The 72089-nt window shown below is 37.9% G+C and overlaps 1 protein-coding gene and 3 pseudogenes across 2 annotated transcripts; 1 reads left to right on the top strand and 3 right to left on the bottom strand.

Annotated features, from left to right (window-relative positions):
* Positions 1–54799: 54799 nt before the first annotated feature.
* Positions 54800–54943, bottom strand: LOC122044520 (annotated as a pseudogene).
* Positions 54944–55343: 400 nt separating this feature from the next.
* On the bottom strand, positions 55344–55510 carry LOC122044519 (annotated as a pseudogene).
* A 555-nt stretch (positions 55511–56065) lies between these two features.
* LOC122044505 lies at positions 56066–56209 on the bottom strand (annotated as a pseudogene).
* A 5313-nt stretch (positions 56210–61522) lies between these two features.
* LOC122039858 (WD repeat-containing protein 44-like) lies at positions 61523–64961 on the top strand. 2 transcript variants are annotated; one of them, XM_042599280.1, is made up of 7 exons: positions 61523–62085; positions 62425–63209; positions 63292–63382; positions 63458–63615; positions 63706–63876; positions 64031–64124; positions 64208–64961. In XM_042599280.1, the coding sequence occupies exons 2-7, from the start codon at positions 62484–62486 to the stop codon at positions 64639–64641; spliced, it is 1674 nt and encodes a 557-aa protein (XP_042455214.1). In that variant the 5' UTR covers positions 61523–62085; positions 62425–62483; the 3' UTR covers positions 64642–64961. The 2 variants fall into 2 exon arrangements, with proteins under 2 accessions (XP_042455214.1, XP_042455216.1); XM_042599282.1 differs by lacking the exon at positions 61523–62085 and having other exon boundaries at positions 62098–63209.
* The last annotated feature ends 7128 nt before the right edge of the window (positions 64962–72089 follow it).

Genomic DNA, 72089 nt, shown 5'->3' with positions numbered 1-72089 from the left:
CTTGTACACAAAACCAATTCAACATATTAGTCCTAAGAAAATACATCATCCTTACCTTCCAATATGCGAAGTTGTCGTTGTAGAAGGGTGGAATGGTGATGTCTTCTCCGAATAGATCCATCTCTAGCTTTGCTCCCACGGGTGTTGATCCGATGAAGAGCGACCTCGCTCTGATACCACTTGTTAGGATCCTTCGTACTCGGCTAGAGAGGGGGGTGTGAATAGCCGACCCCAATTCGTTCGATTCTTTCTACAATGTCGAGTTAGCGCAGCGGAAATAACACAATAGAAGCGACAAAGAAAGAAATCAAACCTCAAACTCGATGGATGTAACGAGGTTCGGAGATTAGGGCTCCTACTCCTCGGCGTGTCCGTAAGGTGGACGAGTCCGGTCAATCCGTCGGTGGATGAGTCCCCGGAGAACCGGCTAATATAAACTCCTTATGGGTGGAGAAACCTCGCCACAATCTTTTGCAACAGCAAACAAAGGAGTACAACAATGGAGAAAACAAACAAGAACAATAGAAATTGTAATACACTTGCTTGCCTCTTGTTGTCGACTGGAACCTTGATGAAGCAGCAGCTTCTCGGATCCAGCAGCTAGAACACCAGCAGGAAACTCACGCAGAGCTTCGACGAGTTCAACAGAACTCAGCACAATGAGAGCTCAACCAAAGCTCAGCAGGAAGCAGAAAAGATTCAGCAGAAGGAGAGAAGAGCCCTTGCGCAGCAGCAGCCCTCGACCCCTTTATACCTGCGAAGAAAGCGAAGAAAAACACAGAAGAAATCTAGCCGTTGCGACGCAACGGCTAGTGCTCGATCGGCCGGGACCGATCAGACCTATTCGATCGGTCCCGGACCGATCGAGCTTTCTTCACGTAAGCGCCCACCTTGTGCGGGTTCCGATCGGTGCGTGGACCGATCAAAGACACCTGGATCGGTCCATGCATCGATCCCAACTGCTTTCAGCGACATCGTCTCCGATCGGTCCCAGATGGCCCGACGGGACTGATCGATCACCGCCTCTCTTGCCTCTGGCGACGGTCACCGATCGACAAGAAGAGCTCTTGATATCGATCGGTCACCGACCGATCGAGCAACAGACATCCGATCGGTGCGGTGACCGATCCGAGCTAAGTTTGGCCCAAACCAAGTCCCAAGACTTCAAAACCAATATCCGGTCAACCTTGACCTATTGGTACTTCATCCCTAGCATCGGTCACTCCCTTGACTGCTAGAACTCCCCGCCAAGTGTCCGTCAATCCCTTTGACCTACTTGACTTTCCTTCACACCGGATGTCCGATCATCCCCGATCCATCTGGATTTTCCTCGCCGGCTTCACTCACCAGGACTTTCCACCGGCTTCACTCACCAGATTTCACACTGCCTAACATCCCGCTAGGACTTTCTCATTCACCTAGCTTCACTCACTAGGATTTTCACCGCTTCACTCACAGATTTCCAATCTCTGCTTCACTCACCGGACTTTCCGCCTGGCTTCACTCACCGGACTTTCCACACCGCCTAACATCCCGCTTAGGACTTTCCCACCGCCTCGGCTTCACTCACAGACTTTCCTCGTGCAAGCTCCCCGCTTGACTTCTCCGCAAGTCTCCATACTTGACTTTTCCATGCAAGTCTCCATACTTGGACTTTTCCCGTGCCAAGTCTCCATACTTGGACTTTTCGCGTGCCAAGCTCCCTGCTTGGACCTTTCCAGTGCCAAGTCTCCATACTTGGACTTTTCAGGTCAACCAGGTCAACCTTGACCTACGGTTACACCAATAATCTCCCAACCATCTATTCTTGTCTCACATCAAGAATACAACTCTTCCACGAGTGTCAAACATCAACATGCAACTCAACTAGGTCAATCTTGACCTAAGGTTGCATCAACAATCTTCCCAAGTCAAACATCAAAATACAACTCGAGTCAAGTCAACTCGAGTCGGGTCAACCTTGACCTAAGGTTGCACCAACAGGATGAATATCGCTTCTTTTTAAAAACTATTCTTTTCGTATTTAAATCAAAGTCGTGCACAGCGGAAAGTAAATAGAGACACAAATGTTTTACTTCGTTCGGAGCCTAGCTCGACTCCTACTCGAAGGCCCACGGTCCTTGACCGCACCGATGGACAAAGCACTAAAACCCTTCTCGCCGAACTCCTCGGAGAGAAGCAGATCGTACAAGTACAATAGAATAAGATAGGAACAAACCTACTATCTTATTAGCAATTAAGTATAAACCAAAAAACAAGTATACCGACAAATGAATCGAAGATGTAGCGTAGGTCGGTTCTTCCAAATGACGTAGCTTTGCACTGAAGATGAGTCGCTTGCAGAGTAGTAACTTATGATCAGAAAGTTGTATATAAGTCTCTGTCTTCGAGTCTGAATTTTATAAGTGGACTGAGGTTCGGTTGACTGATCCCTCTGTTCGGTCGACCGAACCAGCTCCGATCACCCACAGCTGGAATCTGACGCTGGCTCGTAAATTCTGCATTAACTGGCCTTCAATGGTTCGGTCGACCGAACCCTTTTATCGGTCGACCGAACAAGCTTTTACCTTGTTCGTCCAAGTCTGCCAAAATCTTGAATTAATGCGCGATTAATGTTGATTGGATCGGTCGACCGATCCCCAGGTTCGGTCGACCGATCAGCTTATTTCCTTTGCTTGCTGATCGGTGCTGACAAGCTGGCTTTGCTGAGTCATCAAGTTCGGTCGACCGATCAAGCTTTGATCGAACTTTGACTTTGATCTGTTCTGAACTGTTTGCTTTCTGTTATGCTCATGTTCGGTCGACTGAACCGCTGGTTTGGTCGATCGATCTAGTCTGACCTACAACACAGTGTTAGAACAAAAACTTCCTGCAACACAGATGTTAGCACACAGCATAATAATGAATAAAAGACAGCATAATGAGTAATATAAAAGACAGCAATAAAACTGTCTTGATCTCAACTTGGAAACCTTCCCGGTTTCTTCAGTTGGATCAGCGACCTAAGGTTGTTCCCTCTGGGAACCCGACCTCACTGTCGCTCCTCCAGTTTGCTTACCTCAACCTACCTGCCAAACTTTGATCCTCCAGATCTAGTTTGGACTTCTCACTCAGCCTTGATCGGCTCCCCAGGACTTTTCCTTTGATCTTCGGTCCTTCAAACCTCTCGATCACACTGCCAAGCTTCGTCTCCCCTCGACCTACTTGGACTTTCACCTGGGTTCCACAATCTGCTAAGATTTCTCTTGCCTAGCCTCCAACTAGGTCTTTCCCGGTTGAGTAAACATTCTGCACACTCAGTAAACTTGTTAGATCATAACAAGACTTAACTTGAACCTTTGACAACATCAAAACTCAGGTTTGATTCTGGTGTATCTTGCACCAACAATCTCTCCCTTTTTGATGTTTGGCAACCAAGGTTCAAAGTTAAGTTAAACATATGCAACTAGTAAATAAACAAGCAATTTCAATTCTTATTTCTCTCCCTGAAATAATCATCTCCCCCTGAATTCACTATCTCTCCCCCTTTGACACACATCAAAATTAGGGGAAGTCAAAAAACTAAACATAGAACATAAGAAAGTCTAACATTTTTTGAAAATGAGGAAAGATTAAACAAGTAAAGAGAAGTAAAACTTTTTAGTAAAGGAAAACGAATTGTACAAAAATATACTAAGTTTTGAAATGATATCACATTTGTCTAAGTTTCAAATCTATAATTTTACTAAGTGATCAAAATTTGAAAAAGAGTTTAATGATAAAATGATTTATAATTTGAAAAGAGTTAAAGAAGAAAGAAAATCAATCTTGAAATTAATTTTTTTTTAATTTTGAAAAAGATGTTAGAGAAAACAATTTTGAAAATAAATAGACTAAGTGAAAATTTTGAACACGTGTTTAAAGAAAATAATTTGAAACAATAAAAAAGTTTATAAAACTATTTTGAAGATAACTCTCCCTAAATTTGATATCTATCCTAAAAGTCCAAGCATGGTATGGTAAACTAAGGGAAAAAGTCTTTATGATGAAATGTCCAACCTTTGTCCAATACTAGCTATCACAAGATAGTAGCAAGTTGACTCAAGTTGGTCAATTTGAGCATTTTATAACTAGCAAGGTTTTACTTGCTAGTTAACTCAAATTGATCAATGTTTGTTATTTAAAGCCCAGATTTATAGCGATGCACTGACATAAGCATCTGAAATCTAGGGCTAGGACCTAAGCATCTCACCCATTCTAAATTATCAAACAAGGGATCCTACTGTGCTTGTGAGATGCTGGCTCCTAGTGTTGGAGTGTATACTGAAAGTCTAAGCTTTGTAAACATTCATTATCAATAGAGAATCACATTTGGTCAAATGGTCTACATTTGTTTGTAGTTGTTCATTTAATTTATATTGTAGATAACATAGTATGTGGTGTCACATACAGAAGATGATGTTATCAGTACCTTATAAACAGTAGCTCACGACCAGAATGGAAAGGAACAAACCATTAGAAGGTCGTAGTGTAATTAGGTATTAGTTTATCTTGACTATATAATTACACTAGTACACTCAGAGTGTATTGAGTAGGACCATTTGAGGTCGTTCCTTTTATACTGACTTTATAAAGGAACAAAGACCTCAGTTATTATGGAAGTGTGTGCTCTTAATCCTAATATAATAACAAGCACATATATTTGATATTTATTTCTTTAATTTATCAATGGGTGAGATTTAGTTCGATGAATCAATAAACCCGATAAGTTGGGAAATGGTATCACTTATAGTGTGTGTTGTTGATTATAGAAGGAAACTGTGTCCTAGAGATACTAGGTTGATAATGTCCCCAAGAGGAGCTCATAAGGATTGTCATGTTAAACCCTGCAGGTGGACTTAGTCCGACATGACAATAAGGTTGAGTGGTACTACTCTTGGATTTAGATATTAATTAAATGAGTTGTCAGTAACTCACTTAATTAGTGGACATTCGATATCTTAAACACAGGGAGACTAACACACTCATAATAAGAAGGAGCCCAAAAATGTAATTTGGGATTGGTGCGGTAGTTCAATGATAGTTCTCTAGTGGAATGAATTATCATTGATAAAATTAAGTTGTGTGTTCGGGGCGAACACGGGATGCTTAATTTTATCGGGAGACCAAAACCAATTCCTCCCATGGAAATGGGTAAAAGTAGATGAGATGGCGCGGTGTTACATTTTGGCTTCAATGTCAAATGTATTGCAACATCAGCATCAAGATTTACCAACAGCCTATGATATTATGAACAATCTCAAGGAACTCTTTGATCATCAGGATAGGGCTTCTAGGCAAGAAGCCATGAGAAAGATAATGACAGCCACCATGCAAGAGGGTACTCCTGTAAGGGATCATATCCTAAAGATGATGGCTTATCTGAACGAGATACAGATCCTTGGAGGAGAAATTGATGGGGAAACCCAGATCGATATGATCCTCCAAACGCTACCTAGAAGTTTTGAGCAGTTTCGCCTGAACTATAATATGAATAAGAGGGTTTATTCATTAGCGGAACTACTGACGTAACTTCAAGCAAGAAGGATTATTTCATCAAAGTTCTCAAATTCACTATCTTGAAAATGGTTCTACTTCTAAACCGAAAGGAAAGAAGAAGAAGAAACAAGTCGTTCAAAGAAAAAGTGAATAAATCTCGAGTCACGGATTTAAAGTGGAATGAAGAAGTCAAGGGCAAGTGCTTCATCCGTAGGTGCGTGACATTGGAAGGCGTGTCCTCGTAGGAACCAAAACAAAGGTATATCTCATACTCAGTTGTTGAAACATGTTTAGCGGTGTTATCTACCAAGACCTGGTGTGGATACGGGAGCCACCGATCATGTCTGCAATTCCTTGCAGGGGTTCCAGAAACCCGACGACTATCTGAAGGGAAATTACCGTCTACATGGGCAATGCTACTAAGGTGGCAGTTGTTGTGGGAGACGTCTACTTATCTTTTAGTAGAAATAGAAATTTGATTTTAAGAAATTGTCTTTATGTACCCAGTTTTAGAAAGAATTTAATTTCAGTTTCTAAACTGTTTTTAGATGGATATTCAGTTTCTTTCAGTAACGATGTAGTTATTAAAAGAAATAAAGTGATTATCTGTTCTGGTGCATTAGTTGGCAATTTGTATACTTTAAATCTAATTTCTTCCACAAAGCAAAACATGGAAATTTATAACTCATCTTCTAACTCTAATAAGAGAAAAGAACCTTCGAAAATGAACCAAGTATATCTTTGGCATCTAAGGCTTGGTCATATTAACTTAAGTAGGATTCAGAGGCTTATAGCCGATGGACTTTTGAGTTCATTTGAGTTGGAAAATTTTCCAACTTGTGAATCTTGCTTGGAAGGTAAAATGACCAAGAGGCCATTCAAGGCTAAGGGGTATAGAGCCAAAGAAGTGTTAGAGTTGGTTCACTCTGATTTGTGTGGTCCTATGTCTGTCCAGACAAGAGGAGGTTTTGAATATTTTATCTCTTTCATAGACGATTATTCAAGATATGGATACATTTACCTAATGCGCCGCAAGTCCGAGTGCTTTGATAAGTTCAAAGAATACAAGGCTGATGTGGAGAAACGACTAGGTAAAAGTATCAAGACACTACGGTCAGATCGTGGTGGCGAATACCTCTTAGGAGAGTTTAGGAATTACTTATCGAAGGCCGGATTCAATCCCAATTGTTCGCACTGGAACACCCCAAGAATGGTGTAGCGAGCGAAGGAATAGGACTCTTATGGAGATGGTTAGATCAATGATGAGTTATTGAAATTACCAAATTCATTTTGGGGATATGCTCTGGAAATAGATATGCTCCGAACTTAGTACCTTCTAAATCGGCTTCTTCTACTCCCATAGAATTGTGGAATGGGCGAAAGCCCGTCTAAGACATATTCGGATTTGGGGTAGTCCAGATGTGCTGAAACCAGATCCGATAAGTTAGAATCCGTCAGAAGTTCGCGTGTTTGTAGGATATCCCAAAGGAACGAAGGTGGTTTATTTTATAGTCCTAAAGACCGAGAAGGTCATTGTTAGCACCAATGCCCGCTTTTTAGAAGAAGACTATATAATGGATCACAAGCCCAAGAGCAAAGTTGTTTTAGAAGAACTTAGAGAGGGCATGTCTACTTCAGTAAGGACAAGATGAAGTACCACAAGAGACCGCAACACGTGTCACACATGATACACAACCACGAGACTCGTCGTAGTGGGAGGGTTGTAAGGCGACTGAAAGATTCATGTTTTGGGAGAGTCTTGGACTTGATCCCGGTAAACATGAACTGATCCACGAACATATGATGAAACACTCCAAGATATAGATGCAATCTTGGCAAAAGGCAATGAATTCAAATAGAGTCTATGTACTCTAATAAAGTCTGAGCTTGTAGAACCACCGATGGTGTAAAAGTCGTTGGATGCAAGTGGATCTACAAAAGGAAAGAGGGACAGCGAAGGTAGAAACCTTCAAAGCTAGGCTTGTTGCAAAGGGTATACTCGGAAAGAGGGAATCGATAATGAGGAGACCTTTTCACCGATAGCCATGCTCAAGTCTATCCGGATACTCTTATCCATTCGCTCATATGGATTATGAGATTTGGCAAATGGATGTCAAGAGCTTTCCTTAATGGAAGTCTTGAAGAGAACATTCATATGAAGCAACCGTAAGGGTTCATTGAAAAGGCAAAGAGCATCTAGTGTGCAAGCTCAATCGGTCCATTTATGGAAGCAAGCTTCAAGGTCTTGGAACATCCGGTTTAATGAAGTAATCCAGTCATATGGATTTATTCAGTGTCCGGATGAGTCTTGTGTATACAAGAAGTGTAACGGAAACGTGGTGGTATTTCTTGTACTATCGTAGATGATATTTTGTTAATTGGCAACAATGTCAAGGTATTATCGAACGTAAGGGTATGGTTGTCCAAACAATTTGATATGAAGGACTTAGAGAGTGTGCACATTCTTGGGATCAAAGTGATAAGGATCGCAAGAAAAGAATGTTGTGTCATCCCAAGCTTCATATATAGATACAATCCTTGCTCGCTTTAGCATGCAGATTCCAAGAAAGGTTTCTTACCTTTAGACATGGAGTAGCTCTGTCTAAAGAGATGTCTCCAAAGACGTTGAAAGAGATAGAAGACATGAAAGCAGTTCCTTATGCTTCGGTGTAGGAAGCCTAATGTATGCAATGCTATATACGAGACCGATAATCTGTTTTGCCGTGGGCATGGTCATCAGATATCGAGTAACCTGGACAAGGACATTGGACTGCGGTAAAGCATATATTAAAGTACCGAGAAGGACTAGAGATTATATGCTAGTTTACCAAGCACACGATCTGGGTTACACGGATTCGGATTTCCAATCGATAGGGATAATAGTAAGTCTACATCGGCTATGTATTTACTTTAGGAGGTGGAGCCATTTCATGGAGGAGTGTTAGCAGAAAGCGTATCGGACTCAACCATGGAAGCGAAGTATGTAGCAGCCTCGAGGCAGCTAAAGAAGCAGTATGGCTCAGAACTTTCTAATGGACTTAGATGTGATTCTGGTTTGCTCCAAAATCATCACAATTTATTGTGATAATAGCGATTCAAACTCGAAGGAACCACGAGCTCATAAGGCAAGTAAACATATAGAGCGCAAGTACCACCGATACGAGATATCGTGAAGCGAGGAGAAGTTGTCATCGCCAAGATTGCATCACAGATAACCTGGCAGATCCTTTCACTCCGGCGAAAGCTTTTGATCGGCATGTGGAGGGAATGGGAATCAGATGTATGGTAGAAGATATGACAGCTTAGTCATTAGTATAAGTGGGAGATTGTTGGAGTGTATACTGAAAGTCTAAGCTTTGTAAACATTCATTATCAATAGAGAATCACATTTGGTTAAATGGTCTACATTTGTTTGTAGTTGTTCATTTAATTTATATTGTAGATAACATAGTATGTGGTGTCACATACAGAAGATGATGTTATCAGTACCTTATAAACAGTAGCTCACGACCAGAATGGAAAGGAACAAACCATTAGAAGGTCGTAGTGTAATTAGGTATTATTTTATCTTGACTATATAATTACACTAGTACACTCAGAGTATATTGAGTAGGACCATTTGAGGTCGTTCCTTTTATACTGACTTTATAAAGAAACAAAGACCTCAGTTATTATGGAAGTGTGTGCTCTTAATCCTAATATAGTAACAAGCACATATATTTGATATTTATTTCTTTAATTTATCAATGGGTGAGATTTAGTTCGATGAATCAATAAACCCGATAAGTTGGGAAATGGTATCACTTATAGTGTGTGTTGTTGATTATAGAAGGAAACTGTGTCCTAGAGATACTAGGTTGATAATGTCCCCAAGAGGAGCTCATAAGGATTGTCATGTTAAACCCTGCAGGTGGACTTAGTCCGACATGACAATAAGGTTGAGTGGTACTACTCTTGGATTTAGATATTAATTAAATAAGTTGTCAGTAACTCACTTAATTAGTGGACATTCGATATCTTAAACACAGGGAGACTAACACACTCATAATAAGAAGGAGCCCAAAAATGTAATTTGGGATTGGTGCGGTAGTTCAATGATAGTTCTCTAGTGGAATGAATTATCATTGATAAAATTAAGTTGTGTGTTCGACGGGATGCTTAATTTTATCGGGAGACAAAACCAATTCCTCCTCTCGGTCCCTATCGTAGCCTCTTATTTATAGAGTTCTATACCCACCTATACCCACCTTCTATACCCAATAGGGGCCGGCCAAGCTAGCTTGGGAACAAGCTAGGGCCTACCTAGGGTCGGCCCTAGCTTGAACCCAAGCTAGTAGGGCCGGCCAAATAAAATTAAAAAATAAATTTAATTTTAATTTTTATTATTATGTGGAAGATATAATTTAAAGAGAATTAAAATTAAAATATTTCTCTTGTAAAAGATCTACAAAAGATTAAAGAAAGAAATTAGATCTCTTTCCTTATTTGTAGATTGGAGAGATGTTTTATTTTCTCTTTAAAAATTATTCACATGTTGATAAAATTAAAATTATAAAAATTTCCTTTTATCAACCATGAAGAGATTTTAAAGAGAAATTTTATTTTTTAAAATTTCCGGAAACAAATTAGGAAGTTTTAATTGTTGATTAAAACTTGTCCAATTTGTTCTCCAATGATGTGGCCGGCCATGTGATTGTAATTGGGGAAATTTTATTTTATTTTTCTCAATAAAATCATGTCAAGGAAATTGAGGAAATTTTATTGTAATTAAATTTCCTAATTTGCCTAGGCCAAGGAATATAAAAGAAGGGGTGAGGGTGCCTTCAAGAGACACAACATCTATTATTCCTCTCCCTCTTTTGTTCCTTGGTGTGGCCGGCCATCCTCTCCCTCTCTTCCTCTTGTGGTGGCCGAACCTCTCTCCCTTCCTTGGAGCTCTTGTGGTGGCCGGATACTACTTGGAGAAGAAGAAGAAGAAGGAGAGAAAGCTAGCATCTCTTGGAGCTTGGTTAGTATTTTGGTTTTTCTCCTTGGTGAAGTTTTCCTTTGTGGCCGAACCTTGCTTGGAGGAGAAGAAGGTGGTTGGTGGTTTCTCATCTCGGTAGATCGTTGCCCACACAACGTCCGAGGTTAGAAGAGGAATACGGTAGAAGATCAAGAGGTTTTTCTACAAGGTATAACTAGTAATTTTTATTTCCGCATCATGCTAGTTATTTATGGAAATAATATCAAATACAAGAGGCTTACGTTCTAGAATTTCGAATATGTTTTTTCGATGCTGTGTTCTTTTATTTTTTCTTTTCCTTGTGATTTGATTGTTCTCTTTGGTTAACCTAAAGTTATTTTAGGAAATTAAATATTAGCTTTCTATAAAAGGTTTTGTCTAGTCGGTGGTGGTTGCTCCCATATCCAAGAAGGCCATGTGCCTCGCCACGTCAGTACTGGGAACCAATTATGGAAATTAATATTTAATGAAATTAATAACTTAAGGAGACTTGGGTCGAACGTGTAAAGTTCCGCAGGAGATCCAAGTCAAAACCTAAAAGAACAAATAGATTAAGTTTTGGATCAAACGTGTTAAGTTCCGCAGGCGATCCAAAATTTAATTTAAAAGAACACATGGTAGCTAGGAAAAGGTTCAGACCTTTGTACAAAATTTTTGTACAGTGGAACCTATAGGTTTTCCGAGTAGCAACCAACACCTAGAACTATAGGATCATGCAATTCTACGATAAAACCTAGGCTATTCCATAAAATGAAAAATAATTTCTAAGTATTTTTGAAACAAAAATTTGAAATGGGATTTTTTACAAAAATAATTTTTTTAAAAAATAAACTACATAGTAATTTTCAAAAACAAAGAACCTATTCTACAAAAATTAACAAGGGCTACTAAAAACTGAAAAACACTGAAGATTAAGCATAGTCATAACCCAAGTTAAGTAATAGATACAATAAGTCATAAAAAGTAACTCCTGAAATCACTCATCCTCGTCCTCATCATCTCTCAGATAATCAAAAATCCTCTGCTGCTCCTTCTGTAATGCATCAGTACGTTCTATCATCTCATGACGAATATCAGCAACTTGTCCCTGAAGAGAGCTGTACTGATCATCCATTTTTGTTTCCAATGAGTCAAAGCGACTGAAAATATCATCTCGCAGACGGGTAAAGAAGTCACTAGTTGGAGGAGGAGGAGGAGCATATGAACTGCTTTGAGGAAAATCGAAGAAGGGTGTCATGGCAAATCCAGGATCAATAAACACAGGAGGAGGTGCAGTAACCGGAATCTGATCATCCTCATCAATAGGATCGTCGACAACTGGTGGGATATAGTGTGGATGAGTTCGTTTGTACACAAGCCCGTCAGCGCTTGTCTTAATCCCAGCCAAAGATAATTGCCTAACCCCAACAAGATCAAAGTCAGACAACTCAATCAACTCGCCTCAATGAACCCCTACTCCGAGATTGGCAATATAAGCAGTGAGAACATGACACTGAATCATATGAACCTTAAATGAAGTGATGTACCCTGAATAGTAAATGATAGATCTGAATACCCAATAACCTAAGTCAAAGTCTAGTCTATGTCGAAGAGCGTACATCAGAAAAAGATGAACTGGTCGCAAAACGCCCTGATCTCCAGATGATAAAGGATAAATGCAAGACACGATCATCTTATAAAAAGCATTGTCTCTTGGACTAAGGGGTACAGTTGACATCTTTTTAGGACGAGGTCCTTCAAAGAAGTCAGCATACATGAGATCTAGAGTCAGATGAGAGAAAGGAGCAGGTAGCGGATCAGGAAGAGACTTACTAAAAAAGATACGATGAACTGATGGTCGGATCCGTAGAAATCGAAGAAACATGTCAAGATCAAACAACATGTCTCGAGTAGCAACTCTAGTCCTAAAATGATGGGGATCAAGTTCGCACAAGTTGTGGTAAAATTCCGAACAGAGAATAGGATTGTATGCATGTCTACAAAAGATGATGCTATCAAGTTGATAGTGTTGATTGATCTCTATGACCTCAGGACAAAAGGTTTGATAGAATTGGAGATCCAAACAACGAGTACCGATAATCTTAAATTTTTTATTAGGAAAAGATAGACGCAATTCTTCGGTAGAGAACCTAGGATCTTGGCTAGGATTAAGAGAGTTAGCCTCTCTTTGTGCAATAGCTCTACTTTTTTCACTAAAAAAAATAAATAAAATGCAATAAGTAACTTGTGCAAAAAATATTAAAAGGAATAGAATAAAAGAAAGTTACCGAGGCATTTTCGGAGGAGAAGAGGCTGGAATCGGCGAATAGTATAGGAGATAGAAGAGTAGAAGAATGGATTTGGATGAGTTGTGAGGGTTGCTCGCGGCTGCTTATATAGAAGATGATCGGTCGACCGATCAAGGGTTCGGTCGACCGATCCCTTAACTCTCTCGTCCTTTTGACCGGTGAGCAGACATTCGGTCGACGGATAAAACGGTTCGGTCGACCGGAACTTTAATTTTGGCACGGATACAGGGAGAGTGAGGGGTAGTTGAAGTTATGTTTTCGGTCGACCGATAAAATGGTCCGGCCGACCGAATAATTGAGCAGTCGTCGTATGGCATAATAAACGTGGCATATATTAAAAAGAGTTCGGTTTGGTCGACCGAACCAATTGTTTGGTCGACGGATAATAATTTAATTAAGTTTAAAAATAATTTTAATTAAGTTTAAAAATAATTTTAATTAAGTTTAAAATAATTAAGTTTTAAAATAATTTTAATTAAGTTTAAAATAATTTAATTAAGTTTAAAATAATTTTAATTAAGTTTAAAATAATTTTAATTAAGTTTAAAATAATTTAATTAAGTTTTAAAATAATTTAAATTAAGTTTAAAATAATTTAAATTAAGTTTTTAAAATAATTAAGTTTAAAATAATTTAATTAAGTTTAAAATAATTTTAATTAAGTTTAAAATAATTTTAATTGAGTTTTAAAAAAATTTAATTGAGTTTTAAAATAATTTAATTAAGTTTTAAAATAATTTAATTAAGTTTAAAATAATTTTAATTAAGTTTAAAAATAATTTAATTAAGTTTAAAATAATTTTAATTAAGTTTAAAATAATTTTAATTAAGTTTAAAAATAATTTAATTAAGGTTTAAAATAATTTAATTGAGTTTAAAATAATTTAATTAAGTTTAAAATAATTTTAATTAAGTTTTTAAAATAATTAAGTTTAAAATAATTTAATTAAGTTTAAAATAATTTTAATTAAGTTTTAAAATAATTTAATTAAGTTTAAAATAATTTAATTAAGTTTAAAATAATTTTAATTAAGTTTTAAAATAATTTTAATTAAGTTTAAAATAATTTAATTAAGTTTTAAAATAATTTTAATTAAGTTTTAAAATAATTTAAAATAATTTTAATTAATTTTTAAATTGAATTAGTTTGAATTAAATTAATTTAGTTCAAATTAGAATTAATTTTATTGAAAGAGGTTATTTAACCCATGTTAGATTCAATCTTAGCTTTGGGTTAATTAAGCAGGCGTCCTAAGGATAAGTTTCAGTTCAGTGACGAGGCATATGACCTACTTGAATATCATTAGACCACTTGCTGAAGACTTTCCAAACTGTTCTTGCCCAAAAAAACTTAATACTAAATTTTGGTCTAACTAGCCCATGTTTAACTGAGGTAGCTTCGGTCAGATCCACTAAGTCTAGTGCACCAGGTAGAATTCCATATTCAACCTAGACATGCCTTCGACAGAGTTTCCTTGACGTACTATCATCCCAATCCATTCCGGTGCTATGTTATAGGGTTTGGTAAACCTTTTTCATCTAACCGTTCTAATAATCCTAATCCTAAGTAATGAGTTTGGTTTAATTAAGTTGGTTGGATTGTTTTTCTAGTTGCTCCCCCTGACTCATAGCTTAGATAAGGTCTATCTAAGTAATTGATTTGACTCTTAGGGATCAAGTAGTGGGTTGGTTTGATTGGTTTGATTAAGTGTTTTGTTTGAACTCATGCTTGGACTTGACTTCTAACATTTTGACTGATTAGAGACATGTATGATTTGTTTGTTTTGTTCGGTTTATAGCCAAGCCCCGATTTGTTGTACACAGCTCGTTGCGATCCAAGTACCATATTTAGATACTTGGATCCCATTTCGAACCTTTCAAAAGTTTTCTTGAGTCGCTCGACTTGACCTTTCAAATCGGAATTTTCTTCCTCAAGTTTTTCAACTTGAGTCGAAGTTCCGACTTGAACTTGGTTAGTCGAGTCACTCAAGCTAACTTGTTGCTTAAGGTGGTCTATTTCCTTAAGTAACAAGTTATTTTGTTTTTCCGAATTTGCTAATTTTTTAAACAAACATTTAACTACTTTAAGTAAATTTGACTTTGAATAAATCGTTACCATATTCGGATCTTTCGATCCGAGGCTTCTTTCGGAATCGAGGTCGATCTCGGACTCGTATTCTTCATCAAACTCGGACTCGGAATCTTCGTTCCTTGCCATAAATGCAAGGTGACTCGAGTGCTTCGTTTGTTCCGTGTCAGATTCGTCGGAAGAGGTTTCGTCCCAAGTCGCTTGAAGTGCCTTCTTCCGCCTTGTCGATTTGGGTCGTTCTTTTTTCCGATTTGGGCATTCGTTTTTGAAATGCCCCTTTTTGTTGCATCCATAACAAATCATTTCTGATTTGTTTTGGATCTGGTTCGGTGGGATCTTTTTGGTATTTCTTCTGAACTTTTTCTTAGTCAACAATCTTCGGACCATGTTGACTAGTTCTTCTTCGTTTGTTGAATCTGAGTCTGACTCGCTTTCAGACTCGATCTTCGTTTTTGATTTTGTCTCTTTGTTTGAACCTGCATACAAAGCAACTCCTTTCTCGACATGGCTCATGTTAGATTACTCGTGTAATTCTAACTCGCAAAACAATTCATCTGACTTAAGAATTGAAAGATCTTTGGAAACTTTGTATGCATCTACAATTGATGCCCACAAAGCATTCCTCGGAAAGGCGTTCAGAGCGTACCTTATCGTGTCACGATTTTCGAGTTCGTGTCCGATCAAGTGAAGACCGTTGAGGATGTCTTTCAGTCGGACGTGTAGTTGCGAGGCCGTCTCTCCAGGAAACATTTTTATATTAAGTAAATTATTTAAAAGAAGATCTCGTTTGTTTACCTTTGAGTCGTCGGTTCCTTCGTGTAATTTGATTAGTGAGTCCCACAAGTCTTTGGTGTTGTCGTAGGGACCAACTCGGTTCAATTCCTCCATTGTGGGTCCACACTGAATGGTGTTGATCACCTTGTAATTTAGTTGTGCCTTTTTCACCATTTGTGGAGTCCATTCTTCCAGTTCTAGAGTTGTTCCGTCCTTCATTGGAGGAGTGTAACCTTTCAAGATTGTGAACCAGAGCTCGATGTCGGACTTCAGGAAACACTCCATCCTATTCTTCCAGTAGCTAAAGTTTTCTCCTTTGAATAGTGGAGGTCGGACTGTGCTATAGCCTTCTTGATATGAATTCGACATCCTTGCAAAGCACAGATTAAAAAAATATTTCCAAGACTTTTGTCTTGGGATTAGTAGTGCTTGAAAAAAATAAAGATAATGAAAAATATTAAAGAAATTTGAAGAAAAGAAAAGATTTTAAAGATGCTTAGAAAATTGGTTAAGAAATTTCAGAGTTAACCTTGCTCTGATACCAACTGATAGGATCGAGTAGCGCGATAGAGGGGGGGGGGGTGAATATCGCTTCTTTTTAAAAACTATTCTTTTCGTATTTAAATCAAAGTCGTGCATAGCGGAAAGTAAATAGAGACACAACTGTTTTACTTCGTTCGGAGCCTAGCTCGACTCCTACTCGAAGGCCCGCGGTCCTTGACCGCACCGATGGGCAAAGCACTAAAACCCTTCTCTCCGAACTCCTCGGAGAGAAGCAGATCGTACAAGTACAATAGAATAAGATAACAACAAACCTACTATCTTATTAGCAATTAAGTATAAACCAAAAAACAAGTATACCGACAAATGAATCGAAGATGTAGCATAGGTCGGTTCTTCCAAATGACGTAGCTTTGCACTGAAGATGAGTTGCTTGCAGAGTAGTAACTTATGATCAGAAAGTTGTATATAAGTCTCTGTCTTCGAGTCTGAATTTTATAGGTGGACTGAGTTCGGTCCACTGATCCCTCTGTTCAGTCGACCGAACCAGCTCCGATCACCCACAGCTGGAATCTGACGCTGGCTCGTAAATTCTACATTAACTGGCCTTCAATGGTTCGGTCGACCGAACCCTTTTATCGGTCGACCGAACAAGCTTTTACCTTGTTCGTCGAAGTCTGCCAGAATCTTGAATTAATGCGCGATTAATGTTGATTGGATCGGTCGACCGATCCCCAGGTTTGGTCGACCGATCAGCTTATTTCCTTTGCTTGCTGATCGGTGCTGACGAGCTGGCTTTGCTGAGTCATCAAGTTCGGTCAACCGATCTTACTATTCGGTCGACCGATCAAGCTTTGATCAAACTTTGACTTTGATCTGTTCTGAACTGTTTGCTTTCTGTTATGCTCATGTTCGGTCGACCGATCCAGTCTGACCTGCAACACAGTGTTAGAACAAAAACTTCCTGCAACACAGATGTTAGCACACAGCATAATAATGAATAAAAAACAACATAATGAGTAATATAAAAGACAGCAATAGAACTGTCTTGATCTCAACTTGGAATCCTTCCCGGTTTCTTCAGTTGGATCAGCGACCTAAGGTTGTTCCCTCTGGGAACCCGACCTCACTGTCGCTCCTCCAGTTTGCTTACCTCAACCTACCTGCCAAACTTTGATCCTCCAGATCTAGTTTGGACTTCTCACTCAGCCTTGATCGGCTCCCCAGGACTTTTCCTTTGATCTTCGGTCCTTCAGACCTCTCGATCACACTGCCAAGCTTCGTCTCCCCTCGACCTACTTGGACTTTCACCTGGGTTCCACAATTTGCTAAGATTTCTCTTGCCTAGCCTCCAACTAGGTCTTTCCCGGTTGAGTAAACATTTTGCACACTCAGTAAACTTGTTAGATCATAACAAGACTTAACTTGAACCTTTGACAACATCAAAACTCAGGTTTAATTCTGGTGCATCTTGCACCAACACAAGCAAGAGACTAGAATTAGATGCCTCCTCCTCCTCCTCCTTCTTCTTCTTCTCCTTCTCCTCCTTCTTGTATCCGACCACTTAAAGGAACCACAAGCAATATGTGGTCGGCCCTAGCATAATAAAAAACTAGGGGCTGTCCCTAAAGAGGAGACTAGAGAGAAGAGAGAAAAAGAATTCATTAATTCATGTAGCCTCTCCTCCCCTTCTTTTATAATACTTGCCCAAGGCAAATAAGGAAAAACTTTTTACAGAAAATTAAAATCTTCCTCATGTTTTTCCTTTTCCTTTTTAATTTTTCCTTTTCTTTCCTTTTGATTGAATCAATCACCAATCATATATTTGATTGGATGATTGATCCGGCGGTAAGGACGGGGGATCCCCTTTGAGGGGAGCCAATGACACGTAGAGGTCAAAAGTCAAAAGGGTCAGAATGAGATCCGGCCGATCGGAGAAGGGTTGGGTCGACCGGCCGAACGGGTCCGAGCGGAATCAAAGACAACCCGATGGGGAGTTGGGTTTCCGACGCTCGTGGTGAAAAGGGTCGCCGGGCCGAGCGGGTAGTCTGCTCGGCCGAGGCATAGAGCAACACGGGCAGGAACAATATCAGCCGAGCACCCGATCGGGAATCTCCCCGGTCGGGCCAACACCTACGCCAGGCCGGAAGTGATGTGCCTGTCGAGCGGCTGGACGCTCAGCGCGGGGAAAAAGGAGACAAGGACAAGGGGACATGGGGGAACATCTTCTGACAACAGGCATATTCGACGACCAAGCCATACGCAGAATCCTACGACGGAAGGTTCTGCCGTCCCATCAGAGAGGTGTTCGGACTGTAGCAGTATGGTGTTAGGCATGCTCCTCTGGTAAGCCCATACTAAGGTATGGTGAAGGACACGTGTACGCCTCGGTAGGTGTGCATAAGCCTCCCCACAGCTCTATATAAGAGCCCTCAGACTTCGCTGGAGGTACGCAATCCCTCATCTTTGGAGCCACTTCATCGTTTTCCTCTTGCCTGACTTGAGCGTCGGAGGGTCGTCGTCGGGAACCCCTTCCCGGCTCGACTTCCTTGCAGGTTCGCCGGAGATTCGTTCAGCCAGTCGAAGACAGCGAAGAGCACCACGTCCCCAGAGTCCATCGACTCAGCGCTCGGACAGGATCAATGATAATTTAATCCTATTGGCCGGCCCCTTGCTTGGGCACCAAGCAAGGGTGGCCGACCCCTATAAGGAAGGAAATATATATTTTTTTTATAAAATTTTACAAGAAGAAATTTTCTTATAAAATTTTACAAGCTCTCTTTCAATTTCCTAAAGTAGGAGTTAAAAAAGGAAAGTTCTAAAAATTAAAACCATGTTTTAAAATTTAAAATTTCTCTTATAAAATTTCCTTTTTTAACATGGTGATAGAAAATTTTAATTTTAAAACTTCTCTTCCTTTTTTTTTTCTAAACCATGAGAACGGTTAAAAAATGAAATTTTTAAAACTTTAAACTTTCTTTTAAAACATGTGACCTAATTCAAATAAGGAAAATTTTCAAATTTAAAATCTCTCTTTTAAAACTTGTAGTTTTCTACAAAGAAAAGATTTTAAAAATTCAAAACACCCCTCCTTGTTTGAATTATTGTGGCCAGCCCCTACATGCTTGGGCACCAAGCATAGGGCCGACCCTTTAAGAGGAGATGTGGCCGACCATTGCTTGGTCACCAAGCAATGAACCGGCCCCCTTCTTGGACACCAAGATGAGTCTTTCTTTGGATGGAATTGAGGCTTTAATGAGGCTACGACAGGGACCTAGAGGAGAAATTGGTTTTTGTCTTCCGATGAGCTCAAGTATCCCATGTTCGCCCCGAACACACAACTCAAGTTCATCGATAATAACTCATTCCACTAGAGAGTTATTATCGCACTACCGCACTAATCCCAAATTACATTATGGGCTCCTTCTTATCATGAGTGTGTTAGTCTCCCTGTGTTTAAGATTACGAATGTCCACTAATTAAGTAAGTTACTGACAACTCACTTAATTAATATCTAGCTCCAAGAGTAGTACCACTTGTAAGGACCAAAAGTAGCTAGAGGGGGGGGGGGGTGAATAGCTCGTCGCGTGCTCGTTGCTCGGCGTTGCTTGTTTCTTCAAGAATGCGCAGCGGAAAATACAGAAACAATCACACAACGCTAACACGGTTGGTTTACTTGGTATCCACCTCACAAGAGGTGACTAGTCCAAGGATCCACACCTACGCACACACCCTCCACTAAAGAAACTCTCCTTTATGGTAACTACCAAGGGCGGAGAAGCCCTACAAGACTTAATACAAGAAGAAGAAAGGGTAGTAAAGAAATACAAGCTTACAAGCTTACAATGAAAGCACAAACCCTAACCCTAGTTTCTTCTTCTTGCTTTGATCCGCCTCTTGACTTGGAAGAGCCTCCAAGAACCTTCAAGAACTAGCGATCTCGAGCTTGAGAAGAGTTGTGGAGGAGCTGGCGAAGATCTGAGTTGAATCGGTGAAGTTCTGCCGAAGGAAATGAACGCCTGCGGCTTAAATCGACGCTAACGGTCGAATCCCGATCGATTGGAATGCTCCCAATCGATCGGGGAGGCTTTGGATCGATCCACGGATCGATCCAGAGAGCCTCTGTGCTCTGGAAAAACTTCTGGATCGATCCACGGATCGATCCAGCGCTTATCGCGCGAAGCAGCAGCGTCCCAATCTATCCACTGATCGATTGGGACCTCTGGATCGATCCACGGATCGATCCAAAGGGGTTCTGTTCGCGGGGACTCACCGGATCGATCGGTGGATCGATCCAGATCTGCTGGATCGATCCACGGATCGATCCAAACCTACTGGATCAATCCACGGATCAATCCAAACCTGCTGGATCAATCCACGGATCAATCCAAACCTGGTTTTTGCCCAAAACCACGCCCAGTGCCCCCTAAACCAACATCTAGTCAACCATGACTCGTTGGTACATAAGACCTAGCATCCGGTCACCCTTGACCAGCTAGGACTCTCTCATCAAGTGTCTGGTCAATCCCTTTGACCCACTTGGACTTTTCTCTTCTTGCCAAGTATCCGGTCAATCCCTCTGACCTACTTGGACTTTTCTTCCACGTGCCAAGTATCCGGTCAATCCCTTTGACCTACTTAGACTCTCACCAGATGTCTGGTCAACCTTGACCCATCTAGATTTCTCATGCCTGGCTTCACTCACCAGGACTTTCCCAATTGCCTAGCTTCACTCACTAGGTCTTTCACCTGGCTTCACTCACCAGGATTTTTCTCCTGCCTAGCTTCACTCACCAGGACTTCCCAATTGCCTAGCTTCACTCACTAGGTCTTTCACCTGGCTTCACTCACCAGAATTTTCCTCCTGCCTAGCTTCACTCACTAGGACTTCCCAATTGCCTAGCTTCACTCACTAGGTCTTTCACCTGGCTTCACTCACCAGGATTTTCCTCCTGCCTAACATCCCAGTTAGGACTTCCCAGTCAAGTATCCGGTCATCCTTGACCTACTTGACTCTTCTTCAATCAACCTTGCATTGTCAAACATCGAAACCCAAACCAAGACTCAAGCTTGGTCAACCAGGTCAACCTTGACCTGAGGGATGTTGCACCAACAATCTCCCCCTTTTTGATGTTTGACAATACCAACACTATCACTTACAATACCACATGTAAGTTAGGCTAATCCCATAGCCTAAACCTTTTTCATGCCACTAGGTAATGAATACATAAGTTAAGCCCTTCATTCTCCCCTTAAGAGGGCACACTCCCTCTAGGTAACGAAAGCCTAACTTACACCCATTCACAGGTCCTTTCATTCTCCCCCTATTGGCACACATCAACCCATCTTTGGGCACACATCAACCCATGCCCCAATTTTGGTTACATATCAACAAATCCATTTGTTGACGACTCTCCCCCTGAAGAGTTGCTCATCGTTGTTCACAACATCACTCGTTGTGATCAACACGATAATGAAGGTCCCATACCCTTCATTTATCCTTAACTTCTCCCTCAATGTAGACAAATACCCAACCTTGAGCATTTTTCAATTACTCGAAAAACCACTTGAAAATATGAGGATATCCACTCCCCATTTCAAGTTCAAATGCTCATTCGTGAGCATTTTCTCTACAGAAGGTTAACCACCTTCCAAGGTTCATGAAAAATAATTTTCATGTCTTTAAAGAGTCCCTCCCCCTAAAGACATGGTGGTAACTTCTGTCATTGCACCAACAATGACTTGGAATCCCTAAAACTTTAGGAAACCAAATTTTAGAAGTTTTGAGGTTCAAATATTCAAAATTTGAAACAAACCTCAACCTAAACTTCAACTTAGCCTTCCTTAACCAATCCATCCTTGTTTTCCACACGAAAACACCCTTTTTATGTATATAAATGTATTTTCAGGGGTTTGGAGTGGTTTCCTAGACTAAAATAGGTTCAAAATGCTGAAAATAAGCTTTCCCAGCCAAAATCAGCATCTTCAATCGATTGGAGTTGGGTTCCAATCGATTGAACCCTGCTGAATCGATCCACTGATCGATTCAGTCTTCTTGGATCGATCGGCTGATCGATCCAGCAAGCTTCTGCTCGCGAGAATTGCCTTCTTAATCGATCGGCTGATCGATTGAGGCACTCCAATCGATCCACTGATCGATTGGAGGCCTGAAATTGCTGAAATTCAATTTCAGCCAATTTCAGAAACCCCTAGAAAATTCTACAAAATTCCAAAAATCGTAAAAATTTGTGTAGACATTATTTAGGGTATACTTTATCATGGAAAAATAGTTTTCTAAGAAAATACTTCATATTTTCAAAGATTGACACAAACTTGAAAACTTGCAAAAATTTTAGTGTTTTCTTCAAGTTTGTGTCTAACTATTCAATGATGATTACTATCAAAAGATAGCCTTCACCAAGGTTTTCCAAAAACATTTTAAAAATATTTTCAAAACCAATATCCCACCATGTTCCTTGGGCTTAATGCACATGACTTGTACATTAGCTTTCCCAATGATGGGAAAACACATAACTATGTGTTTTGATGAACCTAAAAACTCAAAAGAATGCACTAAATCAACATCTTGAGCTTTGTTCATCATCCTAACATCTCACTTGTATCTAATGTGCACTAAAACACATACAAGTCACCTTATAGTCTTTGTGAGATGTAGATTTTGGTTTTGCCCTAATCTAGGGATCATGCATATCTATCTAGGCATTTTAGAGATATTAGACATCCACCTAGAATGTCACTTGTTAATAAGTGTTGTTAAATGCCATTCGTCCTTAATTACAAGGAATTAAACTAATGCATGATAATGTTATGGCATACATCAAAATAAAATAACTTTCAAAAGAAAGATTCCTATAACTACATGATGTATGAATGTCATGACATGGTATTTTTGGATTTTTCATAACAAAACATGAATGCAAAAATAGACATGATGTCATGGCATATGATGGGTAAACAATCATGGCAAGATTTAGCATAAATAAAATATACCTAGATTAACTATCTAAGTATCCTTAAAATCTTAGCTAAACTTACAACTTAAACCTAGATTGTCCTAAAGTGCTTCAAGAAAATGCCAAAGCCTAAACTGGCATTTTTAATTCCCTTGATTAATGTATGCCAATTGAAAATAAGCATATCCTCAAATGTTGGCATATTTCATTTTTCCACAAGAGTAGCACCTTTAAATTAAGGCCCGGATCGCCTTAAATTTCCTAAGAACATACCAAAATCCCAACTTGGTAGTTCTTATGGATTTCCCAATATGTGCCATTTAAGATTAAATCAATTTTTCCACAAATAGGCACATTTTACTCTTTCAAGGAGTAAACAATAGGTCCGTTTCATTTTCAAAGGTTAACAAAAACCTTGAAAATACTCCTTGAGTGTCAATTTCCTCAAAGTTGGGTTAACTACCCTTCTAATCGGAGTTGACACTCTCTAACCCATCTATGGGGTAGAGAAGATGCTCCTTGGAACCCAACACCTATTGGTGCTCCTTGGATGCTCTAGGTATTCACTAGGGATAACTTCCCTAGATACCTTCCCAGTGACCTTGCTTGGCTTCTTGGAAGCCTTGGTCACATTTTCTAGGTCAACTCTAGGGACAGTCTCCCTTGTGACCTTGTTTGTGACTTTCTTAGACTTCTTAGAAGTCTTAGTCACATTAATTGCAAAAATACTCTTAGGGATGACTTCCCTAGTATTCTTGGCTTGACCACTAGACCTAGGGTTTTTTCCATAACTATATGGAACTCTATGGTAAGAGGGCACATCCTTCTTAGCCTTTGGTTTGTATCCCAAACCTCTATGGCCATTGGATGGCTTTGATTTTCCTAGCCCTAGGTATTGCTCATTTTGCCCTTTTAGGATATTTTCCATCCTTTTTAGGGTCTTTTCCATTTTATCAAGTCTTGACCTCAAGACTTGATTTTCTATCATTAAATCCTTAGTGTTTGGTTCATGAGCATTTTTGTTTCTAGGCTTGTATCTAAAATCCTTAGAGTTATTGCCTAGAGTTTTACCTACATTCCTAACCTTAGGTGTAGTTTTGGCATGTAGGGCCACATGCTTTTCCTTAAATCCCTCATGCTTTCTATTCTTATGGTAAATTGCATTAAAATGATAAAAATTAGAACTATCATGCTTTTTACCATACTGTAAAGAGGTAGGCTCAATAAAAGATACCTTCTTCTTTACCTTGGAGGCTCCCCCTTGACTTGAGCCTCCTCCTTGAGCCTTGACCATCTTCTTCCCCTTAGGGCATTGACTCCGGTAATGCCCTTTTTGTTGACACAAGAAGCACACAATGTGCTCCTTGCTCTTCTTTGTCCCGGGGATGGTCTCCTTGGGCTTTTCCTTGCCCTTTTGTGTCACTTGACCCTTCTTCTTGACCAAGTTGGGACACTTGCTCTTGTAGTGCCCACTTTCCCTACACTCAAAACATATTATATGATTTTTATTTTTAATTGAAACATTTATACCTTCTTGTGTAGGGATGGCACTTGCTCCTTTGGATCCAGAGGTAGAAGCTTCCTCTTGATCCGATCTTGATTCTCCTCCATTTGATTTTTCTTGACTTGTGGAGGTAGAAGCTTCTTCATCCTCTTCTTCTCTTGACCCGGATGTGGAGAATTCTCCTTCTTCTTGATCCGGTGTCACCAAGGATTGCTCCCCCTCAATCCTAGAGGTGGAGGCTTCATCATCTTGAATATGAAACAAGGAGTATGCTCCCTCCTTGTTCCCTCCGTTGCATTCCCTTGAGGATGAAGCTTCTTGGATTTTCTCTTCTTCGGAGGTTGAGCATCTCTCAACCTCGGAGTCCTCCTCTTGATCTCGCTCCAATGAGTTTTCCTCTTTGGATTCTTCATGATTTGGTACAGTGGAGGGGATCTCATCATGAAGCTTGGCTAATTTGCTCCATAAATCCTTTGCATCTTCAAATTCTCCAATTTTGCAAAGGATGGTGCTTGGCAATAAATTGACCAAAAGCTTGGTCACTTTGTCATTTGCCTCGCACCTCTGGACTTGCTCCGAGCTCCATCTGCTTTTCTTTAGAAGCTTGCCCTTGGAGTTTGTTGGAGCTTCGAAGCCTTCCATTAGAGCAAACCATTGCTCTATCTCCATCATAAGAAAGTTTTCGATTCTTGATCTCCAAGAATCGAAGCTTGCCGATGTGTATGGTGGAGCCACCCTTGTGTCAAATCCAAGTCCATCTTGGAATTGCATCTTGAAGTTGAGCTCGATAAAATCTTGAACTTGAAGAATTTGCTCCAACTTCTTCACCCTCTAGCTTTTCTTGTTGAGCTTGACCCTTCCGGCGATGATTCCGGTGAAGAGCAACCTTGCTCTGATACCACTTGTAAGGACCAAAAGTAGCTAGAGGGGGGGGTGAATAGCTCGTCGCGTGCTCGTTGCTCGGCGTTGCTTGTTTCTTCAAGAATGCGCAGCGGAAAATACAGAAACAATCACACAACGCTAACACGGTTGGTTTACTTGGTATCCACCTCACAAGAGGTGACTAGTCCAAGGATCCACACCTACGCACACACCCTCCACTAAAGAAACTCTCCTTTATGGTAACTACCAAGGGCGGAGAAGCCCTACAAGACTTAATACAAGAAGAAGAAAGGGTAGTAAAGAAATACAAGCTTACAAGCTTACAATGAAAGCACAAACCCTAACCCTAGTTTCTTCTTCTTGCTTTGATCCGCCTCTTAACTTGGAAGAGCCTCCAAGAACCTTCAAGAACTGGCGATCTCGAGCTAGAGAAGAGTTGTGGAGGAGCTGGCGAAGATCTGAGTTGAATCGGTGAAGTTCTGCCGAAGGAACGCCTGCGGCTTAAATCGACGCTAACGGTTGAATCCCGATCGATTGGAATGCTCCCAATCGATCGGGAGGCTGATCGATCCACGGATCGATCCAGCGCCTGTCGAAAACTTCCGGATCGATCCACGGATCGATCCAGCGCTTATCGCGCAGGCGGCCCCAATCGATCCATCGATCGATTGGGACCTCTGGATCCACGGATCGATCCAAAGGGTTCTGCTCGCGAGGACTCACCGGATCGATCGGTGGATCGATCCAGATCTCGGATCGATCCACGGATCGATCCAAACCTATCGGATCAATCCACGGATCAATCCAAACCTGCCGGATCAATCCACGGATCAATCCAAACCCGCTGGTTCAAACCACGCCCAGGCCCCTAAACCAACATCTAGTCAACCATGACTCGTTGGTACATAAGACCTAGCATCCGTCACCCTTGACCAGCTAGGACTCTCTCATCAAGTGTCCGTCAATCCCTTTGACCCACTTGGACTTTTCTTCTTGCCAAGTATCCGGTCAATCCCTCGACCTACTTGGACTTTTCTTCCACGTGCCAAGTATCCGGTCAATCCTTTGACCTACTTAGACTCCAGATGTCCGTCAACCTTGACCCATCTAGATTTCTCATGCCTGGCTTCACTCACCAGGACTTTCCCAATTGCCTAGCTTCACTCACTAGGTCTTTCACTTGGCTTCACTCACCAGGATTTTTCTCCTGCCTAGCTTCACTCACCAGGACTTCCCAATTGCCTAGCTTCACTCACTAGGTCTTTCACCTGGCTTCACTCACCAGGATTTTCCTCCTGCCTAGCTTCACTCACTAGGACTTCCCAATTGCCTAGCTTCACTCACTAGGTCTTTCACCTGGCTTCACTCACCAGGATTTTCCTCCTGCCTAACATCCCAGTTAGGACTTCCCAGTCAAGTATCCGGTCATCCTTGACCTACTTGACTCTTCTTCAATCAACCTTGCATTGTCAAACATCGAAACCCAAACCAAGACTCAAGCTTGGTCAACCAGGTCAACCTTGACCTGAGGGATGTTGCACCAACACCACTCAACTTCATTGTCATGTCGGACTAAGTCCACCTGCAGGATTTAACATGATAAACCTTATGAGCTCCTCTTGGGGACATTCTCAACCTAGATAACTAGGACACAGATTCCTTCTATAATCAACAACACACACTATAAGTAATATCATTTCCCAACTTATCGGGCTTATTGACTTATCGAGTTAAATCTCACCCATTGATAAATCAAAGAAATAAATACTAAATATATGTGTTTGTTATTATATTAGGATTAAGAGCACACACTTCCATAATAACTAAGGTCTAGTTCTTTTATAAAGTTAGTATAAAAAGAACTTACATAAAATGGTCCTACTCAATACACTTGGAGTGTATCAGTGTAATTTATTAGTTAAGATAAACTAATACTTAATTACACTACGACTACTTCAACGGTTTGTTCATTTTCATCTTAGTCGCGAGCAACTGCTTATAATTTATAAAGAACTGACAACATGATCTTCTGTGTGTGACATCACACACCATGTTGTCTACTATATAAATTAATTGAAAAAATTACATTTAACAAATAAATATAGATATTGACCACTGTGATTCTTTATTTTTAAATAAATATTTATACAAAAGCTAGGCTTTTAGTATACACTCTAACAATCCCCCTCCTCCTCCTTGCCTAGGGTCAGCACCCTTATCTCCTCCTCCTCCTTGGTGGTCGACACCACTTCTTCATCTTGGTGGCCGACGGCTTGAAGAAAGGGAAGAAGAGGAAGAAGAGGAAGAAGAGAAAGAAGAGGAAGAAGAAGAGAAGGAAGAAGATTAGAAGGTGCCCCATCCTAGCGACTCCTTTTTGTAGCCGACGGTTTGGAAGAGAAGAAAAGAAGGGCAGTGTTGTCTTGGTAGATCGTCGCCCACACGATGTCCAAGAAGAGGAGAGAAATACGATAGAAGATCAAGAGGTCTTTAGCTACAAAGAAAGGTACAACTAGTTCTTTAATTCCGTTGCGTATTTAGTTTTATTTTCTTCGTATTGATTTTGAATACTAACACAAGAGGCCAGCGATCTTGTGCTTCGATCAAGGTGTGCTTTGATCAATCAAGAACTTGCTTGATTGATCAAACACATGTCTGATCAAGCATGTGGGTTGCTAGGAAAAGTTCTGTGCCTGTACAAATTTTTGTACAGGGGATTTACACAAAACGGAATTCCCAGCGCCAACAAGCTTCACCTCCGTCGTAAGTATTGTGTTGGGGTTTAAAGTTTTGATTCTTCTCATTTTGTTTAGAGGTTTGAATTTTTAGGATTTTGATTCGTCTCCTAGCTGCTACAATGGTGTTTAATGATTTTAGGGCTTTAGATTGAAGATTTTATTTTAAGGGAATAGAGGGGTTTAAAAAAGTTTATCTTTGTTATAGCATCTATACGACAGCAGCTGCTACAACGTAGTTAAACCCTAATGATTGATACAACGTGATTAACCCCTATAGTCCATATTGGCTTCTCATTATTGTATCAGATACTTGACCCTAACTGCTACAACGTAGTCAGTAGTCATGTTGTAGCAGCTACTAATCACATTGTAGTACCTAGGAGAAATTATAGACATTGTAATGTATCATATTATGGTTAAAAAATAACAGTGTAATGTATCATATTATGGGTGCTATCTAACTGCATTGTAATAAAGGCAACTGAATATCACTAAAATCTTATGTATTTGTTTGACAGAAGGAAATGACGAGCTAAAAACCTCTGCTTCCCGTGCATATCATAAGAAAGTGAATTGGAAAGTAATTACCCTCACTTCAAGGGTTTTTTTTTATCATCACTACACAAAAATGACTAACAAATGGAGTTGATCAATGGAAGCCCATTTGCTTGGGTCGTAGCTTGAAATTATAAATATCTGAAGTCTTATACAAAATATGTTTGACAATTGGGGCGTTAAAGTCAGATGTTTTATCTTTCATAATAAGGAGATTAGTTTCACTAGGAAATATGTTTCATTGATTCTTAGACTCCCAGACCAAGGCGATGAAGTAAATTTACAACAGCATGCAGCAACCCACTATTTCTTCAACACTTCAGTAATGTGGATTGTATATAGAAGGAACTAGATAACAAGATGATCAACTTCAGCAAACAACCTCCATCTGCTGAAACTGATACTCTCTTTTGCCAATTTTTAATATTATATTTCTTTGTTTGTGTTTTATTTACTACTACTAGCAGTATATTTAGATTACCAGTACAATCACTAACAGATTGCGTAGATGATTTTGCTAATTTAGGTAGGTATAATTGGTGTAAGGTTGTATATGACTATATCAACCCACAGCTGGAAGTCATTGGTGTGATGCTTTCACAAAGGCCGAAGCCAGAGGGCCATTAGGGAAATCAAGCTCCCATGCTTAAAGGATTCACACATCTCCTGCTGTAAGTTCTTCAATTTAATGAGTAACTCATATAATTTATGTAGAAATTTTCATATTTAACCATTTTTATTGTATTGCAGGTGTGGATGTCTGAACATGTTAGAATAATGGATCCATATAGACAACATTCCCTTCTAAGAATATGTAGATGGAAGTGGTCAGGCTCCCGTGTGGAGACAATAAAGTCTAGGATCACAAAATTACCTACTACCAAAATAATTATTGATTTAAGTCCATCGGATCTAGAGACACATTTGTTCTCAAATGAATCCCTAGAAGATGTTGTGGAGCATATAGATCAATAAATTGTTGAGGGGTTTATACAAGTAGTTTCTGTGGAAAATCCTGAACAAGTTCTTGAGCAATTTTCTGAATAGGTAGTGAAGCTCAGGTAAATCCCCAACAAGTTCCTGAGAAATTTCCTGAATAGGCAGGCGAAGCTCAAGAAAATCATGAACAAGTTCCTGAGCAATTTACTGTTGAATGTATTTAGGAGAAAGAGGGTTCTATAAATTATCAAGCAAGGGAGGGTGAAATTGATCATTTGGAGTCTGTGGTTAAGGGCAAGGACCGAATCATTGCCCAGATGGAGGCTAGAATTAGTGAGTTAATTGTTCAGGATAAAATCTGTACCAGTGATTCAGAAACTTCAATAGCTGCCAAGGACAAAATAATGGATCAAAAGGACAGAATTATAGATGTAAAATATAAAATTATAGCAGAGCAAGAGAGAAAAAATCAAAGATCTTCAAAGTCAATTATTTGCCAAGGATATAGTGGCATTACCTGCCAATCGACCAATAACAAGGTCAAAGAGAAGTGCTACAAAGAGAATCACACCCCCACCCATACAAGAGATTAAGGGAGTGCCCTTGGCCAAAAGAATTAAAAAAAGTCACTTTCCAAGATGAGCATGAGACAGAAATGGCCAACGGCAAAGGAGAGGAAAATATTGAATTTCCTGTTAAAGTTTAAGAAGCCCCTGTCTCATCTACTGATGTAACTACCACATCTTCATCATCTAAACTCTTGTATACGCTTGTCAAACAAAAATCCAAAATCAAGAAGGTATGGTTTATGTTGGTTAAATGTTTTGTCTTTTATTCCTATATCACGTATAATTACTCATGCAGAAAACTTGTCTCTATATATTTGTTCAACAAGTGAAGTCATATTTTAAGAAAAATAAAGATAATATGGTGGCAGAGGCATTGTTGAAACTGAGTCAGCTAAAGTGAGTCAAATGTTTATTGAGTTATACACTTACTGTAATACAAATATATGATGAATTATGTTAATATTTCTATTGTGAACACAAGGATAAATTACATTGGAATTATCTTCTTATTGTATAGTCAAACAAACATTTCATATTGTTGAATAAAATCAACAATGGCTTATTTAGAAGTTGATATAACACATTTAATTTCCATAACTACTCCAATTGTAGTAGCAATAGGGCTATTGTTGTAAAACATAATTTATGGGCATGTTTTATTTTTTGTTTATGTAGGCTATGACAAAGGCAATATGGCCCAACAGAACGATTTCATTGGATATATCATCTTTCCGTAGAGCCGTCAATTTGGGTTAGGCCCGTCTGGTTGGCTCACCCCGCCAAATAATTTAAGCAGGTTGGGTTGAAATTTTATCAACCCAAGCTCACTGTAGGTCAACCCGCCTAGGCCCATGACCCGCACGGGTCGGCTCACGAGTTGAGAAACACATGTAAGCTAAGTTTTATGCCAATTTACTATCTTTCTTTATTATAATTTTAAAATAAAAATAGTATTTTTCATTCAACATAAGTACTAGTTTGTGTCCATTTATATTTAAAATATATGTTTATGGATACATTTGATTAATGAACCTTTTTGAAGTAAAATGTTGAAGATATAATTTTTTTTATTTTTTTTTTAAAATTGATGGGTCCGCGGGTTGGCTCGCCAAATCTGCAACCCGCCTTAAATTGGATTGGGTTAAAAAATTTTCAACCCGCCAAGTTGATGAGTCATCCCGCCCCACCCCGTCCCGCCCTGCCAAATGGTTGGCCCGCCACGGGCCAACCCGCCCCGCCACGGGTTGACCCGTCTGACAACTCTATCTTTCCTGTGTGTTCTTAATTGGACTATAGTCACAGATGGTGATTACATAAATGCATATTTTGTAATCATTGTAGAAGAAGCCAAAACCTCTAGCATACCATATTGGTCATCTATATTTTATCCTGTTGGTTTTGTTGTGAATATAGCACCAACTCTTGCCACCAAGTTTTTTATTCTCTATATATTCCTCTAACAATGTTTGTGTGCATACACATGATTTGTTTGAAATGGTGTCTTACGAGGTATTCAGTCTATCAGCAAGCACTAACGATGACAAGCCAATCAGATATATATTCTGTCCATTAAATAATGCAGAGATCACTAGCACCTACTGATCATAGACCTCCAAGAAGCTCACTATATGCATTATAACTCCATGGGAGCCTCAGAACTCTACACATCTAAGTTTCAAAGTTCTGTAAGGACCTGTCATGTTGAAGAAATCATTATGTATTGGAATGCACAAGATTTATTTTGGTTACAAACTTCATCCTAATGCAGGTGGATTTTTTTTTAAAATATAGACCCATCTTACTACGATATGTGCTATCCAGGACTACATTTCTGTAGAAACCCCAAGGTGTTTTGATGTGATCAAACAAGCTAAGTTAGGTCCTGCGTTTGTTTAACCCTTGTGTCTAAGTGTGCAGGAGCTTAGGAACACAGGAAGTCGAGCGGAAGACGAGGCTATCGAGAAGGACGGCACGGGGAGAGAGCCGACGGGCTCGGTGCGTCCGAGGGACGAGGTGACCGCGGAAGAGTACACCGGTGGACGAGAAGAACGTGCGCGGCGTTCGAGGGACGAGAAACCGGGAAGGAAGGCTGCTCGAGGAGAAGGCCGAGACTTGGGTTCGAGTGAGCCCTATTCCGGATGGCCGAGATCACCCAAGCTAGCGGAGCCGGAGCGAACAAGACCCGGACCGAGGCGAGCTGAACCGGAGAAGAGAGCACGGACCAAAAGTCAACTGGGTTGACTTTTGGCTCCGGGGCGCCCGGAACTGTCCAGGGCGCCCGGAGCTGTCTGGGGCGCCCGGAACCCTTCCAGGAGCCCGGAAGTGACTTTTTCACAGGATCGAGCTTTGACTCGATCCAACCGTTGGGGGATAAATTTTATCCCCCCCCAGGGCGCCCGGAACTCTTCCAGGTGCCCGGAACTCTTCCAGGCGCCCGGAACTCTTCCAGGCGCCCGGAACTCTTCCAGGCGCCCGGAACTCTTCCAGGCGCCCCGACCAAGGCTATAAATATAGCCTTGGTCCAGAAGCTTTTCAACAATCACGATCATTCTATTTCCAAACACTTGTATGCTTTAGTTGTAGTTAAGCTTCTGTTTTCTATGCCTAAACGCTGTAAGAGGCTTCTCCGCCTGATGGAGTTTTTGAGCTTAATCTTCCTTGGATTAACAACCACATCGGTTGTAACCAAGTAAACATCTGGTGCCTCGTCTTTTCTTTTATGCTTTTATTCATCTGCTTAATTCATTTTACAAGTGTTAGCTTAATCGTTCGAGGAAGGGTTGTTTGTTTTTTTTTGCAGGGCAATTCACCCCTCCCCTCTTGCCGGCCTCCAAAGGGACCTACAAGTGGTATCAGAGCAAGGCGCGCTTCAGGAGGACTAATCGCCGATCGAAGCAACAAGATGGCCGGACCAAGCATCGTCCCACCAAAATTCGAGGGGAACTTCGCAGACTGGAAGCGTCGTATGGAGGTATTCCTAAAAACAGATTTTGAAATTCGGTTTATTATGAAATATGGTTTTTTAGCTCCAAAAGATAAAGATGGAAAAGAAAAAGAAGAGAGCGATTGGACAAAGAAGGAGCAGAATGAGTCGGTAGCAAACAGCCGTGCGGAACATCACCTGCTGAGCGTATTACCGCCTCAAGAGGTCAACCGCATCGGAAACTATTTATATGCTAAAGAACTTTGGGAGAAGTTCTTGGAACTCCACGAAGGCACGTCCGAAGCAAAGCTCGCTAGAAGGGACATCCTCCGCAACAAACTGATGAACATCCGTCTAGAGAAAGGTGAGAAAGTAGCCGGTCTTCATGCAAAGGTAAAAGAACTAGTTACTGGTCTCGAAAACCTTGGTGAAACGGTAACAAACCGGGACACTATACGCTACGCGCTCAACGCGTTTCCAAGGACTCCGGAGTGGACATCAATCGTCGATGCTTACTACATCTCAAAAGACCTGGAGGTAAGTACTTTAGAAGAGTTGTTTTCTACCCTTGAATTACATGAAACTAGATATGCAGAGATATCAAAGGACACAACCCAGACTATGGCGCTGAACGCAACCAACAAGGATGAACCTGAGTCAGACTCCGAAGACGATCAAGAAGCGTACATGGTAAGAAACTTTAAAAAGTTTTTTAGATCTAATAAATTTAAAATGTAGAATAAAAAGAACCAAAAAGGTAGAAGAAAGGTACGGTGCTACCAGTGTCAGAAGGAGGGACACCTAAGGGAAGACTGCCCAGAACTCAAGAAGGTCAAAATGAAGACACCCAAGAAACACAACCTAAAAGCAACTTGGGATGCCACTTCTTCATCTGAATCAGAAGCTCAAGAATATGCGGGGATTGCACTGATGGCAAGCCACGAAGGACAAAGTGTTGGAGTGTATACTGAAAGTCTAAGCTTTGTAAACATTCATTATGAATAAAGAATCATATTTGGTCAAATGGTCTACATTTGTTTGTAGTTGTTCATTTAATTTATATTGTAGATAACATAGTATGTGGTGTCACATACAGAAGATGATGTTATCAGTACCTTATAAATTATAAACAGTAGCTCACGACTAAAATGGAAAGGAACAAACCATTAGAAGGTCGTAGTGTAATTAGGTATTAGTTTATCTTGACTATATAATTACACTAGTACACTCAGAGTGTATTGAGTAGGACCATTAGAGGTCGTTTCTTTTATACTGACTTTATAAAGGAACAAAGACCTCAGTTATTATGGAAGTGTGTGCTCTTAATCCTAATATAATAACAAGCACATATATTTGATATTTATTTCTTTAATTTATCAATGGGTGAGATTTAGTTTGATAAATCAATAAGCCCGATAAATTGGGAAATGATATCACTTATAGTGTGTGTTGTTGATTATAGAAGGAAACTGTGTCCTAGAGATACTAGGTTGATAATGTCCCCAAGAGGAGCTCATAAGGATTGTCATGTTAAACCCTACAGGTGGACTTAGTCCGACATGACGATAAGGTTGAGTGGTACTACTCTTGGACTTAGATATTAATTAAATGAGTTGTCAGTAACTCACTTAATTAGTGGACATTCGATATCTTAAACACAGGGAGACTAACACGCTCATAATAAGAAGGAGCCCAAAAATGTAATTTGGGATTGGTGCGGTAGTTCAATGATAGTTCTCTAGTGGAATGAATTATCATTGATAAAATTAAGTTGTGTGTTCGGGGCGAACACGGGATGCTTAATTTTATCGGGAGGCCAAAACCAATTCCTCCTCTCGGTCCCTATCGTAGCCTCTTATTTGTAGAGTTCTATACCCACCTATACCCATCTTCTATACCCACCCAATAGGGGCCGGCCAAGCTAGCTTGGGAACAAGCTAGGGCCGGCCTAGGTATAAAATTGGGTGGCCGGCCCTAGCTTGAACCCAAGCTAGTGGGGCCGGCCAAATTAAATTTTAAAAAAAAAATTTAATTTTATTTTTTATTATTATGTGGAAGATATAATTTAAAGAGAATTTAAATAAAAATATTTCTCTTGTAAAAGATCTACAAAAGATTAAAGAAAGAGATTAGATCTCTTTCCTTATTTGTAGATTGGAGAGATGTTTTATTTTCTCTTTAAAATTATTCACATGTTAATAAAATTAAAATTATAGAAATTTCCTTTTATTAACCATGAAGAGATTTTTAAAGAGAAATTTTATTTTTTAAAATTTCCGAAAATAAATTAGGAAGTTTTAATTTGTTGATTAAAACTCTCCTAACTTGCTCTTTTGATTGTGGCCGGCCATCACAAGTTGATTGGGAAATTTTATTTTATTTTTCTCAATTAATTCATGTCAAGGAAAATTGAGGAAATTTTATTGTAATTAAATTTCCTAATTTGCCTAGGCCAAGGAATATAAAAGAAGGGGTGAGGGTGCCTTCATGAGATACAACATCTATTATTCCTCTCCCTCTTTTGTTCCTTGGTGTGGCCGGCCATCCTCTCCCTCTCTTCCTCTTGTGGTGGCCGAACCCTTCTCTTCCATTGGAGCTCTTGTGGTGGCCGGATACTACTCGGAGAAGAAGAAGAAGAAGGAGAGAAAGCTAGCATCTCTTGGAGCTTGGTTAGTATTTTGGTTTTCCTCCTTGGTGAAGTTTTTCCTTTGTGGCCGAACCTTGCTTGGAGGAGAAGAAGGTGGTTGGTGGTTTCTCATCTCGGAAGATCGTTGCCCACACAACGTTCGAGGTTAGAAGAGGAATACGGTAGAAGATCAAGAGGTTTTTCTACAAGGTATAACTAGTAATTTTTCTTTCCGCATCATGCTAGTTATTTATGGAAATAATACCAAATACAAGAGGCTTACGTTCTAGAATTTCGAATATGTTTTTCGATGTTGTGTTCTTTTATATTTTCTTTTCCCTTGTGATTTGATTGTTCTCTTTGGTTAACCTAAAGTTATTTTAGGAAATTAAATATTAGCTTTCTATAAAAGGTTTTGTCTAGTCGGTGGTGGTTGCTCCCATATCCAAGAAGGCCATGTGCCTCGCCACGTCAGTACTGGGAACCAATTATGGAAATTAATATTTAATGGAATTAATAACTTAAGGAGACTTGGGTCGAACGTGTTAAGTTCCGCAGGAGATCCAAGTCAAAACCTAAAAGAACAAATAGATTAAGTTTTGGATCAAACGTGTTAAGTTCCGCAGGCGATCCAAAATTTAATTTAAAAGAACACATGGTAGTTAGGAAAAGGTTCAGACCTTTGTACAAAATTTTTGTGCAGTGGAACCTATAGGTTTTCCGAGTAGCAACCAACACAAAGTACATCAAAACCCAGCATCGATAAAGGGGGAGCAACCTCAGATGGAAGTAGCGAAGCAGGGGAGATTCAGGCTTTAAGTCTGATATGGTAAGTGAGGTATGCCTCTTACCCCCTGATGAACTTTACTTTGGTATCAAAGCTATGACTAAATCCATGTATAAATTAGAAAATAAAAATGCCAAATTAGAAAATGAAATTTTAGAAACAAAGAGAATTTGAGCAAAATCATGTCTTACAGAGGATTTTGAAAAATTGAAAATTGAAAATGAAAAACTAAAAGAAGAAATAGAAAGATTGAAAAAATCTACTTGTTCAAATATTTCTACTTTTAGAAATTATAAATGTTTAAATTGGTATTATAGATTTCATCAAAGTCAAATTAGAAATATATCAAAAATCTATATACCTAGGAAATACTTGGTTAATCCTGTAGGTAGGAACCTCTATTGGGTTCCAAAAACCTATTTAATTTAAAATTAAAATTAGGCTTAGCATTTTCAGCAAGGAAATTAAACAACTAATTTCTTTATGAGGCTTTGTCTAAGGAAGTGGTTGTTGCTCCAATAACCAAGAAGGCCTAGTGCCTCGCCACGACCTAGAAGCCAAGTATCGAAATGAAAAGTTTAATTGATTAACTGAAAAAGTATTAATTTAAATTACTTAATGCTTTAAAAGAGTTATTCAATTTGTGTTAGAAAATATTTAAAATTTTTAACTTGACTTAGAAATTTTTTTTGAAAGTTATCTTAGAATTTTTTATGATAATATCGCCTTATAATTTTTTCTTAAAATTGACTTAGAATTGTTTCTTATTAACTTAGAATTTTTTTTGGGAATGTTAAGTTTCAAACTTAAAATTTTTTTTAACACTTATGACTGTTTTTATCTGAAAAATGTTTTACTTAAATTTTTCTCAAAAGAAAAATTCTGAAGATTGTCTTTAATTAGATATTTTTTACACTCAAAGTTTTGTTTGAATTTACCTTAGACTTGTTTAAAACCCCAATTTTTATGTGATCAAAGGGGGAGAAGTATGTTAAGTCTAGGGGGAGGTAATATAATTTTTCATTTGAAAAATACTTGGACTTATTTGAATATAAATTGTTTTTATTGCATATGTTTACCCTAACTTAACTTGGGTTGCTCACATCAAAAAGGGGGAGATTGTAGGAACCCCAAGGTGTTTTGATGTGATCAAACAAGCTAAGTTAGGTCTTGCGTTTGTTTAACCCTTGTGTCTAAGTGTGCAAGAGCTTAGGAACACAGGAAGTCGAGCGGAAGACGCGGCTAGCGAGAAGGACGGCACGGGGAGAGAGCCGACGGGCTCGGTGCGTCCGAGGGACGAGGTGACAGCGGAAGAGTACACCAGTGGACGAGAAGAACGTGCGCGGCGTTCGAGGGACGAGAAACCGGGAAGGAAGGCTGCTCGAGGAGAAGGCCGGGACTTGGGTTTGGGTGAGCCCTATTCCGGATGGCCGAGATCACCCAAGCTAGCGGAGCCGGAGCGAACAAGACTCGGACCGAGGCGAGCTGAACCGGAGAAGAGAGCACTGACCAAAAGTCAACTGGGTTGACTTTTGGCTCCGGGGCGCCCGGAACCCTTCCGGGCGCCCGGAAGTGACTTTTTCACAGGATCGAGCTTTGACTCGATCCAACCATTGGGGGATAAATTTTATCCCCCCAGGGCGCCCGGAACTCTTCCAGGCGCCCCGACCAAGGCTATAAATATAGCCTTGGTCCAGAAACTTTTCAACAATCACGATCATTCTATTTTCAAACACTTGTATGCTTTAGTTGTAGTTAAAAGCTTCTGTTTTCTGTGCCTAAACGCTGTAAGAGGCTTCTCCGCCTGAAGGAGTTTTTGAGCTTAATCTTCCTTGGATTAACAACCACATCGGTTGTAACCAAGTAAACATCTGGTGCCTCGTCTTTTCTTTTATGCTTTTATTCATCTGCTTAATTCATTTTACAAGTGTTAGCTTAATCGTTCGAGGAAGGGTTGTTAGTTTTTTTTTTGCAGGGCAATTCACCCCTCCCCTCTTGCCGGCCTCCAAAGGGACCTACAATTTCTTAATGTCAAGAGACTTTGATGTATCTATAATCCCGGGTCCAATACAAGTAAAATCGTAAGTATATGTTTATCCATATTTTTTATACATCTCCATATTCTTGGTCACAATTATATTATTATCAACAATGTGAAATCAACTCTATCTTTCAGGTTAGATTGTGTATTTTTTATTATGCGATACGCCGAGAGTTTAATGTACCCAAGACCAACAAATTTTGGATGAGCTAGAATGAGAGAATATAGTTTTAATGTTGATCATAAAATTTTTACTAGCAAACACTAATTACTAACAAGGTGGTGGTGTAAAATTATTGTAAAACTGATTGCACTTTAAGTTACCCCACCAATTTTGCCTAGGTGGTGTAAATATTTTGTAAAACTATTGTAATTATCTTGTCAAGCTACTACAGGATGTAGCAGCTAATATCGAGTAGTTGCTACATATTGTAATAGCTAATCGGTAGTAGCTGTTGTTGGTTAGTCCTAGGAAAGCGTATCGGTTCTACTGTACAAAAATTTTTGTACAAGTGTCGAACCTTTCCTTAAATAACCTATTGTGTTCTTTAGAAGTTAAATTAGGAATCGCATATGAAACTTAACATCATTGATTCCAAATTTAACTTATCTGTTCTTAATGGTTTAGATTTGAATCGCAAGCAGAACTTAACACTATTAATTCAAATCTACCTAAGTTATTAATTCCATAAATATTAATTTCCAAAATTGGCTTCCAGGACTGCATGGCAAGGCACATGGCCTTCTTGGATATGGGAGCAATCACCACCACCTAGGCAAAGCCTTTTAAGGAAAGTTAATATTTATTTTCTTAAATAACTCTAGGTTAACCAAAAAGAACAATCGAATCACAAATTCGAAAAAGAAGAAAACACAAACTCAAAAAATAAATTCAATAAACTAGATCTAATTGCCTCTTGTATTTAGAATTCTTACAAAGAAAATAACTAGTATGATGTGGAAGAAAATTACTAGTTATACCTTCTCTTTGTAAGCTAATGACCTCGAGATCTTCTGACGTATTTCTCGTCTCGCCTTGGACGTTGTGTGGGCGACGATCCTCCAAGATGAACACCACCCAAAAGAGCTTCTCCTCCTTGTAATATTCGGCCACCACCACCACAATAGAAAAGAGAGCAAAGGGAGAAGAGAGGGAGAGAGGGGTCGGCCACCAAGAGAGTCTTCAAGCCAAAGAATAAGAGTTGTATCACATGAAGCCCCCTCACCCCTTCTTTTATATTACTTGCCCAAGGCAAATAAAGAAAAACTTTTTTACAAGAAATAAAATCATCCAAGAGTTTTTCCTTTTCCCTTTTAATTTTTCCTTTTCTTTCCTCTTGATTGAATCAATCACCAATTTTGAATTTGTGATGATTTTATTACTTTTAATATGGCCGGCCACCTCATCAAGGGGAAAAAGGAAATATATTTTTTATAAAATTTTACAAGAAAACTCTTATAAAATTTTATAAGCTCTCTTTCCTAAAGTAGGAGTTAAAAAAGGAAAGTTCTAAAAATTAAAACCATGTTTTAAAATTTAAAACTTCTCTTACAAAATTTATTTTTTAACATGATGATAGAAAATTTTAATTTTAAAACTTATCTTCCTTTTTTTCTTAAACCATGAGGATGGTTAAAAAAGAAAAGTTTTAAAACTTTTAAAACTCTCTATTAAAACATGTGGTCTAATTCAAATAAGGAAAGTTTTAAAAATTAAAAACTCTCTTTTAAAACTTATAGTTTTCTACAAAGAGAAGATTTTAAAAATTTAAAACACCCCTCCTATTTGAATTAATCTTGGCCGGCCCCTACATGCTTGGTCACCAAGCAATAGGGTCGGCCCTTATAAAGAGGATGTGGCCGACCCTTGCTTGGTCACCAAGCATTGGACCGGCCCACTTCTTGGACACCAAGAAGAGCCTTACATTTGGATGGAGTTGAGGCTATAATGAGACTACGACAGGGACCTAGAGGAGAAATTGGTTTTGGCCTTCCGATGAGCTTGAGTATCCCGTGCTCACCCCGAACACACAACTCAAGTTCATCGATAATAACTCATTCCACTAGAGAGTTATTACCGCACTACCGCACCAATTCCAAATTACATTATGGGCTCCTTCTTATCATGAGTGTATTAGTCTCCCTGTGTTTAAGATTATGAATGCCCACTAATTAAGTAAGTTACTAACAACTCACTTAATTAATATTTAGCTTTAAGAGTAGTACCACTCAACTTCATTGTCATGTCGGACTAAGTCCACCTGCAGGGTTTAACATGGCAATCCTTATGAACTCCTCTTGGGGACATCCTCAACCTAGATAACTAGGACACAGATTCCTTCTATAATCAATAACACACACTATAAGTAATATTATTTCCCAACTTATCGGGCATATTGATTTATCGAGCTAAACCTCACCCTTTGATAAGTTAAAGAAATAAATATTAAATATATGTGCTTGTTATTATATTAGGATTAAGAGCACACACTTCCATAATAACTAAGGTCTAGTTCTTTTACTAAGTCAGTACAAAAAGAACTTACCTAAATGATCCTACTCAATACACTTAAAGTGTATTAGTGTAATTTATTAGTCAAGATAAACTAATACTTAATTACACTACGACTATTCTGGTGGTTTGTTCCTTTCCATCTTAGTCGTGAGCTACTGTTTGTAATTTATAGAGAACCAACAACATGATCTTCTGAGTGTGACACCACACTCCATGTTATCTTCTATATAAATTAATTGAACAATTATATTTAACAAATAAATACAGATATTGACCAATGTGATTCTTTTATTCCAAAAATAAATGTTTACAAAAGCTAGGCTTTTAGTATACACTTCAACAGCTGCTACAACGTGCAGCAGCCAATCAGCAGTAGCTGCTATAAGGGATAAGTAAAATCTATCTATTATAAATCACCTGTAAATGTATTGTCAAGTTGGCTAGTGTATGGTGTAGCAGTGAGTCGATTGTTGTTGCTACAAACGCCTACAACGACTTAGATAGTTAGTTGCTACAAATTGTAGCAGCTATTTTGATAGTTAACTGCTACACCTTGTGGTAGCTAACTGTCCATGTAGCTGCTACAACGTGTAGCTGCCACTTGAATCTTACATTTTTATAGCAGCTACACTTTTTAGCTGATATTACCCCTAAAAATATTTTTGTTATGTATATCAACTTGGTAAAAAATTATCTTTTAATTATCGGCAGTTGCTACTATAACGTTGTAGCAGCTAATCAACAGTAGCTGCTACGTTTTGTAGTAGCTACAACATAAAGTAGCTACTATAGAGTAACTGCTACATGTTGTAGCAGCTAATCGACAGTAGCTGCTATAGGGGATAAAGAAAAGCTGGATTACAATGTGTAGCAGCTTATTAGCAGTAACTGCTACACGTTGTAGCAGCTAGTCGATTGTTGTTGTACAACTTGTAGCAGCTACTGTTGCACGTGTAGCTGCTAGTCAGTAGTTGCTTCTACACCGTGTATATATTACTCCCCCCTTAATTGCTAAAACGTGAAAGTGATAAACTAATTACCCTTTTGTTTCACGACCATGACCACTACTAACCCATACTAAGTTTGGGAGTAGCCACCGTTGCTTCGTCTATCAACCTCATTGCGAGGCTTGGTTTTCGCCTTTAAATCTTCATCCCTATCATAAGTTATTTTAATTTGACTCTTCACCTAAGAAGTAGGGTTTAGAATTTTAGGGTTTATATGGTTTTAAATAGCCTTCTAGGATAGCGTAGTTACCTCTACGAGTATTTAAATATTTCCTCTATAATATATTTTCTCCTAATTAATCTTCATATATGATTGAAATTTTTAAATTTATTTTAAGCTAACTATGTCATTCTCTAGCAATGGAAGAAACCTGTGATGCTAATCAACTATACATTCCCCAAGTGGCTGAAGATCGAAAACCATGAATTGGGATGGAATTTGCATCATTGGAGGAGGCATATTCGTTCTATAACTAATATGCGCATGAAGCTAGATTTAGTACAAGATTAGGCAACAACAAGAAAAATAAGAGGACAAATGAAGTTGGATGGAAATAATTTGTATGCTTTAAAGAAAGACATATAGATGATAAACGAAAAAAAGAAGCACAAGTTGACAATATAAAGGAAAGAGCACGTGGCGAAGTAAGCACTGGATGTAGGTCAAAACTTTCACTTGTTAAAGAACAGACCGGGCCAATTTGGATTATCACAAAATTTATGGAAAGTCATAATCATCTACTCTCCACTCCTTCAAAGGTGCATTTGCTACGCTCACATCGGCATATTTCTGCAACCAAGAAAGTATTAACTCAATAGTTTTTAGAGGCTAATGTGTCAACTTGTCAACAAATTTGAATATTAGAGATAGATTATAGAGGGTCTGAGCATCTAGGTTGCACAGAAAGAGATATTAGAAACTTTGAGAAAGAGCTAAGGGATAAACAAAAGGGTATTGATGTCGAAACACCGATCGAGTTATTTGTAACTGAGAAAGAGAAGAATTCAACGTTTTTCTATGATTATGAGACTGATTCAACTGAAAGATTCACTAGGTGTTTTTGGATGGATCATGTATCAAGGAGGGCATATAGCATCTTTGGTGATGTAGTTGTATTTGATACTACATATAACACCAATAAATATGGGTTGATTTTTGCACCCTTAGTAGGAGTTAATCATCATCATCAGAGCATTGTGTTTGGTTGTAGCTTTTTAAGTGATGAGAAAATTGAATCTTTTGTTGGTTGCTTAAGAAGTTCATAGAAGCAATGCCTAAAGGTCCACCAACCGTGATCATTACTGATCAGGATCCAGCATTGACGAAGGCCATTAGCCAAGTTTTCCCTAAAACAGTGCATCGATGTTGTTTGTGGTACATACTCAATAAATTTCAGATAAATTATCCCATTTGACTTTTCACAACTACTATCAAACCATAAAGGATGCCATTGTGAACTCCTCAACCGCTGATGAATTTGAGAAGTCATGGGAAGAAATTATCAAGTTTTCTAGCTTGAAGCAAAATGATTACTTATCATTGATGTATGAATTACAACAAAGGTGGATCTCATTATATTTTAGCCATGTTTTTTCTGCTGGAATGTCAAGTAGTCAGCGATCTAAAAGCTCACATTTATTTTTTAAGAAGTATGTCTCAAATAAAAACTCACTGATGGATTTTATCACGTGTTTCAATAGGCATTGCAACAACAAAGACACAATGAGTTAGTTGTTGACCATATTGATATGATCGAGCATCCAAAGATTAAGATAAACTGGCCTATGGAAACTCAAATGGTTAAGGTGTACACAAAAAAAAAATAGTTGGATTTTCAAAGTAAAATGAGTTTAATGGTTAGTATGTGTACAAGCATCTACAGGTGATGAATTAGTTGGTCATCATGTCATGAATTTTCAAAGTGGTTCATCCTCAAAACCAAGGGCCCTCACACATGACAAACATACAGAGTATATATCCTGTAGTTATAGAAAATTTGAGTTCGAGGTCATTCCATATAGGCATATGTTAGCTTTTTTCTGTATCAACCAAGTGTTTCTACTGCCTAATAAGTACATACTCAACAGATGGACAAAAAATGAGAAGGTTGGGGCAATTTATGCTTTTGGTGAGCAAACTTTCATCGGCAGTCCAGATGCAAATTTGATGTCAAGACACTGGAGGTTATCCTATAAAGCTTCAATAATGATTGATGATGCATTTTTGACTGCTGAGGGGGTAAACTTCTTGGATGAACAATTTGATTGTATATACAATAAAATTCAAGAGATGAACATTAGCAAAAAATGTCACAATCAAAGTCAAAGGAAGAAAGTTATCGATGGGGCCCCCTCTATTGTTGATCCTGTTAGAGTGTATACTAAAAGCCTAGCTTTTGTAAACATTTATTTTAGAAATAAGAATCACATTGGTCAAATGTCTACATTTATATGCTAAGTGTAGTTGCTCAATTAATTTATATTGTAGATAACATGGTGTGTAGTGTCACACACAGAAGATAATGTTTTCAGTTCTTTATAAATTATAAACGGTAGTTCACGACTAAGATAGAAAGGAACAAACCATTGAAATAGTCGTAGTGTAATTAGGTATTGGTTTATCTTGACTAATAAATTACACTAGTACACTCTAATTGTATTGAGCAGGACCATTTAAGGTAAGTTCTTTTTATACTGACTTAATAAAAGAACAAAACCTTAGTTATTATGGAAGTGTGTGCTCTTAATCCTAATATAATAACAAGCACATATATTTAGTATTTATTTCTTTAATTTATCAAAGGGTGAGATTTAGCTCGATAAATCAAAAGACACGATAAGTTGGGAAATGATATTACTTATAGTGTGTGTTGTTGATTATAGAAGGAGATTGTGTCCTAGTAATCTAGGTTGATAATGTCCCCAAGAGGAGCTCATAAGGATTGTCATGTTAAACCCTGCAGGTGGACTTAGTCGGACATGACGATAAGGTTGAGTGGTACTACTCTTGGATTGAGATATTAATTAAAGTGAGTTGTCAGTAACTCAATTAATTAGTGGGCATTCGACATCTTAAACACAGGGAGACTAACACACTCATAATAAGAAGGAGCCCAAAAATGTAATTTGGGATTGGTGCGGTAGTTCAATAATAATTCTTTAGTGATATGAATTATTATTGATGAAATTAAGTTGGGTATTCGGAACGAACACTGGAAGCTTAATTTCATCGGGAGACCAAAACCAATTCCTCCTCTCGGTCCCTATCGTAGCCTCTTGTATATAGAGAATTATACCCACCTATACTCACTTTCCTATCCACCCTTAGGTGGCCGACCAAGTTAGCTTGGAGCCTAAGCTAGGGCCGGCCAAGACCAAAAGGTTGAGTCAAGTAGGTGGTCGGCCAATGCTTGGAGCCAGCATGGTGTGGCCGACCCTAATCAAATTAAAAGGATTTTTATTTTAAAATCTTTTCTTATGTGGAAGCATGGTTTTAAAAAAGAGTTTAAAATTTAAATCTTTTCTTTTATAGCTTTCTACAAAAGATTAAGTGAAAGATTTGATATCTTTCCTTATTTGTAGTTAAAAGGAAGATTTTTAATTTTTAATAAAACTTTCCTTTTTTGTAACCATGTTCATAATTTAAAAAGAGAGTTTTTAAATTAAATATTTCCTTTTATGAGTTTCTACAAAAGATTAAGAAAAGATTTGATATCTTTCCTTATTTGTAGATTGAAAGGATGATTTTAATTTTAGAGAAAACTTTTCTTTTTGGAAATCATCCACATGTTTTAATAGAGAGATTTTAATTTATAAAATTTCCTTTTATAATCAACCATGAAGGGAAAAATTATTTGAGAAATTTTTATTAAAATTTTCCGGAAATAAATTAGGAAGTTTTAATTCTTGTATTATTAAAACTTTCCTTGTTTGGAGCTAGGAGGTGGCCGGCCATGGTGTTTAAGAAAAAGAAATTATTTTTTAATCAATTAAATTTTCCTTTTTATGGCAAAGAAAATAAGGAAGTTTTTATTTAAAATTTTCTTATTTGCCAAGACCAAGGATTATAAAAGAGGGGGTAGAGGTGTCTTCATGGGTAACATCTCTATTCTATTTTTCATCCCTCTCTTCCTTGGTGGTGGTCGGCCCTAGACCTTGCTCCTCTCCTCTTCTCTTCTTCTTTAGTGGCCGGTTTCATCCCTCTCTTGGAGCTCTTGTTGGTGGTCGGTTCTAGCTTGGAGAAGAAGGAGAGAAAGGAGGCTTTGTTTCTAGCATCCCTTAGAGCTTGGTGGTGGTGGCCGAAACTCTTCATCTCAAGGAGGTGTGCTTGGCCGAAACTTGCAAGGAGGAAAGAGAAGGGTTTGGGTGGTTCTCATCTCGGTAGATCGTTGCCCACACAACGTCTGAGATAAGAAGAGGAATACGGTAGAAGATCAAGAGGTCATTGCATACAAAGAAAGGTATAACTAGTAATTGTTTTCCACATCATACTAGTTTTTCTTTATATGAATTCCAAACACAATAGGCATATAATTCTCGGTGTCGAATTTGTGATTCGAGTTTGTGTTTTTTTGTTTTTCGAATTTGTGATTCTATTGTTTCTTTTGGTTAAACCTAGGGTTATATAAGGAAATTAAATATTAGATTTCATTAAAAGGCTTTGTCTAGGAAGTGGTGGTTGCTCCCATATCCAAGAAGGCCTAGTGCCTCACCATGTTTAACCTGGAAGTCGATTTCTGAAATTAATATTTAATTGAATTTATAACATATGTGGATTTGGATCAATAATGTTAAGCATCGTTTGCGATCCAAGTCTAAACCATTAAGAATAGATAAGTTAAATTTGGAATCAATAATGTTAAGTTCCGTTTGTGATTCCGAATTTAATTTCTAAAGAACACAATAGATTATTAGGATATGTTCAACACTTGTATAAAATTTTGTATAGTGGAACCGGTACGATCTTCCTAGGACTAACCAACAGATCCTTCTTTAGTAAGGGAAAAGGGATGTGGGAAAAGATTGAAATCTTCAAAAGAGATGTTTACCTTAAAGTCCAGGCTATGTCGTGGTTACGGTCATCAAGGTGTCTCACACGACAAGCTCAACTGTCCATTATTGCAGCAAGGGTATGCACCCATTAATTATGCATTTGTAGTATAATGTTATTCCCGAATCAATGATTTTTATTCATTAATAGTAAATTTTGATGATGAGTCGATTGCCAAATCAACTGCTACAGATAAAGATAATATCAACGATGATGAATCATATGAAGAAGATTTGACATCAATAGCTGGGACTTTCAAAGTTTTATTTAACTATATTACTGTATCCTAATAAATTTTGTCTTAAAATTATTTATGTTATTATAGGTTCTAACAACTTGCCCTTTGAGTTATAAGGCTAGGTTGACCAAACTCTTGGTGAGTGGTTATTACTTATTACATATGGTTTTTTCTTCTACTCTAAATCTTACATTGTTATTCCTTCACTGAATTAATGACAAGTTGGTGGTGTAAAATTATTATAAAACTGATTGCAATTTAAGTTACCCCATCAATTTTGCCTAGGTGGTGTAAATATTTTGTAAAACTATTGTAAATATCTTGTCAAGCTACTACAAGGTGTAGCAGCTAATATCGAGTAGCTACTACACGTTGTAATAGCTAATCAGTAGTAGCTGCTATAAGGGACAAATAAAAGCTGGATTAATCTATTATAAATCACCTGTCAATGTATTTTCAAGCTGGCTAGTGCACATTGTAGTAACGAGTCGATTGTTGCTGCTACAAACACCTACAACCACTTGGACAGTTAGCTGCTACAAGTTGTAGAAACTACTTCGACAGTTAGCTGCTACACCTTGTAGCAGCTAACTATCCATGTAGCTGCTACAACGTGTAGCTGCCACTTGGTAACTCGTTTTTGTAGTAGCTACATTTTCTAGCTAATATTACCCCTAAAAATATTTTTGTTATGTATATCAACTTGGAAAAAATTATTTAAATTGTTTTTAATTTGAGTAGCTATTACAACGTTGTAGCAGCTAATCGACAGTAGCTGCTACTACAATGTATAGCAGCTACAACATAAAGTTGCTACTATAGAGTAACTGCTACACGTTGTAGTAGCTAATCGACACTAGCTGCTACAACGTGTAGCAGCTTATTGACAGTAGCTGCTAAAGGGGACAACATACTATCTTATAATCTTAATTATTTTTTTGATAATATTTAATTTTATTGGTTATATAATTTGTAGCAAACTTGCCAATTTATGGAGCTTCAATATTTCATATTTCATTCGATGGTAAGTCATTTCAATTATATGATTTATGCTAAAAAGGTTTAGCAGCTACTTTGATAACTAGCTGTTACACGTTGTAGCAGCTACTTATAAAGTTAACTGTTGCACGTTATAGCAGCTAGTTACAGACTTCAATAAACCTTTTATTACTATTTTTTGTTATAAATTTGCAGGAAATTTGCCAAATATTATTTTCCACAAACCATTCGATGGTAAGTCATTTTAAAATATGTTGTAATTTCCTCTAATCCTGTTATATATTAATATGATTTATAATACGTATAAACCCTAGAATTTCATGTTTTCTAATAGATCGATGGTCACTTTAATAGTTGTTTTGGTGCTTCGTGGAGGTGTTGGATTGTTCCTCCTCCCCAAATAGGAGCGTGTGGCTGAATAACAGCCTGGACAAAGATGAGACGCTTGCTCCATCCTCCTATGTTTATGAGACTTACTTTACAGGTCTGTGAAAGGGAGACTATCTTCGAGTTGGCTCGATTTAATTCAGCTTGTAAGGACCTCAATTTATTTGCTTGCTGCTGTTGTGATATAAGTCGTCCATTTGCTTGGGTCTTCTTTGTCAGGATGGTGATCGCGGAAGCATGCTTCAATCCCAAGTCATCCAATTTGGCGGTCCTTTGCTCTAAGTTCAAATAGTTTTTTCCCTTAAGGCGACCTCGGCTCAAATTTGGGAATGAGCAGCAGATAGACGCACTTCAAGTTCTAGCTGTTGTGAGTGACGAAGATCCATAGCTTGCATCACCTCTGCTAGGGATCGCTCTTTCTCAAATAATAGATGAGCCCAAGGAGGAAAATCTAAATTCATAGCTCTCGATAATATACCCAGGAGAAGATGGAGAAAGAAAAGGTAAGATCAGTGTAGCGAGAATGAACCAAGGTCAAATCCCCCTTTTTAATTAGGTCATGGGACACAGGATGGGGGTCACATGATGACTGTAGTCGATATGAAGTTTCGGGAACGATCAATGTTTATCAACTGGATGGGGAGGATGACACGGTAGTCAAAGTCAAAGTAATGTGACGGTCAAAAGTCTAGGTCAAAGTTAAATTAAAGGAATATTCCTTACATAAGACGGGGATTCCCCAGCAACAAAGTTCCTGAGTCTAGCCCACATGGTCCCAAAGTAGGATGCTCGAATAAGGTCGGCCGACCACAAGCGCGAACAGATCTAAGAAAGCAACAGTACTTTAAGACTAAGGAAAAATTCAGGGAGGCTCGACCGGTTAGGAGGTCGTTTGGGCTCAAGATACTTAAACCTTAGCAGACTCCTAATATACGATTGGCCAAATAGAGGTTGATCAAACATAAGGCTTCATGAATGCGCTCGATCAGTTAAGGGAGGCTCGACTAGTTAGGATGTCGTCCAAGCTTGAGATAGTTAAACCTTGGCAGACTCCTAATCTACAATCGGCCAGATAGAGGCTGATCGAATATAACGCTTCTTGAATGCGCTCGATCGGTTCAAGGAGGCTTGATCGGTTAGGAGGTCGTCCAGGCTTGAGGTACTTAAACCTTAGCAGACTCCTAATATACAATCAGTCGGACAGAGGCCAATCGAACATAAGGCCTCCTAAATGCGCTTCGATTAAAGCTTGGGCGAACTTAGGAATACTTAGCATCATATAAAGATCCTAATATACGATCGGTTGGACAAAAGTCGACGACTAGATGCTATAATGGTGCAGAAGCTACTTCGACAGATAACTGCTACACCTTGTAGCAGTTACTTCGACGGCTAGCTGCTACAATGTTGTTGCAGCTACTTCGACAGGTAACTGCTATAATGGTGTAGCAGTAACTTGGACGGCTAGCTACTACAACGTTGTAGCAGCTAATTGAAAAGTTAACTGCTAGAACGGTGTAGTAGTTACTTCGACAGGTAGCTGCTACAACGTTATGGCAACTACTTCAATAGGTAACTACTACAACGGTGTTGCAGCTACATCGACGGCTAGCTGCTACAACATTGTAACAACAACTTCGAAGGTGTAGCAGCTACAATGATGTAGTAGCTACTTCGATGGTTAGCCTACTATATCATTGTAACATCATTGTAGCTGCTTCGTAGTTGTAATTCCCTCTATTCATAATATGTATTGTTTATACATGATTCTAAGTGATATATATAATACAGGGCAAAACATATTTAGCTTTATTGGTCAGTAGCTAGGTGTTTATGATACCTGGATAGAAGCATCTACATAAGTTAATCATTTTAAGGACGCTACACACTAGTTCTTCGAGAGTAGATGCTACTCATGAGTCTACTTTAAAGATATTCCTTTACGAATATGGAAGCTTATGTTAGAACTTGAGGAATGTCATAAGCCAATCCCCTTAAGGTTTTTTCTATTTATTTGATAAGTATAGATTCACTATTTGATTGCATATTATATGTTTGATTGTCTTAAACTCGTTTATTGAATGTCCGTAATATAATTCATAGCATAAGAGAATTTGTAATTGGATCGCAACTAGTGATTATCTCTACATGTGCAATTATGAATATATTAAAATTTTCCTAGTTGTCGAATTGATGTATTCGGACACCATCAATTCTGTAAGACTAGCATGGATTATACTCCTTGGTTCGGCTAAGCAACTATTTCTCACTAGCTGGAGACATTGGGATGTCAAGAGTTAAACGTGGATGTTGGTTATGGTAACTAGTTCATTGGAGTGACTCGCTGTAAGACTTTATATGGTTCTCTACATATATATAGATATATCTGTGAAGTTCTTACTACAGCACGAGTACAAGTTTCCTTCGACTTAAGATTTACAAGTCATCTTGGTCATGGAGACTTATGCTTTGACATTTTAAGCAAGCATCTCATTGAGATGTGGACCCGGGATAATTGGGTATAAGTTGAAGTACCCGAAGGTGTTTGGATAGTCCATAGAGGATTCATCGCTCCTTGCGAGGAGATGTATACCCTATATGCACTTATTGGATTATTACTCAAAGTCTTTGGTCAAGGCATCACATGTTAAGAGTGCAAGACTCTTGTACATATGTATAAGTAATTTGAATTCGCAGAACGAAAAAGTATTACTTGGGCTAGGTGTGAAGTAGTTAGCTAGTGGGAATAAGATACATAGACAATGTCCTGAACCAAGTGGGTATAAGACGAGTGAAAATAACGAGGTACGACTGACTGTAGCTGCTGAAGTGTTTAGAATTAATTCTAAGATCAACTATGATTTTTCGGCTAATTGGGGATCATGATGTACTATTAGGTGCCACTCATAGTCGTTCTATAATTAATTAGTTAATTATAGATGACCAAGATAAACCGGGAACCTATTAGATCACATGCACTAACGAGTCTCTAAAAGACATTAAACAAGTTAAAGAATAGGATTCTTAGATCAATAGATAAATATTTGGTTTGACCATACATAAAACAAATATAGAAATATTTGTCACAATGGAAGCGTGGATGGGTCACATCTATTATGGAAGAGTTGGACCATATTTGGTTTAATCATGAATTAGTCATAAACTAACTTGGTTTAGTTGTCAACCAAACCAAGGGGTTAATAGGCTAATTTTTTGATAAGGGATAATAGGTTAGATTTGAGCTTTCTAATCCAACTCATTAATGAGGGCTATATATTAATATGGTTGAGAGAAAATTAGACACATGAGATCATTAATTAACTTGTAAGTTTTTTTGGAAAACCTTAACCCAATATCTCTTCTCCTCTCCCTCTCCCCTCTCTCTTTGCCACTGCTAACAAGGGGAAGCCCTTCCCCTTGTTGTCGTGACCACCACAAGGAAGAAATCTCTTCCTTGTGTGCTTCTCTTCCTCTTTCTCTTGATCCGTCTTCTTTGCTCATGGCTAGTAAGTTCTGAAGGAGAGGCTTGTACTCAAGGAATTGTCTTGAGGAGCTCGGCATAGATACAAATAGAGGTGAGATTCGACAACGTCGCTATGGTTGATGCCCTTCTCGTTACAGGTCATACGTAAGGTACACCTAGCGTAAATTTACTTTTCGTAAAAAATTAATTATGCGATCATGTTTGACATATTGTATCCTTGTAAGTGTGTGGTGTGTGTGATGTAATAATTTAGGAATTATTATTGTTGTATTTTTCGCTGCGCATATTTACGAAATGTGTTTTAGCACAAACTGCATCAGGCATATCCCAACACCTTGCACGTTGTAGCATAAATCCTTCCTTCCTTCTAATATTCCTTTAGGATTACGATCGGGAATTACAACTTACAATGAAATGATTTACCATTGGTTATGAAATGCATATGGAAATGATAATTGGCAAGTTACCTGCAAATTATATAAGCAAAAAATGGTAGCATAGCAGGTATGGCTTGTGCTTGGTAGTGTGTATGTGTGTGTGTGTGTAAAACAGACAGTGAAGGGGAAAGACTTTCGATCGAGAATGGAGAAAGGGGGGCTTTTACACCAGCGTCGTCTTTGTGTTCAACATGCGGTTTGGGGAACTTCAGTCAGCAGCGACGGAAGATAGCAGTGAAGGAAGAGGCGAGAGCAAGAGAAAGAGCGGCAAGGGAAATTTAGAATTTGGGAAAATTCGTACGCTATTATTTTGAATCAAAGGTGGAAGCGGAGAGAGAGTAAAAGGAACATTTTTTTCCAAAGAAATTGAGTGTATATATATATAGAGAGAGAGAGAGAGAGTCATCACTAGGATGTAGTAATAGTTTGTAAAATCATGATTTTAAATCATATGATCCTATAGTAGAAAGTACATATTGATTCTAGATCATGCATAATTGATTTTTGCAGTAGAATTGGAGTAAAATTGGTAGATCAGAATAGGATCGGTAGAATCGTAATATGATCAGAGCATGATCTATAGAAGTTTTGAGAGTCTATAACTTTTGACTTATGTTGAACTACAAGACCTATACTTTATCAAATCAAAACTCATTCAGATATTTATAATTAATTTCAATATTTACCCTTAACTGTCCAATTTAGAATAAAAAATATCATTTAAAGTATTTTCGATTAATCTTGTTTTATTATCTTTTCTTCGCTTGCAGACTTAGGTCATGATTTTGAGACTATTTAACTATTTATTTAGTTATTTTGAATTAATTTTTATCAATAATATTATGTCGGGTCTTTATAAGATTATTTTCAGCACTTTGTTGGCATTTAAATTGTTTTATATTATAAACCAAGGGGTATTCTTAATGTTTAATGTGATTATTATTATTATTATTATTATTATGTTAATAGGTATTTTATACTTATTTTATGATATGAAAATTACCAATTAATTTAAATTTGTACATATAATATGTATATGTAATTGAGTTTTTTTAGATATTTTTTAATTATTAATTATATATCATAAAATTTTAAAGGATTTGGTAACATCATACAATTCTACACGATCTAATTTCGACATTCTAATCTACAATTGACTCTACGGATCATAATTCTACCAACTATGGATGTCACAAATCAACACAAACAATAAGTTTATAAAAGCCTAGATGAAATATCAAAATAGATAGATAATTATAATATATAATTATTTTATTATTGAACTGATGGTTTATGTGGAACTGATGTTAAGGAGCTAGACAAATCCCCTGATCAGTAGTCCCTTCCATCCTGCCTGCTACTTCCCTGAACCACATCTCATATCGCATGCCCGTCGGCCCGCAGGAAAAATGGTCCAATTTGTTTGCCTTTGCCATCAGCCCATTCGCTTCTGTTCAAAAGGATGCATTTATTTTAATTAATAATAAAATAAATTGTTAAATTTAATCTATCAAAATTCAATTTAATTGGGTCTGAATGGTAAATCGAGTTGGACTCTAATAAATAAAAAAACATTATAATTTATTAAAATTATAATAAAAATGTAAATGTATTAGATTAATATTGATAGGTGTATTATTCATACTAGTGATTGTATACACGCATCTCCGAAAAAAGAAGAATTGTCTTATAAAAAATAATTTCAATTTTTAAGTATTGTCCCTACTTTTATTTATTTTAGTGAGGGCAAGACTCTAGTATTTTTATAATTTTATATACTTCTAGAGGTACTTGCAAAAAATTGAGATGAGACATCTGCCCCACCAAAGCTATACGCAGCTTCGCCCCTGGTTGCATGTATAATATAGACTCTCCTTTATAAAAAAATTAATTTAATTTTTTATATCAGATATTAAATTGATAAGGATAAATACTACAATTAATCTTAGCCAAAAAGTCGTCCATAAATTTGATAAAGGTGCGCCAGACCTATGCAATAGTGTAATGTTAGGGTGGCACTCGAGAATGTAAGCAGCAAGTTAGTGTAAGAGACTCCAGCTTATTAAAAAATAATTTAATATCATACTTGATATTAGCTAAAAAGCCAAGAAAAGTATGTTTTCTAACCTAGTCGACCCAAAGTATTTATAGAAGTTGCTCGCAGTGTTACCAATTCTAAGATATATAACTAAAGAGAATTCTAGATTTCTAATTGATTAATGAAAAAAATTCTCAATAATACGTAGTAGCTGAGTCTCAAACTTTAGATTCCTGATTGATTAATAAGAAAAAAAAATTTCAATAATACGTCGCAGCTGAATCTTGAACTCTAGATCACTGATTGATGCGTTTGTAAAAATTATTAATAAATCTTAGAATTATTTTCAATGTGAATAGAAAAAAAATACATTAATATAATTTTATTTTGGGCAAGACTCTAATTTTTTTATAATTTTATACACCTTTAAGGGTACTTACAAAAAATCGAGGTGGGGCAACTGCCCCACCAAAGCTATGAGTGACTCCACTCCTGGTTGCATGTGTAATATAATACATGAACATGTGTGGGTAACGAACTCGATCTCCTTCATAAAAAATTAATTTTATTCTTTATATCAGATATTAAACTAATAAGAACAAATACTACACTTAATCTTAGCCAAAAGGTCGTCTATAAATTCGGTAAGGGTGTGCGGGTCAGCCGGTAGTGGGCTAACCCGTGGTGGGGTAGGTCGGCCCGTGGTAGGCCAACCATTTGGCGGGGTGGGGCGGGCAGACCCGTCAACTTGGCGGGTTAGGAAATTTTCAACCCAACCCAATCCAAGGTGAATTGCGGGTTTGGCGGGTCAACTCGCGGACCCATCAATTTTTTTTTAAAAAAATTAAAAAATATTTCATATCTTCAACATTTTACTTCGGAAAGATTTTATTAGTCAAATATATCCATAAACATGTATTTTAAATATAAATGAACATATATGACTACTTATGTGGGATGAAAAGTACTCTTTTTATTTCAAAATTATAAAAAAGAAAGATAATAAATTGGCATAAAACTTAGCTTACATGTGTTTCTTAACCCGCAGGCCAACCCAAGCTCGTCGCGGGCTAACCCGTACGGGTCGCGGGGCTATACGGGTTGGCTCACGACAGACTTGGGTTGATAAAATTTCAACTCAATCTGCTTAAATTATTTGGCGGGGCGAGCCAATCCGATGGGCCCAACCCAAATTGACAGCTCTAGGTGCGCCAGACCCATACAATAGTGCAATGATAGGGTGACACTCAAGAGTCTCAGCAGGAAGCTAATGTAACAGACTCCTGCTTATTAAAAATTAATTTAATATCATACTTCATCTTAGCTAAAAAGCCAAGAAAAGTATGTTTCTAATATCGTCGACCCAAGATATTTATAGAAGTTTCTCTGTTCGTAATGTTACTAATTTTAACATGTTGGACTAAAGAGAACTCTAGATTTCTAATTGATTAATAAGAAAAATTCTCAATAATATGCAACAGTGAGTCTCAAACTTTAGATCCTTGATTGATTAATGAGAAAATTCCTAATAATAGGCAGTTGAGTTTCAAACTCTAGATTATTGATTGGTGCGTTTGTGAAAATTACTAATAAACCTTAAAATTATTTTCGGTGTGAATAGAAAAAAAAACATTAACGTAATTTAATTTTGGGCAAGACTCTAATATTTTTATAATTTTATACACCTAGGGGTACTTACAAAAATTTGATGTGGGGGTAACTACCCCACCAATGCTATACTTGGCTCCGCCCCTCATGTGTAATATAATACATAAACTCATGCATGTAACAGACTCTCCTTCAAAAAAAAATTAATTGATAAGAATAAATACTACACTTAATCATAGCCAAAAGGTCGCTCATAAATTTAGTAAGGATGCACCAAACCCATGCAATAGTATAATGCTAAGATAAGAGAATCTTAAAAATTAATTCAATATCATACTTGATCTTAGCTAAAAAGACAAGAAAAGTATGCTTTTTAATATTACCGATCCAAGGTATTTATAGAAGCTTCTCTACTCGCAGTATCATGGAACTAAAAAGAACTCTAGATTTCTAATTGATTAATAAGAAATTTTTTTAATAATACGCAGTAGCTGAGTCTTGAACTTTATATCTCTGATTGATTAATGAGAAAAATTCCTAATAATACATCGCAGCTAAATCTTAAACTCTAGATCACTTTGATACGTTTGTAGAATTACTAATAAATCTTAAAATTATTTTCGATATTAATAAAAAAAGATATTAATATAATTTAATTTTAGGCTTCATCAAAATTAGTTATTAAAAGATACAATTATTTATAAAATAGTAAATAATAAAAGTTGGATAGTAATGATAAATAATCAACAAATCTAAAATATATATAGATATATAAAAATTACTACAGTCATGAGAAAATATCAAAAAAAAAAAAAAGGGTTTAGAGATTTGGAACGTAGAGCAATTAAATCATACCGATAATCATCAAAACAATACATTGTTTATGGTACGACGTGCATGATTGCCATCAACTAAAGCATTATATTTGTGCTCTGCTCCTAATTAACTCAAATTAATCCAAATAGCTAGCATATAAATTAATCTACTAGATATAATTATAATTAGCATGTGCGCACATGATCCTCTATATCCCATTATATATCCCCTCCCTGCGCTTCGGATGAATGAATCCCACCCACTCTCGATCTGTTTCGCACGGAATCCATTAAACAACGTGTACAGCCATGGATTTCCTGCCATGATATCTAATTTATTTCCCACACATTTCCTGTCAATTTAACTTCTTCTTCAATCTGTTGTTGTTTTGTTGTTTCTCTAGTTCTTTTGACCATTTTAAGTTATAACTTATAATAGCATTCCCAGTCAGATCAATAGCATGCCCGAGCAGTTCGATTCACCCAACTACTTAACCTACCTCGATTAGCTCCACCGACTTGTCTAGCTCAACCTATTTGCCAACTTATAAGTCAACTAACCCAACTAGCCCGTTATAGCTCAACCAACTTGCTCGACTTGACCAACTTGCATTGCTTATTTGGTTGATTTACTTGATTCGATCAACTTGACTAATACATCCAAGCTAATCCACAAACAATTCACTTGGTTTGAATTGACCCATCTTGTGCATCCTGGCTAACCCAACCAACCCGTTTGGCTCGATTCATTTGCTCGATCTGCCTTGTTGCAAAAAATTAGTATTCATCCCCGGCCCTAACGATGTCACGGATCTCAACATGCACTACTCATCACATCTTGTTTGCTTAACTCACTTAACCTTAATGGTTTATTTGGCTCAGCCAGTTGCCTCAACCTAGCTATTTGATTCAACTTGATCAATCCCCTCAGCTCGATTGATCCATCAAGCCCAAATGACTGTTTTAGTCCAACTAGCCTAACTTAATTATTTGCTCAACATGGCTGCTTTGTCAAACCTAGTCAGTCCGCCCAAATGCAACCTTAGCAGCTAGCTAATATCTAAACCGCCTCAACAACCATAGATAATATGCTTGGAGCCTCCACGGAAATAGCCGAGTTGGTATTCGGATGGTAGATTTGCACCACAAGAGTAAGAGTTATTCCGGTGGAATTCATTCTCATAGATTTAAATGATCCTCCCACCTAAGACGGCTACTCTAATTTATCTCTTTTCATTTAGTTGTGGAGTCGACGATGAAGGACTCACCTTTTACACCACAGATGATATGCTTGAATCAAAGACTTTAGTGAAAAACTTTGCTGCGTTCCATTATTATAGATCATACATAGGGATAATATAATTAAGCATGAAAAGTTCCACCACTTGTATTAAGAACATATTCTAATACATCTTGTCAGAGCTAAAAGATATGTTTAGTTGTAAAAGAGATGTGCAACTTGGGATGCAAGTTGAAAGTTTGTATCTGACAATTCTTTCTGACTAACAAAGTTCTAAACCCATCTGTTCATTTGATGTTTAAAGATATAAGGACAATTAATCAAGGGTGCATTTAAAGGTATGAAATTCTCCACAGACTTATTTAATTTTTAAATATTTGGCACACTTATTTCTGATTTTATTTCTTCCAGCAAAATTGTATTTGAATTTCATAATTTTACATGCTTAACTCAGTTGACTTTATTGAGGCAAACGGTTAATGCTAGTTAATTAAGATCGGATGAAAACTGAAGGGGAAAGTGTTTTCTTACCATGATCTGTGAAGAGATACGAGGTCAGATTTAATAAGGCTAATATGATTCATGCATGCATTAAACAAGTACCTCTGGGTTTCTATAATACTAGTAAACTGAAGAGTCTTACATTCAAATAATTGCGTTGCAGTTTTCAGCAAGCTATATATATAAAATTAACTTCTTCATATATTAGGATTTTTTGTTGAAGTTTGTGTCATATTAAATAAATAGAGCTAAAAGGTAAACTTAGTTTTACAATCAATTATTGTATCTATTGTTGAGACATTAATATGGAAATCTATCATAAGGTTTTTCAATGCTAAACACCATATACAATAATATAATATGGAAAGTAAGAAAGGAAAATAATGCGAGGAGGAAGACATTAGAGATGTCCCAACTCCTCCAACTTGTTCAAATTTTGAATGCTAAAACCCTATGAAATTGTTCTTTATTTATAAAGAATAGGTGTCCTTGTCAACTTTGGATTTCTTTTCGAAGAGCAGACTATAAGATCTTATGACATTTGACTTCATCCTCCATTATATCCTTATCCTATTTATCATTATTAATTAAATATTAGCCCCGAATTACTATACAGTTAATCAGTCATCTAAAATTTAAATTCTACGATGTATTGTAAGGATTTTTTCTAATAGGATGATAAACTTAAGAACGTTTATCATTTGGATGAGCATCCACGAGTACTTCTAAATTTACCATGATAGTCGATGGAAAATTTTCATAGGGCTAAATTAGTCATCTCAAGGATTAATCAATAATTAAATATTTAAATTATCAAAGTATTTATTAATATTTATGGATCATCTAAATATATCTTAATTCATCTCTTAGAGTTTTTATTATTAAGTACAATTTTTATTGATCCTGTCTGAACGAAGGAATTCTGAAAAGTCGGGGATGGGGTGACTACTGACGGGATGAAGACCTCAATCTTGCAAAATAAAACTAAACTAGGGAAGGAGTTCCTGACGTTGACCCTCCGATGCTCAAGTTAGAATCAGAAAGATAATAAGTATTTGATAAATAGATGAATCTTACTTTTCTTTATACCTGGAGTACCATTTTATACCTTTCTTTATGATCGTTCATCTGCCCTTATTTAATGGTATTAATTGCCAGAGGAAGGTTTCTGTCTTGACTTCTGTGCATTAATGATAAATTGAACGTTCTTCTTGGTCTTGGCTTCTTCATATTTAATGATAGTAGATGGAGTATTCTTTTTTGTTTTATCGTCTTCTCCTGTGTAATGTCATTCTCGACTAGCCGGAAGGTCCGAGCGGCTCACTTTCTATCGACGGGTGGTTCGAACGGCTCATTTTTCTTCCGACCGAAATAACTGACTACAGATTTATCCATTCGTTCGACCGATCAGGTAATCCACTCGACCACTTCTTTTCCGACCAAGCTAACCAAACAACCACCTTTGACCAAGACTTTTTCTGTAAGCTCTGATATTTATCGTCTTGATTTTGACCGACATTATGTCAATTGACACGTGACATGTGGGCTCCCATTTATCGCTGCATCACTTACTTTCTCTATGATACTGGCTAAATTCTTTATTTATTATTATTTTTATATTTACTTTTGTCATAATCAAATATTCAATTCCATATAATATAATCATTTTTTTATTAATCTTTCTATCTTTCTAAAATACTTGGACCGAATAACGATTATCTTACTTGCTATATTAACTCTATTCATTCATATATAAATACGGGGAGTAATATTCTAAAATATATTGATTCAAAAAAAAATACTAAGAAATAAAAAAGTAAATGACATTATCAAAAATATATTATTAATTTAATTTTTTTTCTCTAACATTAATTAAATAATTATTTAAATAATCCAAAACCCTAAGATCCAAAGAACATAAACAAAAAATTCTTAACCAACTCAAAATTTAAACAAAAAAAAAACCTAAAGGGATTTACAATTTTCAGATCCTCCTGTATCAAATACTTAGAACTCTTACCAAAATTATAAAATTAAAATAAAAAAAAAATTGTTAATTTTGAGCTTTTAAAACATAGAAACATCAAAAGAAATTGGGCTTAAGAATATTTTTCATATTATTGCAGAAACAAGTCAGATCGCTCTTGTTGCTCCCTGCAAACTGGACGGCGCCGCGGTGGAGTCATTGCTCTTATTGGGACCGTACTTATCTCACATTTGTCTCAAATTCTCAACTCCGGCGAGAAGTCTGACGAACAAAGCCTTCAAAATTTAGAATTCCATTTTACATCACGCAGTCAACGATCAACAGCTTGCACAAAAAGCTCTATAGAACAGGCAAGGAAGGGGGGAGAGAGAGAAAGAGATCAACTATTCAAGCACCACCAACTGCAATATAATTGTAGCTTTCCTAAATTTAAGGACCAGGGACTGGACTGGGACAGCCCACGTCGCTCATATAGACACCTTGCTAGCTTGCTTGCCTACGCGGGCACTGATTCTGATGGCCGATGAAGCTCAATGATGCGAGCGTTTGGTGGCTGCCTACAATTCAGGCAGCTAGCTCACCTAACTGCGTCTGTCCCCAGTATACCGGAGTTGGTCAGGCCTGTGACAGAAGCAGTGAGATAAGCCAGCGGATGAATGGAAAAAGTTCTCCGAGTCAAGCACACAATGCGAATCCTAAGGGCGTTGGGGAGCGAGCAAAGAGGATCGATTGACTTGGATTCCAGCCAAAAAGGTTGTCCATTGTTTATGCTCGATAGCGTGGTAGGCGTACGTGCAAGCGAAGCGGAGGGCAATAGAATACTGCAACTTAGCTTTTGGGAATCAAAGCAATGGAGGGAGAGAGTGCAGGCGTGGCCTCGGGAGAAGGTGGCCAGGTTAGCCTTGATAATAATGGAGGCAAACCTCCCTCCCATTTATAAGTAGCAGTTGCTTTGGCAAGGCAAGTCAAATTTGCCACCTCTCCTTCTTCTTCTCCTTCTTCTTCAGCTGAGGTCCTCTGCTCTGTTTTAAAACGGATAGTCTGCGTCGACTGATTTCATCCGCCTCCAGGTTCGCGATTTCCTTGGTGATTAGATTGTGGAAATCTTTCTGTTCTTCTGGGGAGTGTCGCGGAGATTTAGCGTGAGAATTTTCATATTTGGCGTCCATTTTGTGGAGGTTTCGAGAGTCTTTCTTCTACCTTTCATTTTGAGGAGTTTGCAGGGGAGAGAGAAAATCCAGAGCTTTTAATGCATTATTCTCTCTGCAAATCCTTCGTTGAATTTATATCTTTTGCAGTTTATTGGACACTTTCTTTCTTATTCAACCATATATATCAGATTGCTTGGAACACAATATTTTATCCAAGAAATTTCCTAACTTTGTTTGTCCTTTGACAATGCGCCGCAGATTTTAGACTAGGAAAATTAAACAGAAACTCGAGAAGACAGAGAGGTCGAACATTGAAAATGTCGCCTCGTGATCAAATTTCCATTAGAGATTTCGAGCTTCATGATGGAAGAGAAGACATCTTCTTCGACTCATTCGACTTCCTCGAGACTTCTTTGGACTCTGAACCATCCACATCTTACCTGGACGAGAAGATTTCTAATGAATTTTGGGCAACAGAATTGTCGGCTGTTCATGAAAGATGTCAGAAATTCTTACGCGAAACAGGCTTCGACAAACTATTCTCGACGGAAACAGGATGCCCCGAAGAACCAAAAGTAGGAACGAATGTTTCACTGCAGCAAATGGAGATCCCTGTCCACAGTGGAGAGGATCATTCCATTTCTATGAAGACTGAAGGCACAGAAACGACGATGCTGGCTGAACTTGGCTCAAATAGGACATGCAAGCCTGGTGGCGTGCACACTGATAAAGCTGTGAAAGGAAACACAAACCGAAGAAAAAGATGGTGGGCAAGCTTGTCGACAAAGAAGAAAGTAAGCTCCCATGATAGCACAGAGATCACAGGATTTCGCATGGTACAGGAAATTGCTGCACACAAAGGTCTGATCAGGACCATGAAGTTGAGCCCCTGTGGGATGTATCTGGCCACTGGTGGTGAAGACTCTGTTGTTCGGGTATGGAAGGTCAGAGAACTCGATGATCTTAACGTTGAGGGAGTTCCACTGCATGAATATTTTGGGCATACCAGCGACATCTTGGACCTGTCATGGTCTAGGTCTAAAGTAAGCTTGGTGTCCTTAAAAATCACATATTACTTTGTTCCTAGGTTGAAGATAAACATGCGCAACTTTTTAATGCATGCAGTATCTTCTTTCAACATCCAAGGACAAAACTGTTCGAATGTGGAAAATTGGCTGCAAGAGCTGCGTTAAAGTGTTCTACCACAACGATTATGGTACGTTCCTGAGAAAAGAGCTATTATTATTACAGTATGAACTGATTTAATCTGAAGAGGAATTGCATGGAACAGTGACCTGCATTCAGTTCCATCCTCTGGACGATGCGTACTTCATCACTGGCTCGGTGGATAGAAAAGTGCGCATATGGAGCGTCGACGAGAATATAGTGGTTGATTGGGTTGACACAAGGAACATTATAACAGCCATATCTTACCAAGCTGATGGAAAGGTATATATATATATGCTCGATAGACTACGACTGTTTATTCTCAACAAGTTTTTTTCTCATCTTATCCACTATTTCTTTTTACTCGAGCAGGGTTTTGCTGTTGGAACGCTTTCTGGAAACTGCCTCTTCTATGTCTGTTCAGGTACTTCAGCCACCAGCACTAATCTTTCATCACCAGCCATGGCCGATCTGGAGTTGGACAGACAACTCTATGTGTGGGGTAAAAGCAAGTCGCCTGGCAAACAAATAACTGGTTTGCAGGTACAATATACATCTAATTTTTAGCGTTGTATTTTGAAAATCAATACCACATTAGTGTTGTATAAATCATAAAATCAGCACAATTGTGGTGTTAATTTTTATCAATGGTCGATTCTGTAGATATCTTAATTTGTCGAACTTGTTCTTCCAACAGTTCTGCCCTGGAGACTCTGACAGGATCATGATCACATCACTCGACTCTAAAGTTCGTATTTTTGATGGATCTAAAATTGTACAGAAATTTGGAGGTGAAGAAGCACTGCTTTAATTTGTTTTTTTTCTTCTTCTTTTCTTACTTATGATCTTCTTATTAGTCTGCTTGGTCATGCAGGAACCTGGAAATCTAGAAAGAACCATGCAACCGCATCCTTCACGGCTGATGGCCGGCACATCGTTTCAGTCGGCGAGAAATCGAACATCTGCATCAGGGAATACTGCAGTAGCATGGGCATTCGGTTCAAAAAGGCCACCAAGGCCGAGCATTTCTTTTCTGAAGGTGTGACAGTGGCTGTTCCATGGGTTACTGCTTCGCACGAGAGCAACACGCCTTCTAATTCCATTCCACTCGCTAAATGCCGGAACCGAAGTTTGTTTTCTCTCGGATCCTGTTTACGTTCCAGTGCTTCCGGCGCTGCGAGTGCTTCGGCGACATGGCCGGAGGAGAAACTCGCTGCAGTCACTGAACACTGTCTGGCCGTTGCTACCGGAGGCTGCGATGGAATGGTCAGATTGTTCAGCTCCCGCAGATTGCCGCAGATTGTTTAGATAACGAAGGCAGTACTGCTTGGCATGGTTGTTTATTTCCAGATTTGGGTTCGTTTTTCCCTGCCGAACAGTGGATTCTTCGTCGTCTTTCTCGGCTCTAGTCGACAGTTTTCCAGTGCCATGGATGGTACTGAGTGAGGTCGGGCAAGAAGTTCTACTTTTGTCGTCATCTGTGGAATGGTAAACTTCTTTAGATTATGTTGGCAGGATTCTTTTTATTTTTGTTTGATTTTTTGCCCGTTGTTAAGGGAACTGATTTGTATACCGTGTAATTAAGGCCGTGATTACCGTGGTCGATTTAGATATATATTTTTTCTCTGTCCAAGTAAACATAATCGAAATCAAGAGCAAGATTTATGTTTGTTATAACGAAATATATAGGGAAAAATTAAATAGACACCTTAAATTATGTAAATAAGTTTCATTTGGTGCTTTATTTTAAAAGTAATCCTTATTGAAGTAGCAACTACGGCTAATTACTACATCATATAGACATTAGGCCGGGGGCTATGATGTCATAGTAGAATATTTAGGGGGTGTTTGGTTCTTTCCTAGGAATAGGAATCGGAATGGGAATCATTGTATTGTGGAATGAGAATGGATATGGATATGAGCATGGATATCACTCTTAAAAGCAATGTTTGGTTAGTTGCATATTTTTCTATCGGAATAAATAAAAATTTCCTTTTTTACCCTTAAAAGAAAATAAGAGAAAAAATTAGATGTGAGAGAAAGATGAATATGAGAGAAAAATATGATGAAAGAGAATGATGAGAGAAAAAGTCTCATAAAAGAGAAAGTGTGATGAGAAAGAATGAAGAGAGAGAAAGTGTGTTGAGAGAAAATGAGAAAAGAGAGTGTGATAGGAGAGAGCATGATGAGAGAGAAAATATGATGTGAGAGAAAGTATGATGGGAGAGGATGAAGAGAGAGAAAATGTAATGAGAAAAATGAGGAGAGAGTGTGTGATGAGAGAGATTGAGGAGAGAGAAAGTATGGTGAGAGAGAAAATATGATGAGAGAGAAAGTGTGATGAGAAAAAAAGAGAACAGTGAGTGTGATGGGAGAGATTGAAGAGAGAGAAAGTATGATGAGAGAGAAAGTGTGTTGTGAAAAAAAAGGAGGGTGTGACAAGAGAGATTGAGGAGAGAGAAAGTATGATAAGAGAAAAAGAAGGAAGAGAGTGAGATGGAAGAGATTGAGGAGAGAGAAAGTATGATGAGAGAAAAAGTGTGATGAGAAAAAAGAGGAAAGAGAGTGTGATAGGAGATATTAAAGAGAGAGAAAGTGTGTGATAAAATGATGAGAGAGAAAATATGATGAGAGAGAACAAGGAGAGAGAAGTGATATGAAAGAATAAATAAATAAATATATTTTGATATTTGATATTAAGGGAGAAAATTTTAGTTTTAGGTCAAGGGTATTTTTGGAATAAGGGAATATTTCGATTGATGAAAATAGGGTAATGACTCATTGAAGGGGAGGTGCATGAGAATGAGCTATTACCCAATTTCAAGGATTCATTCCCTTATTTGCATTCCTATTCCTATAATCCAAACATTAACAATGACAATCAATGATTCTCATTCCCATTCCCCACTCCTATTCCCATAAACCAAACACCCCCTTATATTATTTTCCAAGTATTCATAGTTCGATTCTTAGTTATAGCGTATTTATAGAAATTTTTTCTTCAAATGGGACATGTAACTAAAGGATGTTGGGTTTCTAGGATGCTTGCCCCGAACACTTTTCGATTTATCCTGATGGCAGGTGGAAAAATTTCGTAGGGTCATACCGGTCATTCGAGGGATAGTCAATGAGGCTAACTAGGATTATCATTTTTTTTACACCATGTAGATATTACCCCCAAAATGTAACTGAGTCGGTACTCAAATGGTAGATTTACATCAATAGACAAAAAATTTAGTTGCTGATGTAGGTAGGGTTTAAGGGCAGAGAAGGAATAAGGAAGGGGAGGAGGGGTATTCTGGGCATTTCACACCCCAGGTAGTCCCTGTTAGAAGAAATTTCGACAGCATCTCCCCTGTATGGGTGACAATATGAAACTTTACTACAAGCCCTCAGGGCCACACATACCTCGGCCAACACGAGCGGAACATATACAATGAAATAAACAAACACCCATGCAGTTTATATAATCTCAGCCTCTGGCTGACACAACCACGCAGTTTATTTGAAAACAACCTACTCCACTACTATGACGGAAAACGCCGAACACAACAGAGAAACCTTCGCAGCGGAAAAATAAGTAGTAGATCAAAACTCGATTAAAGATCCTCGAGTACAATCCTACATCACAAGTGTATATAAATACATAACAAGGAATCAAAAGTCCAAAGAGCAGAAAAATCGTCGCGAAGCAAAGTGGTAGAGGACTAGCGACTGGAACCTCCCGACAGCACAACCTGAAATAGTATAAATCAACGGGGTGAGTCAACTCCTCAGCGGGTACCAGATGACATGCATAGTAAGGCATAACAACTAGTAATAAATACGAGTACAACCTCCTAAATATATATATAAAGGAACAATGCAAAATTGAAATAAAGGGGAGAAACTGTACTAATCAGGACCTTGGTATAAGGTAAACAAGGTCGTCAAACCGAGGAGTATCATGATCTTGTATGCATGTCAATCATATGCATCCACCAAATATGCAGCAAATAAAGAGCAGCAAACACAAGCAATAAATGCAATCATGCATATGATGCCAATGACATGGGCACCCCTGACACCAGTTAGTCATCTCACACACGATGGTAAGACCGAGTGGGTAGGGCTATGACAACCGTGCACTCTGTCATCATTGCTCCTGATAAGTGACCGAGTGGAAGGGATGCTGTCGGAGTACACCTATCCTCCTACCCTAAATCATAAGTGGGGGAGCTCAATGCTCTCATCTCCCTGAGACAATCCAGAGGAGGGATTCCTGTCCTGCTACCACGCTGCGTCATACTACCCATGAGTGGACCAACGGAACCCTTGAGAGAGCAACCTGCTGCAACACACCTTACCTAATAAAAATCACTAACCCATGAGTGGTTGTGTGTGCAGATCCATGTAATTAATGATGTGCTCAACAATAATGGAGCCGAGTATGCAATCATGCGAAATGGTGCATGACACTAAGCATAGAAATATCCTGATCCTATCCATCTCTATATAATGTGTACTAAAAGGTATATAGATCAAATAGAATATCCTAGATATGCAGGTCAGGTATAGTAGAATAAATCTAAGTCTTGAACATAATGAGACATGATATGTCATTATCTTAAGGACATAAATAATCAAAGGAATATGAATGCAAAAGCAGGTAATAAATACAGCATGCTCAGGTAATAGCTAATGACATACCAATGCAGAAATGAACATAAATATTACTACTCGTTAAATATTGCTATGCATATCAAATGACAATATCTTAGTGTTAGTTAGAGTTCTAGAGCCAATCATTTGATGATTGTTTTATGGACTCGTTGTATCATATTCTTATGTATATATAAAGGAATTTGTTTTGGTTATTATACTTACTTGTATTGGTGTCAAATAACTAAGTATAATAGCATCCTTGAGTAGAAGGTTCTTACCTATATCAATAGATTGGTTGAATCGATAGTGAGATGATATAGGGAACACTACTCTTAATCATTTATAGTCGAGTATTAACATTCAAGGACAATGTTAATGCGATGAGACTAGCATGTAGGTCAACTCGATGACTTGATCTTACAAGTCATGTATATGGAGATATCAAGTTGACACATGGGTATGCATTGGAGAATGTATACTGAATGACCCGCCATGAGAAAGTATCATGGATCGTTATATGAGTGTCATATACTTTCTCATGTGGCTATTAGTATGACTATTAGTTCTTGGACCTGAAGTCACCATGGTTCCCTACATAAGGAGTTACATACTTTGACTTCGTCAAACATCACCCGTAACTGGGTGGACTATAAAGGCGATTACTGGGTATGTAACAAATTATGCGGAAGGATGTAAGTGATGTAGATGGGATCTATCCCTCCTATATGACGGGAGTGACATCGATATTCTTGATAGAGTGAGACCACTAAGTGCATGGTCATGCCCAAATGAGTCAATATGAGATATTGAGCTCATTTGATTGAGTGAGTCTACTTGGAGTTCAAGATTTAGATTGATTAGAGGATAACACGGTCTATGCCTCATATTGATCAATCTAGATGTCTATGATAGAAGGACTGTTAGGATGTATACTAAAAGTCTAGCTTTTGGTATAAACATTTATCTAGAAATAAAAATCACATTGGTCAAATGTCTACATTTATGATAAATGTAATTGTTCAATTAATTTATATTGTAGATAACATGGTGTGTGGTGTCACACACAGAGGATCATGTTATCAGTACCTTATAAATTATAAACAGTAGCTCACGACCAAAATGGAAAGGAACAAACCATTGAAAGGTCATAGTGTAATTAGGTATTAGTTTATCTTAACTATATAATTACACTAGTACACTTAGAGTGTATTGAGTAGGACCATTAGAGGTCGTTTCTTTTATACTGACTTTATAAAGGAACAAAGACCTCAGTTATTATGGAGTGTGTGCTCTTAATCCTAATATAATAATAAGCACATATATTTGATATTTATTTCTTTAATTTATTAATGGGTGAGATTTAGTTCGATAAATCAATAAGCCCGATAAGTTGGGAAATGATATCACTTATAGTGTGTGTTGTTGATTATAGAAGGAAACTGTGTCCTAGTAATCTAGGTTGAGAATGTCCCCAAGAGGAGCTCATAAGGATTGTCATGTTAAACCCTGCAGGTGGACTTAGTCCGACATGACGATGAAGTTGAGTGGTACTATTTTTGGAGCTAGATATTAATTAAGTGAGCTGTCAGTAACTTACTTAATTAGTGGACATTTGTTATCTTAAACACAGGGAGACTAACACACTCATAATAAGAATGAGCCCAAAATGTAATTTGGGATTGGTGCGGTAGTTCAATAATAGTTCTCTAGTGGAATGAATTATTATTGATGAAATTAAGTTGTGTGTTCGGAGTGAACACGGGATGCTTAATTTCATCGGGAGACCAAAACCAATTCCTCCTCTCGGTCCCTATCGTAGCCTCTTGTATATAGAGATTTATACCCACCACATACCCACCTTCTTACCCATCCAATAGGGCCGACCAAGCTAGCTTGGAACCCAAGCTAGGGCCGACCAAGACCAAGTGGATGAGCCAAGTTGGTGGCCGGCCAAAGCTTGGGTCCCAAGCTTAGGTGGCCGGCCACTAGAATATTAAAAAGGATTTTTATTAAAATTATTTCTTATGTGGATATTATATTTTTAAAAGAGAGTTTAAAAATTAAAAATTTCCTTTTATAGCTTTCTACAAAAGATTAAGAGAAGAGATTAATCTCTTTCCTTATTTGTAGATTAAAAAGGATGGTTTTAATTTTTGGTAAAAAACTTTCCTTATTTGTAAATCATCTACATGTTTAAAAGAGAGTTTAAAATTTGAAATCTTTCCTTATTTGTTGATTAAAAGGTGGATTTTAAATTTTAAGAAAACTTTCCTTTTTAACCATGTTCATGATTTAAAAGAGAGTTTAAAAATTAAATATTCTCTTTTATAAGTTTCTACAAGAGATTAAGAAAAGATTTGATATCTTTCCTTATTTGTAGATTAAAAGATATTTTAATTTTTAGAGATAACATTCTTTTTATCCACATGTTTAAAAGAAAGATTTTAATTTATTAAATTTTCTTTTTATAAACCAATCATGAAGGGATAAAAATTATTAGAGAAATTTTATTTCCGGAAACAAATTAGGAAGGTTTTAATTCTTGATTGAATTAAATTTCCTTTGCTTAGATTATTGTGGCCGGCCATGTTGATTAATAAAAGAGAAATTGATTTTATATCAATTAAATTTATTTTTCATGGCAAAGGAATTAAGGAAGTTTTTTTTATTAAAATTTCCTTATTTGCCAAGACCAATGATTATAAAAGAGGGGGTAGAGGTGCCTTAATGATAAGAACTCTATTCTATTTTTCTCCCTCTTTTTCTTCCTTGGTGTGGCCGGCCATCCTCTCCTCCTCTCTTCTCTTTGATGGCCGAACCTCATCCTTCTTGTGAAGATTCATATGGTGGCCGGATCAAGTTTAGAGAAGAAGAAGAAGAAGAAGAAGAGAAAGAAAGCTTTGTTTCTAGCATCCCTTGGAGCATGGTGGTGGTGGCCAAACCTCTTCATCCTAGGAGAAGTTTTGATGGCCGAAACTTGCAAGGAAGAAGAAGGTGCTTGGTGGTTCTCGTCTCGGAAGATCGTTGCCCACACAACGTCCGGGATTAGAAGAGTAATACGGTAGAAGATCAAGAGGTCATTAAAAGTTCACAAAGGAAGGTATAACTAATATAGTTTTCCGCATCATGTTAGTTTTATCTCCATGTAAAAATACCAAATACAAGAGGCATGCGATTCTAGTATTTCGAATTTGTTTTCGATGTTGTGTTCTTTTGTTTTTCTTCTCCTTGTGATTTGATTGTTCTTTTCGGTTGACCTAAAGTTATTTAAGAAAAATAAATATTAGCTTTCCTTAAAAGGCTTTGTCTAGGCGGTGGTGGTTGTTCCCATATCCAAGAAGGCCATGTGTCTCGCCATGCAGTCCTGGAAGCTAATTTTAGAAATTAATATTTAATGGAATTAATAACCTAGGTGATTTGGATCGAAAGTGTTAAGTTCCGCAGGAGATCCAAGTCTAAACCTAAAAGAACAAATAAATTAAACTTTGAATCAAACATGTTAAGTTCCGCAGGCGATTTAAGTTTAATTTAAAAGAACACATGGTAACTAGGAAAAGGTTCAGACCTTTGTACAAAATTTTTGTACAGTGGAAGCATTAGGCTTTCCGAGTAGCAACCAACAAGGACAATGTCATATATTGTGAGGAGTCACAATTAGAAGTCACAAGGTGATATTGGATCTCAACATTCTTGTAACTTGAGTAGTAATGATGTGTTGCTAGATACCGCTCATTACTTATACTTCTAAATGAGTTTAGGAGCATTGCCAACGTTACAGGAACTCATAGGGCCACACACAAAGGGCAATTAGATGGAGATTAGGTTCATTTGATGAACCTAAAGGATTAGGTTCATTTGATGAACCTTTCATGTGATGAACCAAATTGGATTAAGAGTAATCCAAATTGAGCTAATTGAGTTGGACTCAATTTGGTTCATGTGTTAAGTGAGTCTAATTTGGACTTACACTCATTTAATTAATTTAATTCAATGAATAGATATTCATTAAATTAAAATTGACTTGAACCAATGGTTAGATTAAATCAACCAAGGGAGAGAAGTGGTCAAATTTGACTTGACTTGAGAGGAAGATGAAGGGTTAAGTTTGACTT

The sequence above is a fragment of the Zingiber officinale genome, chromosome 2A (genome assembly GCF_018446385.1).
Source record: "Zingiber officinale cultivar Zhangliang chromosome 2A, Zo_v1.1, whole genome shotgun sequence".
NCBI classification, from domain to species: domain Eukaryota; kingdom Viridiplantae; phylum Streptophyta; class Magnoliopsida; order Zingiberales; family Zingiberaceae; genus Zingiber; species Zingiber officinale.
The sequence above is the reverse complement of the archived record's forward strand: the minus strand, read 5'-3'. Positions and strand labels throughout refer to the sequence as shown.

Bases quoted from the DNA above. Each gene is read 5' to 3' on its own strand.
- LOC122039858 (XM_042599280.1), top strand. From the start codon at position 62,484: ATGTCGCCTCGTGATCAAATTTCCATTAGAGATTTCGAGCTTCATGAT. The intron at 63,210-63,291 runs GTAAGCTTGGTG...TAATGCATGCAG, and splicing joins TGTCATGGTCTAGGTCTAAA to TATCTTCTTTCAACATCCAA. The intron at 63,877-64,030 runs GTACAATATACA...TTCTTCCAACAG, and splicing joins AACAAATAACTGGTTTGCAG to TTCTGCCCTGGAGACTCTGA.